The following is a 72089-nucleotide window of genomic DNA, read 5'->3' as shown; positions in this document are numbered from 1 at the left end:
TGTACATAGTAGGGTCTTCAAGGAGCTCACATGCATCTGCGCTTAGCTTTACATTCTGCTCCAAAGGAACTAAAATAGGCTTACAGCCTGTTATCCCATATTTGGACAACATGTCCAATCCATACTGCCTCTTCAAGAGCCGTATCCCACTTGGTGATCTAATCACCTCAATGCCCAAGAAATAACGCAACTCTCCCAAATCCTTCATCTCAAACTTCTGCTTCAATAGCATTTTCACATGAAGGATATCTTTATCACTATCACCTGTCATAATCAAATCATCAACATAAATGACAAGTAGCATAATACCTTTCTCTATTTTTCTCACATAAAGTGAGAAATCTGCCTTGGAAATCTGAAAGCCAATAGTGACAAGATACTGTCCTATCTTGTCAGACCATGCTCTAGGTGCTTGCTTTAAGCCATACAATGCTTTCTTCAACCTGCAAACAAACTTAGGATGAACAGCATGCACATAACCTGGTGGCTGCTCCATATAGACCTCTTCTTGCAAATCACCATGCAAGAAGGCATTCTTTACATCCATTTGATGTAAAGACTATCCCTTTGATGCAGCCATAGCAATGACTACTCTTACGGTTGCCATCCTTGCAATCGGACTGAATGTTTCTTCATAGTCAATGCCATATGTTTGTGCATACCCCTTAACTACTAATCTTGCCTTGTATCTGTTCACAAAACCATCTGCATTGTGCTTCACCTTATAAACCCACTTACAGCCAATTGCATTCTTACCTTTAGGCAAAGGTACCAATTCCCATGTAGCATTTGCTTCCAAGGCATCCATTTCTTCATCCATGGCTTTCTCCCATTTTTCTTTTCCCATGGCTTGCTCAAAAGAAGTGGGTTCTGGTTCCTGTATCACTTTGATCATATATGCATAGTGAATGGCTGTAAATCCATCATATTTCAGCCTATCCACAGGATACCTAGCTCTCGTAGACCTGCGCAAAATAGGTTTACTCCCAAGTGCTCTCAAAACATCCCTGGTCTTCCTTAGTCCAGGAGTAACAATAGAAGGAATACCCAACTCATCATCAATGCTCTGTTCTGAGCCACTGGATTCACCATCCACATAAGAGTGACCTGCATTCACATCAAACATGGGCTGATGAACCTTCTCTTTTCCTTTTCGTGATACCTGCATACCACTATCTGCATTGCTTTGAGAAGATTCACCTGATCTCAATCTGCCTGTCCATGGCGAAGAATGTGAACCACTGCTAGAGGACGCTCCATGTCCACTAATATTTTGTGACTGTTGCTGTGAATTCTGTGCAGCATTACCATTTTGTGCATCTACATCATCAATCACATTTACTGGTTTATACCAGCTACTCATCTCATCAAAAACAACATCTATGCTCACTGTAAACTTACGAGTAGAAGGGTTATATCATCTATACCCTTTTTGCTACAGAGAGTAACCAATAAAGATGCACTTCTCAGCTTTTGGATCCAACTTAGATCTCAACTCATCTGGCACATGTACATAGGCAATGCAACCAAAAATTTTCAAATGAGAAATATCTGGTTTCCTACCAGTATACCTCTCCTCTGGAGTCATCCCATGTATTGCTGCAGTGGGAGTCCTGTTCATTATGTAGACTGCTGTAGCAACTGCTTCAGCCCCAGTAAAAATCTGGCAAGTCTTTTTCGTTGAGCATGGCACGAGATACCTCTCCAATATGCCTGTTTTTCCTTTCTGCAATTCCATTTTGTTGTGGGGTATGACTGCATGAATATTACTGCTTTATGCCATGCTCCTGCAGAAACCTTGCAAACACATTTGAGAGGTACTCTCCCCCTCCATTTGACCTTAGGCATTTTATTTGCAGGCCTGTTTCTTTTTCAACCATAGCTTTAAGAGCTTTGAAATGCCCAAACACTTCACTTTTCTTTTTCATAAAATACACCCAAACTTTTCTGCTATAGTCATCAATAAAAGTGACAAAATAATGACAGCCTCCAATAGATGCAGCTTTAGTAGTCCACACATCAGAGTGGATTAATTCCAATGGCTTCTTACTCTCTTGAACATGTCTAGGAAATGGTTTCCTTGCCTGTTTTCCAAACTGACAGGCATCACATACCTTATGCATTTCTGCAACCTTGAATTTAGGCAATCCTGCAACAATATTTTGGGCATGCATTGATTTAAGTCGTTGTACATTAACATGACCAATGTGTTTATTCTAGATATCAATATCTGCAACTACACTGGTCCCATGTGCAAACATTGCCGCACTCAATTCAGGCATGCCTGCATCCAACGTAAACATTCTGCCGTTCTTCTTTCCTTTTGCTATCAAGCGACCTTTATTTTTCATATCCTCACAACAAAGCATCCATGAGGATTAAATTTGACCTGCAAGCCCTGCTCAACCATTTGACCAATAGAAACCAAGTTCTTGGTGATATTCGGGACATGAAATACATCCGACAGGTATTTCTTTTTCCCATCCTACATAGACAAAGGAAATTTTCCAATCTGCACAATAGGATGTGCAGTATCATCACCAGTCTCCACAAATCCTGGTTTTTCTATTTTCCTTGCATCCTACATCCATTCTGCATGACCTGTCATGTGGTTTGATGCACCTGAGTCAACATACCGCACATCGTTGCTTTCTTCTGCACTTGTCACAGAATTGGTCATGTGCTACAGCATTAACAAATTCTTATTTCTGTCATCACCCTGTCTACTAGAAGATTCATAATTCCCTTGTTGCAATTTTCCATTCATGATGTCATTCTTCTTTTTATAGCAGTCTTTAGCCATATGACCCATTTTACCACAGTAGTAGCATTCAACATTGTTGTTTGCATTTTGGCCTCTTTGCCATCCACCACGACCTCTTTGGCTCCCCCTGCCTCTAGAGTTACCACGTCCTCCTCCATAGAACTGGTTTTCTTGAGTTTGTTGCATATTTTGATTTCTACCACGGCCTCCAAATCGGCCTCCTCTACCTCTGCCTCTACCTCTTCCAGTATTTGAGTAGAAGACAACTTCTTTTGAAGTTCCTCCTGAAGAGGATGCACCACCATTTCTCTGCTCCTCAGAAATTAGAAGAGCAATCAACTCCTCAAAATCAGGAAATCTTTCACGGACGGAAATGGATGTTCGAAACTGTGCATAATCCTTTCCTAGACCATTCAAGGTCACAGAAACTAAATCATCATCTTCCACTGGCGACCCAATGGAAGCAAGTGCATCTGCAATCTTCTTCACCTTCATGTGGTAGTCATTGATGCTCATACTTTCTCTTTGCACATTATGCAACTCTTGCTTGAGCTACATTTTCCTGGCTTGCGTATTTGTGCTATACATTTTTGACAAAGTATCCCATGCCTCCTTTGGCGTACTTGCATCCTGAATATGCACAATCATAGAGTCTGAAATACTGATAGACAGCCAGTACATAACTTTCCTGGCTCTCTCATGCCATGCTTTGAATGCCTGCATTTGCTGTTGATTGGGAACATCAGGAAGAACTGGTTCTTCTTCATTTCCTGCAACAAATTCCCAATATCCTTTTTCCATAAGGAAATTCGTCATTCTAAACTTCCATGCTTGGAAGTTGTTCTTGTCAAGCTTTTCAGTTACAATCTGTGAAAGAGAATCAGACCTCATTACAGAATACTGCAAAAAATTCTTTCACTGCAGAGAACACAGCTTCAGCCTCACAAGGGCAAATCTGCAGAACTGTAGAACAGTGGTCGCATAGCATAAAACTGGGCCTTTTCCTGAGTGCGTGCAGAAAACTTCCGCCTCCAAAACAGGCCCCGAAATGGCCTCAAATCAAAAAAACAGGGTCGCCACGGCTAAAGCCCTATCCCGCAGCATATACTGCCCTCTTGCTTCACCGCGAAGGGCGTCTCAATCTAAGACAATGCACTCTTGCAATTTCCGACTGTGCTGCTTGCAGAGATCTGCTCCCAAAACAGAAAATGAAAGCAACACTGCTCCTCTTACCAGAACACCGCGAGCTTGGCTTGCTTTCTTGAGCTCCTTACCACGAATAAGGCTCTGATACCATGTCAAGATTGTGGGAGAGAAGGAAGGAGTCTCACTTGAAGCTTTCTTGCTTGCACAATGGGGGAATACACACAGAGGTGGAGGCTGAAAACATATTTCCTCTTCTTAGTTGTGTAAGCCAAAAGAACTCAAGTACAAAGAAATAGAAGAACCCTATATATGGGTCTCAAACCAAACTCAACTAACTAAGGTGGCATACTAATTGAGCCACGAACTAGAGTAGATAAGGATAGCTATCATATAGCTATTATTCATGAGCGGTGTACCAACCGCATCTGCAACTGACAAGTCGGTGACATAAATACACAATGGTCACCCTGGCATATCACGAGTGGAGCTCGATATCTCAACAGTTCAATGCTTCCTTAGCCACACCAAATATTATTGATGGTTTGTACTAAACCACAAACTAACCACTTGACCTCTATACAAGCTATTGATCATTTTTGAGTGGATTGAAGAGTGCAAAGGTTCCTATGAGGCACTAAAAAAGGCTCTAATAATTATACCAATTCTATGAGATTCCAATTGGAACATAGCCTTCCATAAGCACATTGATGCCTCAAAGTTTGCCGTGGGACTAGTGTTGTGTCAACATGGAGAGCACAATTTAGACTACCATTTGGGACCAAAATATGGGCCTGATACTGGCTCTAAGGCTCTAGTTTGGGCCTCTATGCTCAACCAAAAGATCCCATGGCTTCGCGGCCAGGAGCGTCTGGAGGCTAAACACACTAATCTAACTTAGACACGTGTTTGTACTATTCATAGTCCAATGAATCCCTTCCCAACTTTGCATAGGGAGTAACCCAACATAATGGTGACTAGCACCTTGTAGCATAAACATAAGAAGAATCTCACCTAGCTTAGCATTGTGACTCCACTACGGCTCTCCTACACCTCGAGGATTGGTCCCAAGATGCACCGTCCAAACATATAGCACATACACAACATAGCCCTTTCGATTTTTATAGAGTGTTCCAGGAGGTAATATAATCCTTACTACAAAGGAAACAAACATACTATCCTAGAACATAAAACTCCTTACACTCAATGTAGGTCAATCGCTAAAAAACAAGTGTTATGTATCTAGGATTGGTTTTTTTTATACCATGCATATGTAATGCAATGCAAAGGTGAATGCCCTTTAGTGCACAACATGTAAACTTGTAGAGCAAACAGTGTGGATTGTATGCAAGCATTTCTTTTCATGATTCCACCCTACGGCAATGCACCATTGCTGCTAAGGCAGCACCGAAGTAATTCATGCTACTGCCCTTCTTTAAAAACTTAAAACGAAAAAATCCTACATATCAAGATATGCAAAAAAATAGATTTCAATGGATTCTTAACTTCCCGCAACCCTTTTCCCCTATTGTTTATGGTTTTGCATTCGTTGATAGATGTAAAGAGTATTTTTCATGTGTTTTTTGTATATAAAAAGAAATAAATATTTTTTTAAACATAAAAATGGAGATAGGGTTGATGCTACACCTCATGCCTTATCCACACCATACACTCATGAACACATTCATAATTTTTGGTATTTTTATATAAAATATATTTTTATTTTTATTATTTTAATATATACATATATTCCTTATATTTTCTAATTTTTTATGTAAAATATTTAAGAATACTGAGATTTGTCATTATTCACCATTTCATGCCATAGAGGAACATGATATGATACAATAAAACCCATAAAACTCATGATTTGTCAACTACATTTTACAAGTTTTGCATGTTTAACACAAATTATTAAACAATTAATACTTGTTGGTTTTGTGATATTTTTTATAGAACAAATCATTTACAAAAGTAGCAACCATTTTCAATCATATGAAACCAAAATGCATCAGGAGACTATGAAAATTTCCACTTTTGCATAAAACCGCATAAAAATCCATACGTATCTCGTGCTCTAAAGCCGTTGACACTCATCCATGGCTGTTAATGCCTCTCCAACCATTAATCTGCGCTTCATAATGCTTCAACATTGTCCTACATCCAAAATCTTCCATCTCAACTCATCTCTCTCTCACATAGAATCAGCCATGGAAACAAGCACCAAGAGGAGAGAGGGAGGAGAGAGAAATACTAAAATCGAAATTTTATGTTCATTACACCATTTTTCACAAGAGTTCAGGTGATAGAAAGTGTGGAAATTTTGGATCTCATGCCTCTGATGCCTCCCCTCCTCTCCAACAGTTGTGCAAATTTCACGAATCAATGATTTGAGGGGGGTGAAAAAAAATTTGCACCCCCCCAAATCATGAGAACTTTGCTTTATTTTAAGCTATAAAGCTTAATTACTAATTATCTAGTTCATATTCTATGTATTCACACTTGGAAAAAAGTGGTTTTGGCTCCATTGAGGGGGAAAATTGTCTCGAAATTGCAATTCGAATAGAAGGTTGACTTCGTAACATCAAAATCTCTCAATTTGGCCTCTGTCACACTCTTTCTAGCTCCCGGATCTAGTAGTCACTTTATAACAAGAAACCTTGTGGTGACTAAATGGGGGGCCAAACGGACTCCGATTGATGACCACACGCTTCCTAGCATCAAAATGCATCTATATAAAATCTAGCTCATTGATCCGTGCTCATTTCATTTTCCATGAAATTTTGCTCTTTCACGCCTCTCCCATGTCAGTTTTGCACTCAAAAAATGGGCCTTAAAATCGAGCTCTCATTGGTGACCACAGGATAGGATGACTCAACCCCTCGAATCCACAAACTGATCACACAAACAACAACCATAAAAAGCATCAATCTGCCACAAAAAAAAAAACTCAACAAAGCACAAGAATAGCTCTCACTCTACCCCTTGACAAAATCAAGGCATGAACCCACAAGGGATAGGCTCGGCATGATCTAATAGAAATTCGAAGCTAGTCACTAACCAACTACTCCAACATAGCCTGGCAAAAAAGAACTATCAAAGAAGCCATCCTGAGTGGTGGTCTGAACTACCTACCTACCCTAGGACAACTCAATCATGAACCCCTACTTAGGCAAGGGCTCCTATGGCCTGGTCATGATATATTTTCATTTTATTATATTTTTCCTTCAGTTCTTCATATTCAGGCATATAAAAATGAGAGAGTTGAGAGTAGTGACCCAAGGATAACAGGGCATTGATCTCAATTCTCCTATCTTGGTACCCAATAACCTATTGTGGGAGCTCACACTCAGCTACCAAGACCAATGGACTGCTTATTGTTTCAAGTGTTTCAAGCCAAGTGCAATGGCTACCTCTCACATAGCAGTACACGCTCTTACACTTGCGAGTGTAGTGAGCTTATCTCCATGCTGAATCAAATTGCCTCCTCCCTCAAGCACTCCAATAGCTCCACAATCCAAGTGCAAGCTTCAAGTGGGCTCAATTCTCAAGCTCTATGCTCCATGCTCCATTGCCATGCATGTGAGACAAGAGAAGAGAATAGAATAGAAGAAGAGAGGAGAAGACAGATAGCTTCTCCACCATGGTCCATCACCCACACACTCCCTCTCTCAACAAGCACAAGCTCAAGCAAGCAAGAAAAAGAAGAAAAAGAAGAGGAGGAAGAGCTACTTTTGACCACACACAAGAATGAGCTTCTTCATCCACTTTTTTGGTTTAAACACATAACTCCTTTTTTACATGACTGGCCATTTTAGCCTAGGTCCTCTTTTCCTATTCCCTTCTATTTACATTGTGGCTTCACCCATACCTTACTACTCTTTACAAATTCCAAAGAAGGGAGCCTGGAGCTCTTTTATAAAGATTTAGGGGTAACTTTGCATTTTAAAATGTACCTCTTCCATTTTTGCACTCACATTGGGTTTTTAAGATGTGATTGCGCTTTTGACCTTTTTTTCTCTTACTTCTGTTGTCGGGCCGCCCTTTTTCACTTTACCCTATATTTTAAAATTTTCATTTGCCTCCTTTTTCTTCTTTCGCCTTTCTTGAAATGGGGTTTGCCTCTTTTTTTTTCATTTTTCCTTTCTTGCACTAGGGTTAACATTACCCCTCTCCTAGTCAAGTGCTAGTCCCATGGCACTTGTGGGTTTTGTTGATGAGGGCATTGTTGGTGGCTAAAGGGTTGTCATGGAGTTCGATGAAGGGGCCTTGTGGGGATTGGACATGGAGAAGAAGCATACCAAAATGGTGGAGGTTGTGGAGGCTGAGAGTGGATCGAGTGGGTGATGGGGCCTCCGAAGTCAATGGGTTGTCGCAATTGGTTGAATTCACCTTAGAAGGAAAAGAAGATGCACTGCCTAGGGGATGTGTCTACCTTGCCGTGTAGTGCATTTTGTCCATGCTAGTGGAACTAGGAGTTGGGTTGGAACCACAAGCAAGCCTAAGATATTGTCCGACACTTCAGAACCCAGTTTGTGTAAAGGGGAGGTATGGTGGATGCAACATAGGCGAGTGTAACCTCCCTAGGTGTGTCATGTACTTGATGAGCCCTAAGTGTGAAGTGGGGAAACAAAAGGGGCTAGGGGGTTAGGCACAGAGCTGGCCGACTGAGGCCATCTAATGCACCTAACTTGAGAACCCCTAGGTGTAGTAGTTGTGGCACTCTAATGTAATAGTGAACTTCATTTATTATTTCCCTTTTTCCTCATTCTCTTTTTTTTCTTTTTCTTCTTTATTTCTTTGTTTTATTTTTCCTTTCCCTTTTTTTTCTTGTTCTTTTTGGTACAAGTAGGAGAAGACAAGCTAGATGTCATCCTCATGCTCTTTAGGAGCTTCACAAGGGGGCCTAAGGGATTTGCTAAGGTATGTAGGGCTTAGCATATAGCCCTTCTGATTAATCCTTACATTCAGTGGGATAGTAGAGAGGAAAGGATGGTTACATTTTGAGAACCTACTATCACTCATATCTTCTAAGAGACTCATGCAAGATGCTAGCAAGAGAGCGGCCCTTAACATTAGGCAAGTCATTGCACAGCTATCTATCCCTACACTGATATATAAATAGAGAAATGGCAGGCACTCTTTCTATGGTATTGGCTTCTATTTTAATAGGATTTGCAAGAGATGGAGGTAATTACAGGTGGTAGGTGGGGTCAAAGCATGTTGTGAACTCATTTAAGAAGTGAGTAATGAAAGGTCGAAGGCCTTGAGCTCCCAAAATGAGACACTCTTCAGGGGCTAGAGGCATTGATGTTATAGATCAAAGGGAAGTCATACCTTCCATGCTTCCCCTAGTCAAAATCCACACCGTGGCACCTTGGGTAAGCCATGTAGGTGGGGTTATCCCTTTCATATAGTAGTGTGTTGCAAAAAGCCATCCATGCCTCAAAATTAGTGTCCCTGATTCTTCGACGCCATTTAGGTTTTGGGCTTTATAGCCTTTGACATTTCTAGGCTCTTCCATGACCTTATCCTCCAAATATCGGGTACGTTCTCTCCTCTACAATGTGGGATTTTTTACTCTCTCATCTTGCCACCCATTTCCTAGCCTCTTGGAGAGCTATATGGCCCCTTCAACCGCTTGTGGAGGTAGCACCTTATTCAGAGCATCAAGATAGAAGAATTCAAATTCGAATGGTGTGCACCTATTCTCCCACTGCTCCTAGTGATTCAACTCTCATGCCCACTTGATTGGCAGTTGTTCCTCAATTTGTAGCATTTGGACATCGGGTGTTGCTTGTGGCATAGCACTAAATTTTCTCCTTGTGAGATTAGCCAATTCCTTACATTTTCATTTTGCCTCAATTATTCTTTCCATGGCTGCCAGGTCTTCTTCTTGGCCTCCTACTTCTGTTGATGGAGGCGTACGTAGGCTTTGTTCAGCAAACTTCCCTTTAGGGTCCTCAAGTGGCTCCAAATCAAGGCCTTCCTTCATTGGTGGTTTTTCTTGGTGGTTGTGGTCAGTTGTTCCAACTGTCCTTGGCCTCTGATGTCAAGATTGTGGGAAAGAAGGAAGGAGTCTCACTTGTAGCTTTCTCACTTACACAATGGGGGAATGCACACAAAGGTGGAGACTGAAAACAGTTTTCCTCTTCTTAGTTGTGTAAGCCAAAAAGAACACTAGTACAGAGAAATAGAAGAACCCTATATATGGGTCTCAAACCAAACTCAACTAACTAAGGTGGCATACTAACTGAGCCACGAACAAGAGTAGATAAGGATAGTTGTCATCTAGCTATTATTCATAGGCGGTGTACCAACCGCATCTGCAGCTAACAAGTCAGTGACATAAATGCACAACGGTCACCCTGGCATATCACGGAAGAACCCTATATATGGGTCTCAAACCAAACTCAACTAACTAAGGTGGCATACTAACTGAGCCACGAACTAGAGTACATAAGGATAGTTGTCATCTTGCTATTATTCATAGGCGGTGTACCAACTGCATCTGCAGCTAACAAGTCAGTGACATAAATGCACAACGGTCACCCTGGCATATCACGAGTGGAGCTCGATATCTCAACACTCCCCCTCGAGCTCAATCCCAATTCCTGCATACCAAGCAGGTCTCTGAACTTGCGCAGCTTCTCTGCACCCAATGCCTTCGTAAATATGTTAGCTACCTGATCCTCTGTGCTGACATAAACTAGATCAATAAGACCTAGTAAAACCCTCTCCCGCACATAGTGATAATGCACCTCAATGTGCTTTGTTCTAGCATGATAGACTGGGTTATTTGCCAAGTGTATACTACTCATGTTGTCACAATAAATGACAACTGGCCCATCTGTAGAAGACTGATGCATATCATAAAGTAGCTTATGCAACCAAGCTACCTCACATGCAGCCATTGCTGTACCCCTGGACTCAGCCTCTGTGCTCGACAAGGCAACTGTAGGCTGTTTCTTGCTGCTCCAAGTGACTACAACACTCCCAAAAGAGAACACATATCCACTGGTAGATCATCTATCAAAAATACTACCAGCCCAATCAGCATCAGTGTATCCATGCAACTGTATTTAAACCCCAATCTCATAAAATAGTCCATACTGCAATGTGGACTTCACATACCTAAGTATGTTTCTAGCCGCATCCAAATGTAGCTTCCTTGGAGCCTGCATAAACTGACTTACCAATCCAGCAGCATAGCTCAAATCCGGCCTAGTAATAGTCATATAAATCAAACTTCCTACTATGCGTCTGTACATAGTAGGGTCTTCCAGAAGCTCACCTGCATCTGTGCTTAGCTTTACATTCTGCTCCAAAGGAACTAAAATAGGCTTACAGCCTGTCATCCCATATTTGGACAACATGTCCAATCCATACTGCCTCTGCAAGAGCCGTATCCCACTTGGTGATCTAATCACCTCAATGCCCAAGAAATAACGCAACTCTCCCAAATCCTTCATCTCAAACTTCTGCTTCAATAGCATTTTCACATGAAGGATATCTTCATCACTATCACCTGTCATAATCAAATCATCAACATAAATGACAAGTAGCATAATACCTTTCTCTATTTTTCTCACATAAAGTGAGAAATCTGCCTTGGAAATCTGAAAGCCAATAGTGACAAGATATTGTCCTATCTTGTCAGACCATGCTCTAGGTGCTTGCTTCAAGCCTTACAATGCTTTCTTCAACCTGCAAACAAACTCAGGATGAATAGCATGCACATAACCTGGTGGCTGCTCCATATAGACCTCTTCTTGCAAATCACCATGCAAGAAGGCATTCTTTACATCCATCTAATGTAAAGACCATCCCTTTGATGTAGCCATAGCAATGACTGATCTTATGGTTCCGATCCTTGCAACTAGACTGAATGTTTCTTCATAATCAATGCCATATGTTTGTGCATACCCCTTGACTACTAATCTTACCTTGTATCTGTTCACAGAACCATCTGCATTGTGCTTTACCTTATAAACCCACTTACAAACAATTGCATTCTTATCTTTAGGCAAAGGTACCAATTCCCATGTAGCATTTGCTTCCAAGGCATCCATTTCTTCATCCATGGCTTTCTCCCATTTTTTTTTTCCCATGGCTTGCTCAAAAGAAGTGGGTTCTGGTTCCTGTATCACTTTGACCATATAGGTATAGTGAATGGTTGTAAATCCATTATATTTCAGCCTATCCATAGGATACCTAGCTCTAGTAGACCTGCGCAAAATAGGTTCACTCCCAGGTACTCTCAAAACATCCCTGGTCTTCCTTACTCCAGGAGTAACAATAGAAGGAATACCCAACTCATCATCAATGCTCTGTTCTGAGCCACTGGATTCACCATCCACATAAGAGTGACCTGCATTCACATCAAACATGGGCTGATGAACCTTCTCTTTTTCTTTTCGTGAAACCTGCATACCACTATCCGCATTGTTTTGAGGAGATTCTCTTGATCTCAATCTGCGTGTCCATGGCAAAGAATGTGAACCACTGCTAGAGGACACTTCGAGTCCACTAATATTTTGTGACTGTTGCTCTGAGTTCTGTGCAGCATTATCATTTTGTGCATCTACATCATCAATCACATTTATTGGTTTATACCAACTACTCATCTCATCAAAAACAACATCTCTGCTCATTGTAAACTTACAAGTAGAAGGGTTATAGCATCTATACCCTTTTTGCTACAGAGAGTAACCAATAAAGATGCACTTCTCGGCTTTTGGATCTCAACTCATCTAGCACATGAACATAGGCAATGCAACCAAAAATTTTCAAATGAGAAATATCTGGTTTCCTACCAGTATACCTCTCCTCTGGAGTCATCCCATGTATTGCTGCAGTGGGAGTCCTGTTCATTATGTAGACTGCTGTAGCAACTGCTTCAGCCCCAGTAAAAATCTGGCAAGTCTTTTTCATTGAGCATGGCACGAGATACCTCTCCAATATGCCTGTTTTTCCTTTCTGCAATTCCATTTTGTTGTGGGGTATGACTGCATGAATATTACTGCTTTATGCCATGCTCCTGCAGAAACCTTGCAAACACATTTGAGAGGTACTCTCCCCCTCCATTTGACCTTAGGCATTTTATTTGCAGGCCTGTTTCTTTTTCAACCATAGCTTTAAGAGTTTTGAAATGCCCAAACACTTCACTTTTCTTTTTCATAAAATACACCCAAACTTTTCTGCTATAGTCATCAATAAAAGTGACAAAATAATGACAGCCTCCAATAGATGCAGCTTTAGTAGTCCACACATCAGAGTGGATTAATTCCAATGGCTTCTTACTCTCTTGAATATGCCTAGGAAATGGTTTCCTTGCCTGTTTTCCAAATTGACAGGCTTCACATACCTTATGCATTTCTACAACCTTGAATTTAGGCAATCCTGCAACAATATTTTGGGCCTGCATTGATTTAAGTCATTGTACATTAACATGACCAATGTGTTTATGCTAGATATCAATATCTGCAACTACACTGGTCCCATGTGCAAACATTGCCGCACTCAATTCAGGCATGCCTGCATCCAATGTAAACATTCTGCCCTTCTTCTTTCCTTTTGCTATCAAGCGACCTTTATTTTTCATATCCTCACAACAAAGCATCCATGAGGATTAAATCTGACCTGCAAGCCCTGCTCAACCATTTGACCAACAGAAACCAAGTTCTTGGTGATATTCGGGACATGAAATACATCCGACAGGTATTTCTTTTTCCCATCCTACATAGACAAAGTAAATTTTCCAATCTGCACAATAGGATGTACAGTATCATCACCAGTCTCCACAAATCCTGGTTTTTCTATTTTCCTTGCATCCTACATCCATTATGCATGACCTGTCATGTGGTTTGATGCACCTGAGTCAACATACCACACATCGTTGCTTTCTTCTACACTTGTCACAGAATTGGTCATGTGCTACAGCATTAACAAATGCTCATTTCTGTCATCACCCTATCTACTAGAAGATTCATAATTCCCTTGTTGCAATTTTCCATTCATGATGTCATTCTTCTTTTTATAGCAGTCTTTAGCCATATGACCCATTTTACCACAGTAGTAGCATTCAACATTGTTGTTTGCATTTTGGCCTCTTTGCCATCCACCATGACCTCTTTGGCTCCCCCTGCCTCTAGAGTTACCACGTCCTCCTCCATAGAACTGGTTTTCTTGAGTTTGTTGCATATTTTGATTTCTACCACGGCCTCCAGATCGGCCTCCTCTACCTCTGCCTCTACCTCTTCCAGCATTTGAGTAGAAGACAATTTCTTTTGAAGTTCCTCCTAAAGATGATGCACCACCATTTCTCTGCTCCTCAGAAATTAGAAGAGCAATCAATTCCTCAAAATCAAGAAATCTTTCACGGACGGAAATGGATGTTCGAAACTGTGCATAATCCTTTCCTAGACCATTCAAGGTCACAGAAACTAAATCATCATCTTCCACTGGCGACCCAATGGAAGCAAGTGCATCTCCAATCCTCTTCACCTTCATGTGGTAGTCATTGATGCTCATACTTTCTCTTTGCACATTGTGCAACTCTTGCTTGAGTTGCATTTTCATGGCATTTGTGCTATACATTTTTGACAAAGTATCCCATGCCTCCTTTGGCGTACTTGCATCTTGAATACGCACAATCATAGAGTCTGAAATACTGATAGACAGCCAATACATAACGTTTCTGGCTCTCTCATGCCATCCTTTAAATGCCTGCATTTGTTGTTGATTGGGAACATCAGGAAGAACTGGTTCCTCTTCATTTCCTGCAACAAATTCCCAATATCCTTTTCCCATAAGGAAATTCATCATTCTAAACTTCCATGCTTGGAAGTTGTTCTTGTCAAGCTTTTCAGTGACAATCTGTGAAAGAGAATCAGACGCCATTACAGAACACTGCAAAAAATTCTATCACTACAAAATTCTATCACTTCAAAACTGACCAAAGTGGTATTTAACCACACAATCACTTCCCAATGACGATTTTGCATCAACAGGCAACAAGAATGATTCTTTAACTCCCAATGTCTCTATGCACAGGCATACAATGCAATTTCTACAGTAACTTTTCACTGACCTATAAAACAGTGGTCGCACATCAAAGAATAGGGCCTTTTCCTGAGTGCGTGCGAAAAACTTCCGCCTCTAAAATCGGCCCCGAAATGGCCTCAAATCAAAAAAACAGGGCAACCAAGGGCTAAAGCCCACTCTTGTAGCATATACTGCCCTCTTACTACACACCGAAGGGCGTCTCAATTTGAGACAATGCACTCTTGCACTTTCCGACTGTGCTACCTGCAGAGACTTGCTCCCAAACTCGAAAAATGAAAGCAACACTGGTCCTCTTACCAAAACACCGTGAACTTGGTTTGCTTTCTTGAGCTCCTTACCACGAACTAGGCTCTGATACCATGTCAAGATTGTGGGAGAGGAGGAAGGAGTCTCACTTGTAGCTTTCTCACTTGCACAATGGGGGAATGTACACAAAGGTGGAGGCTGAAAACAGTTTTCCTCTTCTTAGTTGTGTAAGCCAAAAAGAACACTAGTACAGAGAAATAGAAGAATCCTATATATGGGTCTCAAACCAAACTCAACTAACTAAGGTGGCATACTAACTAAGCCACGAACTAGAGTAGATAAGGATAGCTATCATCTAGCTATTATTCATAGGCAGTGTACCAACCGCATTTGCAGCTAACAAGTCGATGACATAAATGCACAACGGTCACCCTGGCATATCACAAGTGGAGCTTGATATCTCAACATCTGATTCCCAACTGCTCTAAGTCCTCTCTAGAGAGCCCTGCTTGCAACAAAATTTGCCTTTGTTGCTCTAGACTTGGGCTTGAGCTAGTTCTGGGGGTGTGTTCTTGGAGCCCATACTTTATGACTCTTCTTGTGATCTCCAGTTTCTTCTTTAGGCCTTCTACATCATCCTCATCTTTTTCCTGAATTATATGAAAGACAATATTTAGGAAAATCTTGTTGTTGGACCTCTAGCCTTGCCTCCACTGCTTCGGCCCTTGTCTCTACCATGATCCTTCCACTTTCTACTAGAGCGAGGAAGTTGGACTGGTCTCTAAAAAATGAACTGATATAAGCACAAATTTTAAGATTGCCAATAATGAAGCATGATTGGAATAGAATTTATGTGCTTATATATTGGTTGATAAAATTAGCCCATTTTATCCCAACTAAAGTCTATTTTATAGCCAAACAGATGCTTGATTAGTTTATGAAGAGTGTGTTCAAGCTTCAAGGAATGCCATTAAAGATAGTATCCGATTCTGATACTAAATTTATGGAAAAAAATTTGTAAAGTCTACTTTTCTTTACGGGAACTCAACTGACTCATAGCACGACCTATTATCCCCAAATAGATGGACAAATAGAGCATGAATGGCAAGTTTTGGTTCAAAAGAAGAAAACTAGGATATTGAAATGCAAAGGGACAAAGGTTGAAGAATTGATATAGAGGTTTGGTCTAATCTTGATGAGTTATTCAAGTCCATCATTATCTTATCTTTGTCCCAGTATGTTTACTTTAATATCATTGAGACAAAGGGTGGTGATTGGGAGCTATGGAAGAAAATATGTGGTCCCTATGATCAGCAAAATCCTTGGCCTCACAATTTTATTGGCCTAAGAAACTCATACACGTTCATATAAAGAAAGGAACTGCTATGTCAAGTCACTTGAATGAGTTTCAATCCATCTCTAGCCAGCTTACTTTGCAAGGGATGACCTTTGAATAATATGTTAGCCCTATGTTGTTGCTTTTCACTCTCCCTGAGCCTTGGGATTCTTTCCACACTACCATAAGTACAAATGCTCCTACACATGGTTTTACACTCAAAGATGTAGAGGATGCCTTGCTTATTTTTTATAAGGAAGAATGCCTCTCATGCACTCCTTGTAAAAGCCATAATGATACAAGATATGGTAATGATCACGATGGCAAAGATGTATAGTATGACAAACAGAGGTCAAATTCTAGATTTAATGGATAGGGTTGCAATAAAGCTTATGGCCCCAAATCATCTCTTACATGTCATTATTACAGGCACTAGGGTCATATTCAACCATAGTGTCACAAAATACACCAAGATAGGCAAGATAAAGGCAAGGTAAAAGCATAGGATAATGCTAAGACTTTGGATGATTGTAGCATCATAAAGTCCAATATCAAGATTGAGGAGATAAATGCATTTGAGTTTAGTTATGATTAGCACATTTCAGTCTCTCTTTTTCTCTTGATGTCTAGTTGACTAATACTCAACCATCTTTCTCTCAGTGTAGGTTACTTGATTCAAGGGATTCATTTCATGTGACCTTGCGTCATGCTTGGTTCTCAATTCTATAGATATTGTTCTATGAGAAGTTCTGTGAGATTAAGAGATGATCACATTTGCAATATTGTTGGCATTGGAGATATTCATTTTTAGTTTTCTCTACTGGTACTTCATTTGCAGTGCATGATATACACCATGTGATAGCTTTGACTAAAATCCTTATCTATTTAGTATAATTAGATGATATTGGGTATCATGTTTCCTTTTATGATTCTCCATGGAAAATCACTCGTGGCGATCTCATTTTGGCTAGAGGTGCCAAGACCAAGATTCTGTATCCCTTACATATATCTAACACTATTAAACATGTTTTGGTTATGATTGACCTTCCACATATATATCTTTGGCATTATCTTGGGCATATATCCCTAAAATGAATAAAATTATTAACTCATTTGTAGTATCACTTGCCCCTAGATTTTTCACATTTTAATTACTATAATCATTGTTTATATGGCAAGTAGACTTATAACACATACAAAAGTCTAGCACATGCACATGGGTGATCCTTTAGCTCTAATTCATTAGGATATTTTTGGTCCCATGCCCTGTCAGTCCTTAGGTGGTGCAAAGTACTTCATTACATTCATTGATGATTAGTTACACAATGTCTAGGCCTATCTCAAAATACAAAAGTTAGAAGTTCAACCCACATTTCATCCCTTTCTTGCTATGGTTAAGAGCCAGTTTGTGCTCAAAAGGTTATCCACAGCCATGATGGTGTCTTTCATGAGGGAAAAATACATAAGCAATCAGATCTAGTGATTGAGGTATGGAGGGTGATCTTTCAGGAGGAGCATCATGTTACTACGACTATTGATGATGTAGTAGTCCAAGATTTACCTATTGTGTAGGATCATGATGTTGGACAGAGAGAGGACATGATGTACAAACCTTCCAACTAATTTTGAGACACTCTATTAGAGTCTCACTTCCTCCTAATTTTTATGAATCTTCTATGCATTGTAGTATGATAATAGTTTTTAGTGAGTTTATTATGAGAAGTGTATGTGTAGAGGTGATAATCACTCTTGGGAGAGGTCCATACAGTCTGTTTGATTTAGTGCATAAGAATCATATGTGGTATTTGGTTCCATTACCAAGTGGAAAACATGCATTGTTATACAAGTGGGTATATAATTTGAAGAGCAATCCTAGTCACCCTAAGCTAGCACACAAGGCACCTTTGTTTGCTAAGGAAAAGAGAGTTAATTTTGGTGAGATATTCTTCATTATGATCAAGATGATAACCCTTCACTTGATTTTGTCCTTGGTTTCATAGAAGGATTTGGACTTGTAGCAAGTGAATGTTAAGATGTATTTCTTACATGTGGATATGCATGAGAATATCTATATGTAGCAACTTTAGGGATTTGTGGAAAAAAGCAAGGAACACCTGGTATACAAGTTGAGAAAGAGTCTTTATGGACTTAAGTAGGCACCTAGGAAATGGTATCACAAGTTTAATGCCTTTACGCATTCACAAGGTTATTCTCACAATGATACATATCTATTTCTTTACACGAAGAAAGCCCATGATGATAGGCTTATCATTTTGGTACTATATGTTGATAATATGTTGAATTATGGGAGTTCTCATGCCAAGCTGGATGCATTGAAAACTTAGCTCCAAAAGAGCATTGAGATGAAGGGCATGGGGCAACCTCTCACATACTTGGTATGTGCATTATGTACAATCACTCTAAGGGACTCCTTTACATGTCATAGAAGAAGTATGTTTACAAAGTACTTGAGTGGTTCCATATGCAGGGTGGTAAGTTGATTGGCATACCTTTACCTTTCCATGTGAAGGTTAGTCATACCAATTGTCCCTAATCAAATAATGAGAGGGATGATATGGCCAAGATCTCATATGCATCGACAACAAGAAACTTGAAGCATGCCATAATAGCCACTAGATCTAACATAGCATTTGTAATGGGGCTTATATCTCATTATATGGTGACACCTAGAAGGAAACATTGAGATGTCATGAAGGATATCATGAGATACCTTAAGGTCATTACAGACTTGTGCCTTTCCTATGGTAGCCAAGACGCTAGATTCATGGGTTATAGAGACTCCAATTATGCACGACATGCAAATAGTAGGAAGTCTGCCTCTGGTTATGTCTTCATCTTTGTTGGAGGTGACATTGTTTCTTGGATGTCTAAGGTGCAGAGATGCACGGCCTTGTCTACTACAAAGGCTGAGTACATTCCAACCACTAAAACTTGCAAGGAGGCCTTATGGTTAGGCCACTTAATTGCAAACCTTGGTATCATAGATATGACTCTTATACTGCATTTGAACTATATGAGTGTCATCCAATTGATACATAATCTAGTCTTTCATGCCAAAAACCAAGCATATTGAGGTCTGTTACCACTTTATCAAAGAGGTGGTTGGGGACAAGTAGATAGAGCTTGTCAAGATCTTTACATATGAGATTACTATTGATTTGATCGTTAAAAGTCTCCCAATGGAATGTTCTGCCTTCCTTAGGAAGATGATGGGCATAGGATGAGATGTCATCTATTCCTCGTCCAATTGTACTTACATGTATATATTGTACTTTGCCACTTGTTTCTTGTTTTTTCTCCACACTTAGGCACATTCACTATTAAGTGGGAGGTTTTTGGGGATTAAAGCCTTCATGTGCCTAACCTCCCACATTTACTCTATAGTTAGTGCCTACACACTTATACTCTTAAGGTAGTGGCCACCCATCGCTATCACTTTATATTTATTCTTTCTATGATAATAGAATAAGGGAAGTCAGGTCATACATTCTAATTGTTGGAGTTCCCCCACATTATCTTACTTTCTCTTGCTTTAATTTCCATAGCCCTTGCTTCCGCTTGTACTCTCATTCTTGCTTAGTTCTTTCACCTTTTAGTCTCCTCCCATTGAAGATGCCTATTATCCCCAAAAATCACCCCCTTTTACCTCTTTTATTTCTCTATTTTGTTCTAAGATTTCAACTATAAGCTTAGAACTTGAGCACTTCACACTTTCACATGGAAAAAACGAGTTCAAATAGGTGCAAGCCCATATGCAAGTTCAAGTTTTCATGCGCTTCCTATAAAACCATATGACAATGTACCACATGAGATGTATGTCACCATTAACCATTTTAAGGTCTCTTTTCACTAGCTAGATATTGTGACTAGGAGAGTATCTTTACATCCCTAGAGCCAAGAGAATTTATAGACAATGCAAGGAGAAGGTGGATAGTGGGGACTGTGAAAAATCAAAGTGGAAGCCAAGATTGAAGTGTGCAAGAGGGAGAGAAGAGCTCAAAAGTACAAGAACAAGTCTTGCTTATTCAATTGCTCATGAAAGTACAACTTGGGTCACTCTCACTCAAAGGTTGATGTAGACCCATGGGCTATTTATACAGCCCCAACTGGCTAGGGTTAGGGTTTTCTCTCTTCCCCTCAGGACCATTCACACATGCCTACCCTTATCCACTCCTACATAAGGAGAGTTCATATGCATATACTCTCAACACCCCCCCTCAATGCTAGGTGGCATTGGAATACAAAGCATAAGAGAATGCCCCCCCTTAACCCAAACTAGGATGCCTTTATAGAACAGGATACAATGATAGTTACAGGCAGAAGGGATATAGGACTCAGAATCTATGGATTGGGAGGAAAAATTGGCTTCCAATTCCTTAGGTACTTCAGGATGGTTAGGACATTTAGTTGTAATATGTCTTTTCTTCTTGCATTTATTACATTTCAACTTTTCTAGGTATTTTTTCCAATAGTTGTTTACAATATGCCCCTTCTTTTTACAAAAGGTACACTTATTGACAACTATATGCACCAAGACTTGGTCACCGGATGTTGAAGTAGATGTCTGATTGATGCTTCCTTCTTTGTGATTTATTTTTTATTCAAGGGACTAGAGGATGAAGTACTTTCCCATAACCTCTCTCCATCATTTTGTACAAAATGATGAAGTACTCATTAAGTACAAAATGATGTCATGGAATGAGTACTTGCCAAGGGTGAAAGTCTCTGCCATCAAATTTATGAATCTAAGGATGAAGGTCAGCATAGGATGAGGCCATAGGAAGGTCTTATCATTGCTTAGTGGCAGTAGTGTCTAATCCTTTACAAAGGGCCACTAATGCAATTACGACAACAATGTAGATTTTACAATTAAAACTTCATGGTTGAGAATGGTTTATGAATCATACTTATGAATTATTTTGAAATAGGATGTAGGTGGTCCTTGCCTTCGACCAACCCTTTTTTTATGTTTCACTGTTTTCCTTGGCTTTAGTGAAGTAAACTTAGACTGCACTTCTGGCTCCTCCAGATAATGTGACCTATTAGAGGAGTTCTTAGTGGAACAAGGCTGATCAATCAACTCTATGCTATGGGATGAATCAAAGGAGAGTACAATAATACTCATTCCTCTAATTTACCAGTAGCAAATAGTAAGAACCATGAGCTAAATGCATCAATAGTGCTAAGAAGCACTTGTACCAACTTCCAGTCTTCTACTCATAAAATGAAGGTCGATCTTTACAAGCTTAGTAGTGCTCATGGAATGACAAGAAACTTTGCATTTAAGATTCACATGGTAGTAACAAATCCTGACAAGGGTTTTTCAGTGATTAGAATCACTATTGATAATGCCCAAATTGAAAAAAATGAGAATAAGCTTGAAGCTTCCTGGCTATGGCTGCCAGGAAACTTGCAGTTAGGATTTTGTTGGTTATGGGTAGTAGAGAGGGAATGAGGTCAAACCCTCTTAGAGGGAGATGGCCCACTAGGGGGGCTATGAAATCCCTATGGTAGCCGGAGAGATTACACCGCACCTAATGATCACGCCATGCTCAGAGATGTCACACTACCTAGAGTACACCTTTTCTGCTATTTCAGCAATACCGCCCTCCTATGCCCACAATGTCAAGGTTTCTCATGCCATGCTGCTCCACCTTGAGCTAGGGAGGAGATCTTCAGAAGGAATCTTGAGCTAAAATGCTCTCCTTTTCTCTCCCCAAGTCCTCCAACAGAGGTGGGTCAACAAGCTATGGCTATGGAGGTTAAGAGGCAAGATGAAGAAGATGAAGGCTCATGTGCACTTAGTGGTGTAATGAGGCTAAGGGAAGCTAAAGGATTAGAGGTGGCTCTAATACCATGTGAAAAATTAGGGTAGAAGCCAAGATTGAAGTGTGCACAAGAGGGAGAGAAGAGCTCAAAAGTAAAAGAACAAGACTTGCTTATTCAGTTGCTCATGAAAGTACAACTTGGGTCACTCTCACTCAAAGGTTGATGTAGACCCATGGGTTGTTTAAATAGCCCCAAGTAAAAAGGTTTAGGGTTTCCCCTTCCCCTCAAGACCATTCACACATGCCTTCCCTTATCCACTCCTGCATAAGGAGAGTTCATATGCATATACTCTCAACAGGGACCATTGGATATGTTGATCCAAAATCAACATTATACTCTAATCAAGATATCTAACACTATTTCCTTGAGATTTAGAGGCTCCATAAATCATTACTCTAGTTGGGCACTACATGGGGGGGGAGGGGGAGAAGACAATGATAAGGCACTGACTTTATCCATACAATGGATCACGAACAATCTCCCCACCTAGAGAAAGTGATACTTTGGAGAGCTGAGGAGATCAAAGTTGCACATTTATTGAGGATACATGGATATCAAATAAAAAGATCACACCAAACAAACATGATGGATATCTATCACCAATAGCACAAGCAACACCTAGTAGCACTAAGATACCAATACACATGATATTTATTCAAATCTTATTTGGGATGTATGATATATTATACACACTAATCTTAAGATTGGTGGATGTAGTTAGATAGGATTTCCCCACATGGTTGCATCCTTGACGCATATAATAAATTATCATTAGTCATGTACATATTTGTTTGGTGTTCCATCCAATCACCCTTCTTTTCCCTATGTTGATGTGGTTTCGTATATCAATTTTCAATGCATATCACCTAAATCTAACTTTGTATGCTACACCTTGATATCTATTGATTATTACCCATTGTACATGGTCCTCTCTCTCTCTCTCTCTCTCTCTCTCTCTCTCTCTCTCTCTCTCTCTCTCTCTCTCTCTCTCTCTCTCTCTCTCTCTCTCTCTCTCTCTCTCTCTCTCTCTCTCTCTCTCTCTCTCTCTCTCTCTCTCTCTCTCTCTCTCTCTCTCTCTCTCTCTCTCTCTCTCTCTCTCTCTCTCTCTCTCTCTCTCTCTCTCTCTCTCTCTCTCTCTCTCTCGTTATAGAGGATTTCAATGATCCTTGATGCATGGATAATGAAAGGTCCTCTCCAATAATAATCTCAATCTGATCTTTGCACATGCAAGTAAGAGAAGAAAAATGAAAAAGGATGGCTACAAGATGGCAAGAATAGACTCTCGCTTACTCTGAAAATCTCTCTTTCTCTGTCTCACTCTCTTCCTCTCCATTGCTAAAACTATTGAGGAGGAAGGAGAACAAGATAAGAGAAGAGGATATTTGCATAGTTTGCACGCACGAGCTCTTTGATCGCATTTGAACATTAGAGGTATAAGGTTCCCACATGTATCCCTTTCCTATCTTTACTTATCCATCATTATCATTCACATATGCATGTGTGGCTTGCCCATAGGATTGAGATTTAGAACACATGATTATCCCTAAATGTATAGACTCTCATGCATTTACACAAATTAGACAAGACTCCTAGTCTACATGCAAGACAACATATATAATCATTAGATTAGTATAATTTTCAAGAGATTTTGCATGGTTCTTTGATTTTATATTGAAGATTATCCAACATGCTATGGGATTCGTATCACTATCCTTAATATTAGTTGCCAATTTTTTGGCAGCTTTTAAAACTAGTTTAAATTTCCCTATTGTGCACAGAACGCACCTGAAAAAGGGGGCTAGATGTGAATTGGTGCCCTAAATGTAAGATAAACCTAAATATTATTTCAATTATTTGAGTTGCAACTCTTTCTAAGCTAACTAGAGTGCTAATCCCATGGGAACAATAGCTACTCTAGCAACTTTGCAACTTGGAAGTAGAGAACATTATCTTGCAAGATTCATGAGGGTTGGACTTGATTCCTTGCCCTAGTTGCAAGATGTAGCAAAAGACTATTTTAACTCTGATAGCAACACTATCTAAGCCAATTAGAGAGCTAGGACCATGGAAGGAATAGCTACACTAGCAAATTTACATCTTGGAACCACAAAACTTGGTCTTGAAAGATTCATGAGAGCTAGACTTGAAATCTTGGCTATGTAGGGAGATGTACCCAAATATTGTTTCAATTGTCATGGCAACACTATTTATGCCAACTTGAGAGCCAAGTGTATGGGAGAAATAGCTACATTATAAGCTTGCAATTGGAACCAAAGACTATTCTCTTGAAACATTCACAAGGATTAGACTTGAATTCATGCCACAAATATAAGATGGATCCAAATAAATTTTCAACTATTTTGGTAACATTGTCTAAGCCATCCTGAAAGCCAAGCCCATGGAACGAATAGTACACTAGCAACTTTACAACTTAGAGCACAAAATATAGTTCTAAGATATCCACATATCAAAGTGTACATGTGCCTAGCTGAGCTAGAGGCAAAGTTTATGATGGAGGTGACTATAACTTATATGATTGAAGATAAAGTCGAGAAAAATAAGGCTCAAGAGGAGGTACAAAAGAAAATCAAAATGAAAAAAAGGTGGATAAACAAGGTATGACATATGCTAAAGCAATCAAAATGTTTCGAGAGAACCAAAATGCAACTCATAAATGAACTTATGCCAACACAACTCAAAATTTGATTAGGTAAAATTTCCAAGTTGAAGCTAGATACCCAGGAGAAAGGGAAAATGGACAATATATCCACACGGTAAAGCCAATTATGTATATGAGATTAGAGGACCTAACAACTAAGTTTTCTAGGTTGTGTCACCTCTAACTTTCTATCCTTTTGTTTATGTAAAACCTACCATTTAGAATCAAAAACAAGGGTTGAAGTGCTTTTTTTTTCTTTTCCTTGCCAAACTCTTTAAGGTGAGAATTTGTGTGTAAGATTAGATTAAGATCATCATTTTGCATGCTAATTGCATCATCCAACACAAGGTCCCCATCCTTATTGGAAGAGAATTTCGCCAAAAATTTTGCCAACTACCCACAAAAACAATGGCTAAAAATGTTCCCCAATTCAACCTAAACATCGCAACCATAGCATGTACAAACTTTATTAGCATATCTTATTTTTTCTCTTCTTCAATGGAGATGGCATGTTGGCCATTTTGCACTATAGTATCCCTAGAAGATCAAGACATCAACCCCATGCTTGGCTCAAACCCAAGAACCTACCAAAACCTCATAAGGTGATACCTAGAATTTAGCATTTGCTCTTTTTTTTCCCTTATAACCCCACGACTAGGTCTCCTTCCAAGGAAGACGAGGCAAGAACCTACTAAGTCCTCGCGAGGTGACAACTATCTTCTAGTACTTCTCTTTTTTTTTGCCATATGATTGGACTTGGAACAAATATCAATCCATAGGCCGCACTCAAAGCCCAACCTTTCACTCACTAGAAGACTTTATCATGATAGAGAATCAAACTAAACACTCCTACTAGGTTGGCTACCCTACCAAAGACAAGCAGTCCCCTATTGACCATCAAGCTAATAGGCTCAATATCCAAAGTCATCTTATGAGTACCATCAAGCAAGAACCTAGCAAGCGAGGCATCCCACTTAGCAAGGGTACTCAAACCCTAGCCAATGTTTAAAGGCCTCAAATTCATGGAAAGATATACACAAGTGATCCCAACCTGTACCTTACCAAAAAAAAAAAAAAAAATCAATAACCAATGTGGAGATCTAAAACAGGCTCAGCATTATCTCTAAGGCTCTACTTGTGGACCTTCTATACTCACCCAAATAACCCCACAACCTTGCAGCCAAGAGTGTATAGACACTATGAACTGATTTATTGAAAGAATAACCCCACAACCTTGCAGCCAAGAGTGTATAGACACTATGAACTAATTTATTGAAAGAATGCATTTGTAGATACAATCTCTAGATTGTAGTCCAACATGATACCCTTCCCAACTCGAGGAGCCAAAGGAAGTATCCAAACATATAGGTGGCTAACACCTCATAATACAAACAAAGGGAGCACCCCTGGCTTATCGCTATGGCCCCACTACGGCTCTCCTATATCCCAGGGATTGTTTGGCCCTAGGATGCGTCATCTCAACATATAACACATATGCACAAATTTCACTCTTCGCAATATTTGTTTGAGGATATAGTATATTTCTCATACCAAAACAATCCCCAAGGAAATGATTATACTAAACCTACAGTATAGGGAGCCTTACACTTATCATGGTTCAATAGTTTGAAATCAAGTGCTATGCATCTAGAAGATAGTTCTCTTTATACCACATCGATGCAATGCAATGCAAAGTGGATGAATTTGTGTGCACAAACATTTTATCTTAAAAAAATCAGCATTGTGAATGTACTCAAACATTCTTTCCATGATTTCCTTTCACTAATGACTTTGCTACAATGATAAGGCAGTGTTGTTGGGCTACTCTACATCATCATACCTCTTAATACTTAAAATAAGACCAAAACCAATATGAAACATGTAGCAAATAAATTAGCTTTTGAACCACATTTAGTATATAAAACCCCCTCTCTTCCTACCGTTTAGGGTTTTGCTTGCAATGGGTAGGTTAAGAGGTGTTTTCATGTATATTTTTTCATAATGTAAATAATAAATACACACTAAAACATACAAATGGGGGTAATCTGAGGCAAGTACTCATCCTCTACCTCCATTATACTTGCATACACATAGCCCTAATTTTCTATAATTTTCCATACATGATATCTAATTTTTTCTCAATTAAAACTCATTTTTTCTCTATTTTTCACAATTATTTGAAATTATAATTACAGTTTTTTTCATTTTCTTAATATGAAACATTTAAGAATATTGAGATTTACTATTACCCCCCATTTCCCTCTATGGGAATACAATTTGCCATGATGGAACTCATAAAATTGACGATTTAGAATAAAACTGTACTTTTGCGTATTTTGCATGTTTTGAATAAAGTGTATAAGCGATTAGGACTTGCTATTCATGTTTATACTTCTGATAGAATAAACCATTTTCAAACACTATAAATCAATTTCAAGCATAGGAAACTAATATGCATCATAAAATCAAGAGGAATCCCACTTACACATAAAATCGCACACACATTTACCATATTTCGAGAATGGAGAGCTGTTGATGCTCGTTTACAATAGCTAATGCCTCCACATCCTTTGATCTACATCCCTCTATGCATTAAATCCATCGTATGTCCATGCATCCATCGTCTCAACCTTTATTCTCTCTCGTACATATCCATGTAAACAAGAACAAAAAGAAGAGAGAGAGAGGAGAGAAATATTAAAATCAAAACTTTTCATTCAGTACATCATATTCCTTACTGTTTGCAGCAATCTGGAGCAAAGAATTGAGGGATCTCAATCCTAAGAGGAGGTCTGATATATGGAGGATGACAAACCTTCATTTTTTAATTTAAAAATGACCATTGGAAAAAAATAGTGTCTCCCCTCCCCCTTCACGTGAAATTTAGATCTTTTTAGCTCTTAAGCTTCATTAGTCCCCCTTAAATATTTAAAAAAATGGTTCCAAGCTTCATATTTACACTTCGTGCAAGTGGTTTTAGCTTGGACAGAAGGGTAAAAGACCTCTAATTCATAAACAGATTGGACAACTAGCTTTCCAACATTAAAAATCTACCACCTTTGCCTCTGTCTCATGCTTTCTAGCTTGCGAATCCTATAGTTGCTTCATAACGCCAAACATTATGGCTATTAAATGGGGGGTCAAATGGACTCCAATTGAAAAACAAACACTTATACTGAATTCCAGGCATCGAAACGCATCTAGGAAACTTCCAACTTCTTAATCCACAACTATTTCATTTTTCAAGGAAATTTGCTCTTTTACAAGTCTCGATGTATTTTTGCACTTAAATCCCGACTTTAAAATCCACTCTCATTGGTGATCACATGATAGGATGACTCAATTCATCTAATCCATGAACTAATTTACACAAATAGAAACCAGAAAGAGCATCAAGTTGTGCTACAAATAAACATACACATCAAAATAAATGCACATCAAAATAAAAACAGAGCTTACATCCTACCCCCTCACAATATCAAAGCATGAAGTCCACGAGGGATAAGCCACGCATAATTTGACAAAGATCTAGAGCTAGTAGCTAACCAACTACTTCAACACAACTCTGCTAGAAAGAACTTTCAAAGGAGTGATCCTAAGTATGGTTTGACCTACCTACCTAACCTATGACAATTGGACTAAGAACTCCTACTAGATGAGGACTCCTATAGCCTCGTCTAGTAAAAAGCATATAGCTATATTTTACCACATCTTTTTCCTTCAGGATTGTATACTCAGGCATGTAAAAAGGAGGGAGCTGAGCGTGTTGTGACCCAAGGAGAATAGGGCATTGGCCTCATGTTAGAAGCCCAAATTATGTTTATAGCAAGCTTCTATGAATCACTACCAAGCTACCAATGATATCTAACTTGGGCTATGATTGTGCTATGTCCATACCTAGCCCAAGCACCAAATCTAGAGCTAAAAATCTGCTATTTGAGATATATGTATATGACCAAGAACTTAAAAATACCTAAACATGTATATAGTTCTCAACTAGGTCATGGAGAGCCCTACAAAGTTTGTAGAAGTATACCCTACTCTATCAAACCTAAATCTAAGTGCATCATGTCTCTAAATCAAAAAATTTGCAAGGAAAAATTGAAATATCATGGTGCTTCAACCCCCTTATCAATATGATTCCATAACTCTCCCAAATAATATCATAGTGCAGTCATAATGAGAGCTACTCAAGCTAGGCCACTATTATAAGTTGGAAGCTCATGAGTGTGCAATGATTCAAATCCTCAAAGACTCGGCGGTATAAAGCAGGCTTCAAGCCTACTATGGGTGAACTAACAAGTTAAGCTTGACAATTCATCCAAAACAAGTATCTGTTGTCTCAATTGACTAGTGAATTGTAACCCCAACTAGCTAGTGGATAGCAATACCTATCTTAGACATCTATTTATCCAATGACAGCATGAATTCAAAGATTTCAACAAGTATTTAATAAAAATTTCAATAAACTTCACTCATACATCATCCCACTCAATTTACATAATATCTCATAGTCTATATTTAACTAGTGCATGCTACCATTAGCTAGTTTCAAGCAAAAGTCCTATCTGTCCACCCATGGGTCATGTCCATCTTAGCCATTTTACTTAATTTATATAAGATCTTAGTCATGTCCACCCATGGGTTTTCAGTGACGGAAAAGAAAATTCTAAATCAGAATTTTTATATATCAATCTAACTGTCCCTAATCTATGATATGCTTCAAATTCATTAGCTCAAACTACGAAGGGCAAGATTTTCACAAGCACATATATCCTTGTAAGAAATCCAACAATCCTCTTACAATCGCAAGGATGATCAAAACTCCATCAAGTCTCGGCAGCATAGCCAAAATGTAACTCGCAACAGCGATTGCATTGGACTTAGATGAATAAATGTGTATTGATTTATGCACTCTCAATCCTCTAATTGCTAATGGTCTCTCGCATTGCAAGAATTCTCATCATGACCTCTCTCCAAGCTTGCCTAGTCAAAGATACTACTCTCTTTTGAGCTCAGTTTTCGAAACCACTAGAAAAAAAATTTGATGCATGGGCAAATAAAACTCATTGCATTGTAGTTTAGATGTCGTCGATGAGCCCTACATCTCCACCAATTCTGATGGTCACTCCTCTTCGCAGCTTCACATTTATCGTTCCCATATCCCTCACATATAAATATTCAACCTCCTCTACTTGTCCCTCCAAGCTCGCTCTCTCTCTCTCTCTCCCTTCCTCTCTATTCTCTCTCTCTATCAACAACCCTTCTTTCTATCTCTTACTATTCACTAGAAGCAACAAAAGGAAACAAGAAAGTTGAGTGAGCTTCCCTCTCCTCTCAATCAATCGAAGGGACAATGGTAGCCTATTCTCCTAATGGAGAGCGTGCGATGGAAGAAACAAAAGGATAAGTCACATTTAATCTACAACCACAAGAATAATCTCCTTTCAATTTTTTCCACTATGACTATGGTTGGCATCTTACTCTTAGTATTATGCCCGATCATTTCATCACTTGCAACCTTGGATTGTTAGCTCATTGATGCATCTCTTATATCAATTTGCACACATGTAACTCTAACTATTGGATTTATTTCCCTGAGTTGTTTTCAATGTTTGATATCTTCATGCACTATTGGATTTATTTCCCTGAGTTGTTTTCAATGTTTGATATCTTCATGCCATTTTTTGCTTTTACATTTATTTTTGCCAAAACCCATTGCCATCAATTTTTGCTTAGACCCTTTGATTGCCTGCAACCTTGGATATTTAGCTCATTGATACATCCCTTACATCAATTCATACACATGCAACTCTAAGTATTGAATTTATTTCTCATAGTTGTTGTCGATGCCTAATGTCTTTATGCCATTTTTTGATTTCATGTTTTGAGATGTACTTTCACTCTTGCCTTTGATTTTTAGCACTTTGATGCGATCAATGTACTTTCAAGCAATTGCTTTTGATTTTTGCCAAAATCCATTACCATCGATTTTTTTCTTTTTATACTTACTATTTGATATACTCAATGTACTTTTGGGCAATCACTTTTGATTTTAACTTTTTTTTTTCCCTTTAGCCTTTTGCAAACTCATCACCATCATTGTTCACTTTCTGCTCTTGCAACCAACCTTGTGGAAAAGTGTGTACCCATAAGAGAAACAACGATCCCATTTTAGCCTAAAACTCGAGGGATGCATACTTGTGAAATCCGTCAGTAACATGTCGAGACATCTCATGGCAATGTCCCAAAGCATGTAGAGTCAATTCATATTCATTGTGTTTGACCCTCGAGGGAGCATACCTGTAAAACCCATTTTTAACATAATGGGATGTCTCTTGATAATATCCCAAAGCATGCAAAGCCAATCCATACTCACTACCTCCACACTTCCAAGGAACCAAAGCATGGGATCATGAACAAAAAGACTAACATAGCTCAAGGTACAACCAAGTAAAATCGTTAGCATGAAGTTGCTTAGGGAAGAAAGCAAATGGGCAATTTATAATGGAAACAAAACTACCATAGCAAAGTTCAAAAAACCAAAGCATAAGGTTATCTTAATAAGTTTTAAAAACCCCAAGCGCATTAATCAGGCTACCTTAGCGCCACAACCATATATACTAACCTTTCTAGCCTTGGCAGTTGATTTCATTTTGTGCCACTAAAAACCCCAAAGTCAGATGTAACAAAATCCTTGATATATTTCAGTTTGTGTGATGCGCCCTCGAGGCTCCTTTACAAGACGTCGATACAATTACTGCCCCTCTCTCTTAAGCACCTAGAATGCAAGCTGGCCATTTGCACGCGCTCTCAGCCATTTCCCGGTGTGCTTCTTTCTGATGGGGAATTCTCCTCTCGCAATACCACCAGATCCGCACTCATTGGCTCATTTGCTCTGTTGTAAATCTGATGCGATACGTCTGAATGATGCTGCGACTGCACCCACTACCTTATTTGCTCCGATGTAAATCTGATGCACTGCCTCCAACATGCATCGGAAGCAGGTAACTTTGGAACCAAAGAAATATACATTTTCCACTGCATCTCAGCTGCATGTGCTACCACTCTACCAGCAGCACAACAACTGCAGGGCTGCTGAAATGTCTATACGAGTGTACAAACACACTTAGTAATTGCATGTAGCTGCCTCCACATTAATTTTCGACCAGTCTAAGTCACAGACATTCTTGCTCACCACACTACATCACGGAGCTCTCATGCTGGTGATTTTGTTTACCACATTGAGTAAAGCTTCCACTGCCAGAGGTTTGGTTAAATAGAAATCCATCCCTGCCTCGATGCATTTCTTCTCATCTTGAGCCATTGCATGAGCTGTCAGAGCAATGACAGGGGTCCGTACACCATACCTGCTCTCTTCGCTACGAATGCGCTGGGTCGCTTCGTATCCGTTCAGTATGGGCATCTACAATCACAACAGGAATATGTTAACCAATCACAGTAGGTATATGTTAGCAACTTCTAATAAGCATTACTCAAAACGGGTCTTAAGCAACAGGAGTGAGACTGCAATAGAAGAAGAATGGCTGAAAAGAAGTTGCTACGTAATCAGTGTGCTAGTTAGTAGGGGACTACATCCTAGGCTGCAGATTGCCTCGATGACCTTGGTAGAGGTCTTCCACAGTATGGTCAACCAATGTTTGTGGGAGGCAGCTTAGCCCTCCTAGGGTCTCTCCTTCATGGCCGCCCAGCGAAAGGTACCAATGGTACACCCACACAATTAACTACTTGACTACTACTGTATCACTTTGCCCGCACTGGGCTGGTGCTCTACATCTTTGTTGCTACCAATTGTGAGGGGGCATCATTGATAGCTTACTTTAGGGTGACTCTTCTATTGACGCATTCATAGTCCAAAGCAATGTGCATGTTCATTTCACTTGTTATGCTTTTATTTGTCAAAATCAATGTGCATGTTCTTGTGGACTTTGTACATGGCACGCACACACACACACACACACACACACACTCTCTCTCTCTCTCTCTCTCTCTCTCTCTCTCTCTCTCTCATATTGCAAAAAAACTGAAAACTGAAAATTGCAGAAATCAGAGACATTGCTCTGATTTGACGTGTGTGAAGTGCAGACTGAGTGGCTTTGTGCACAATGTGTGATTTCTATGGAACAAAGCCACAAGAACAATGTGGGATGGATGACGCAGAAAAATAAAGATCAAACTATGGAACAAGAATATTTGAGAGATGAATCTGGCCAAGAGGTGGCCAAGAGCTGACACAACCATCAATGGAAGCAAAGACCACACCCCTTCTAAGAACACATGGTATAAGACTTATGGCCGTAGGGTCTATGATTGGACCACCTCCCCAAGATTTGGTAGGCTTGGGGAGGCCTCACACACCCATGAATGAGAGGAAATACAAAGAAACTCAGCTCATGATTCACATATGTTGGCCCAAATGTGAAGTAATTGCACGATTAATTGATAGAGTGAAAGATAATCAATGCACAATAACTCAATCACAAAATGAGAGGTGATGTATTAATGAGTGAGAGAATACAATGCTCAAGGCGATCAACATGAATAATACCACACTTACGTGCTAATGAGTCACAAAGTGTCCTTTGATAATAAAAAGAAACCCTAATGGTTGAAACCCTAACCCCACCCTAGTGTCACTTAGTGCCTAGGATAGTAGGGACAACAACTGCATTTAATGACAGTTTAAATGCCTAGGGACGCCAGATCATAGATCAAAGGCCATCAACACATGACCCATGAGATGGCCTACAACTTCACATCCATGAAATAGGCAAATCAATCTAGAAACAATGACAAAATCCTAGAGAATAAAAGAAAATATAAGGCCATGGTTGCACAAGTTCATCCAAGTGGATATAGCAACCTATGACAGTACAAAGTATGAAAGATCATGTAACAAATGGAATCAAGTTCAAGCCTTGTCAAAAAGCTTGGAACTTTGGTCCTTCATAAAAAGATCTGCCAAGTTGTTTTAAGTGGGTACATAAGAAAACTCTGTATCTCCATTCACAAGTGGAAGCAGCAACTATAGTTTGTTTCTTACTGAAGCAAAAAAGAATAGATGTACCCAAGAAGAAACAGTTGCCACTATGAGAGACACGAGAATCTAAACATCCAGCCCAATCACTGTTAGAATATCTATGCAAAGAGAGTAAAGAATCAGCCTTGTAAAAAAGGCCAAGATCTTGGGTGCCTTTAAGATACAAAAAGATTCGGTTCATTACCGGCCGATGAAGTACTAAAGGGTTGTGCATAAAACTGCTCAACTGGAATATGGCAAACTGAAGATTACGCCTCATGTGACATAGATAAATCAAGCATCCAACAGCCTACTGATATATAAGGTAGTGTCAAAGAATCCACTACCATGATTATAAGTGAATCTGAAACCAGGCTCCGAGGGAGTAGACACAAGCTTGTAATCCTCATACTAAAAGCACTAAAGAAGCTATCCAATATACTTGGACTATGACATGTGCCATGATGATGCCCCCCTCAATGGTGGTAAATTGGATATCAAAAATAATAGTGAAGGAGACCAAGATCTGTCATGGCAAAGGTTTGCTAGGAATCATCCTTATATGCTACAATTTGACCAACATTGGTCCCAGTGACAAGCATGTCATCAACATAAAGCACAAGAATAATAAAATCAGAACCTTGATGTCGAATGTAAAGAGTAGTCTCAATAGGGCTATTCTGAAATCCAAGACGCAATAGGTGAGAATGTGTGCAAGCATACCAAGCCCCCGGTGAGCTTGCTTTGAACCATACAAAGCGTTCTTGAGACAACAGATTGCAAATCCTAGAGGCTAAGAAACATATACCTCTTCAGTGAGATATCCATGGAGAAATGTCATCTTGATGTCCAACTAATGTACCTCCCAATGAAAGTGGGCAGCAAGGGCAATAATACTTCTGATTGTAGTAATGCATGAGGTAGGGGCAAAGGTCTCCTCAAAGTCGATTCCTTACTGTTGGACAGAACCCTTCGCAACAAGGTGGGCTTTGTACCTATCAATAAAATAACCTAACTTTCTTTAGTTTTTATAAACCCATTAGGCACCTATTGCACACTTGCCCTGAGGCAAGTCGCATAGCTCCAAAGCATCATTCTGATGGATGGAATCAATCTCTGGCTTCATTCCTCCCACCCAACGATTATCTAGAAAAGCATCTTTATAACATTGAGGTTCTTCATTATATGCTATGGCCACCAATGCACATGCAAGAAGATTACCTTACTCCTTATGAGGGGAGGCTCGTGTATAGGCAACCAAAGGAAGAGGCTGCTTGCTGTCCCGAAAGGGTGTCTAGCAACCAATAAGGGACTCCTTTAGGCTGCTGAATTTCAGCCCATGTGTGCTCCAACTGATTATGAATAGGGGTCTGCTCATGGGACAAGGTATCATGATGCTATTATGGCTGTAAATCAGGCTGAATTGGTTGCTGTAATGGATATGTAGGTGGTGGAAATGAAGGCCAAGAAGAAGGACCAAACATCGAACCAATATGGAAAAAATGACACTAGGCTGTCAAAGATGTCTGAAGCATCAATAGTAGGCTGTTTTTGACAATCCAACAAGGAGTGAGAAGCATTTTCAGCCAAGATAATATCTCGGCTAACAATAATCTTGTTTGTAGAGGGTTGAGAATAGCGATACCCTTCGCTTTCAGTACTATATCCAATAAATATACAATGAACAGCTTTATCATCAAGCTTGTGCCTTTTCTAAGAAGGCACATGAGAATAAGCCAATGAGCCAAAAGTCCTCATATGAGAGAGACAAGGCTTGGAGCCAATCCATGCCTTGTAAGGAGTAATGGTGCATAAAGTTCTTGTGGGACACCTGTTCAAAACATAAGCGGCACATAGAATAGCATCGAACCCAAAAGAATTAGGTAAATTCTTACTCTTTAGCATGCATCTTGTCATCTCCATGGATGACCTATTCTTATGTTCCGCTACTCCATTTTATTGTGGGGAGTATGTGAAGGTGCATTGATGATGCATAGATGTAAGATGCTTTGAAAATTGTTTGGAAAGATATTCACCCCCTTGTCGGTGCAAAGAATCCAAATGCAAAAGCTGCTTTGGTTCTCCACCATGGCAATAAAAGTATTGAAGCAAAAAAAGACTTCAAGTCTTGAAGCAATAAAAGACTACAGACTAGACTTTAGCCCATATACCCAAGTGAATCAAGATTGTCATCAATAAGTGTAAGAAAATATTCAAATTCACTAATGGATTTAGTCCTCGTGGAACCACAAACACCACTATGAAGGAGATGCAAAATAGATGGAGAATGAACATAAGAATCCTTAGGGAAGGAGAATCAATGCATCTTACCAAGTAAACATCCTTCACAAATGTGATTTGATGGCAAGTGAAGTGAACTTTTGGAAGATCTTTCACCATATCCTCTAACTAGAGCTTCATCAATGCTCAATAATTAATGTGGCTAAGCTTTTGATGCCATAAGTGTGTATCTTGGAAAGATCCATTTGTTAATAAGACACTACCAACAAGATTTTTAACAACTGGCTGGTGATACGTAGCAAGACGATACAGACCTTTAGTGAGAGTGCCTATCAAAACAATGGAAGAAGAAACTTTGATCAACAAATACCGCATATTAGGGGCCATCAAGAGTGGCATAAAACCTTGAAGTTGCAATTGTTGAAATCTATCACGAGGACGTGAAGTTTTATTGCTTTATTAGCATTTGATTAAAAGTTAATCAAATGTGCTAATGTGACTTGTCCATGTTAGGTACAAGTCAATTATTTCACATTGTGGGACCTAAGACTCTAAGATATTAGTTGGTGCCAAAGGCAAAAGTTGTAATAAATCATGCTTGTTGACAAGTACTAGGTGATACCTAGTGTCAGATTTTGGCCTAGAGCAATTTATTGGCTACTAATGTCAGAAGTGACATTAAAGACTGGATACTAATTAATTAATTAATATCCGTCTAAGGGCTAATAACTACTTAGGAATACTTGGAAGATAAATTGGCCTAGCCAATTTAACTATTGGCTAATGAAATTAGTTTTTTTAGCACTAGAATAATTATTAAATTAAATTTTAGAAATAATATTTTGAACATTAATAAGCTAGATGATAGTGAAAAATGGAATAAGAAGGTTGCTACTTGGCAAAACTTGCCTATGCAAGTGAAAAAAACATTTAGGGGTTGATAGAGTCTATCCCAGCCATTGTGAGAGAGGAGGCTAGAGAGTAAGGAAATGCTACTGATGTGATTCGCAGTTACCTTAGACCAGTCTTAAAATAGATGACAGCAATTTAAAGCCCTCCAGAAACACGTGATAAGAGCCCAAGGTCCTTCTAGTACATATGACAGCATACATGAGGGGACAACTGTCTTTCTGGTGGTCCTAAGATATAGGTGACTGCTTTCATGGATGTTTGGGCAGGGCAGCAATAGTTTTTCAACATTTCTCGCAATGAAACTCTGAAATTTCTCTGTCCATAGCATTCTCTCTTATTCCCCAACCATTTCTCAAGTTATCTCAACATTTTTCAGCAATTTGACCCATCATAGAAAGCGATTTGACCCATCATAGAAAGCGATTTTAATCAATCTTTGTTGTAAACCCTAATTTACAGAAAAAATTAGGTTTTGACAACCATCCAAGATGCATGTTCAAAATTAAGGGCCTAGGACTTGAATTCCAAGAATTGAAATTGAGGAATTTCAAGGAGATTCAAGAGGTCAACCAACCAATATCAGATTTGGGACTGAATTTGTCTTTGAAGCAACAGGGTGAAAGCCAATCCCCAAGCAAACCAAGGGGCAAATTGGTTTGAAGGCTTGCTTGTCAATTTTGACAACAAGAGGCACTTGGATTAGCGAGGAGATCCAAGGACCTCAATTATACTCCATCTATTTGCAATAAAAGTTAAAGAAATACTGCAAGGGGTACTAGTTTTGGGGCCAATAGGCTGTCCAATGTCCAAGACATTGCCTTTTAATTGCATAAGTGGCATTGTTAGGACATATGACTATACCCCTCCTTGGGTACATGAGAGAGAGAAAAATAATGCTCAGCAAGTGGCGATGTGCTTAGATGCACCATTGTCAAAATATCAAGTAGAAGTCGCTTCAATGATAGAAAAACAAATATCATGAATAGAAGGATCATAGTGACACTAAATGACAAAAGTATAATGCTTAAACTGACAATAGTTTACGGTCTTGTGTGAAAGCAAGACCGGACACCTTCTTCTTCTCCGATGCAATATGCTTATGACATCTAGTTATATCGTGCCCCGTCTTTTAACAATAATTACACCTCTTGGATTTGTTGATTGTACCCTTTGAAGGGTTGAAAGAGAATGCACCAGCATGGAAGAATGTCTTCGATGGAAAAGGAGTGGAAGTAGAAGAATGACCAGCATGAAAGTTAATTGATTTTTTACCAGTGAGCTTGTTTTTCAATTTCAGTTTGGATTTTCCACAATGATGGAAAAGGCCTATTCAATCACCATGGTAGCATTGTAGTTGAGACGACTTTGTTCTTCCTGTAACAAAAGAGACATAAGCTAACTATACGTTCCTTGGTTGCCTATAGCTACCAAGTGCAAAGTGGTAGCAAAACTTTGATATGACTCCGGTAAACCTTTAAGAGTGATGGAAACAAGTTGATTATTTGGGACCTCTTCATCAATATTTAATAATTGTTCAGAAAGATCTTCATTGCATACTTGATACAACGATGCAAGCTTATCCCATGCATCCTTGGCTATCATGTATGATCCAATGTGTAGAATGATACCTCTCTTCATGGATAAAGCGATTAGGGCATGTGCTTAGGCGTTACAACCATCCCATAGAATTTGCTTTTGAGTGGAAGGCAATGTGGAAGAGGAAAAGGATTCGGAATCATGATAGCCACCTCACAATGTGGAGGCGGGATGTGGTGCCAGCATTGGAGAAGCTAGCCTTTGCCCAAATAATATAAACCACTGATAGAAGAGATGCTAGTTGCTTCAACAAAGCTGAGTACTATGAAAATAGTAATTTTCTCTTGTTGTTTTCCTGCTGAGAAGAGAGAAAAATATGCTGAAAATAATAATTTTCAGAAATAAAATAATACCCGAACAAGGTAGACATCAGCAATATGCTGAAATCAGAGATTAGTGGCTGATATGCTCAAATAATATGGACAGTAGAAGAATTTGAGAGAATTCACCCAATAAATGCGCTAAAATAATAGAATTTGTATTCAATGTTGGGAAAAAACAGGACTAGCAACCAAATAGTATGAATTTTGAGCACCTCGAGGGCAAAGAAAATGAATTGAGGCAAAACCCCAGATTTCAAGTACATCGGAAGTGAAATCCAGCAAAAACCCCAAATTTCACCCAAAATTTGAAGAGAGATTGTAGAAACTGGATAAAACTATTACCCGAATGCCGCACCTATCAAGCTTGATTTTGAAGAAATTTGATGAATCTCAAAAAAGCTCCAAATTTTTTGAAGAAATTTGGGTGAAATTGAGCTTGAATGCAACAAACCCCAAAAATTATTGGGAAATTAAAGAGAAATTCGAAGAAATTGTGTGAAATTTTACCACATATTGCTGAATGTCACACTCATTGATGAATTTAGCCTCAATGGTAATGACAAATCCTTGAAAAGCCCCAAACTTATTGGTGAAATTTGGGCCAAATTCAGCCAATTTGATGAAAAGCCCCAAAATTGGGGATGACTAAGGACTAATTTCTCCAATTCAATAATGAATTTTCAACAAAATTGATGGAAACCCCAAATTTTTTGGATTTGAGACAAAATTCAGAGATTTTGAAGAAAAACCCCAATTGAAGAAGCAAGGGCTTGTTGCAAAATAAGAGAATGATAATAATAATCATTATTATTATGGAGGCTATCAAGGACAAGGTGGCAAGGTCGGTGATGTGAAACTAGTCTTGTAAGATTGAAGTGTAGCAATGAAGCACAAAGAAGTGTACACGACTAATAGAGAGAGGGAGTGATCATAGCACGATTGCAAATAGAATGTGAAGTGCAAAGTACAAAGTACAACCCTAGACTTTAGGGTTGTGAAAGTTACTTAAAATGTGTTCACACACAAATGTGTGTATTGTGCAGTAAGTGACCAAAACGTATAGTGTAAATACACAAATGAAATAAAAGTGACGGGGAAAAAAACCTCTTTACGAAGAGTAAAAGGTGCCCCAATGTCCTACGTGCGGATCACCGATACTCATGTGTGAGCGTAGGTGTGAGTAAAACCCAACAAAACCCCCTGGAGTGATAGGTCACCGGCATACAATGGTCATCCGCCAAAGAAGATGAAATTTAAAGCATTGCGGAATGCTTCAAATTTGTTGTGAGGAAGATCTTTGGTGAAGATGTCTGCCACATTCTTGTTGGTAGGATAGTAGACAAGGCTGATATCCCCTACATGTAGCATCTCTCTAACAAAGTACTAAAGTACTATTGTATCTCAATGTGTTTCGTGCGTACATGGAACACTAGGTTCCGTGCCACTACAATGGCACTCAACTGTTAGTAAACAAAGGAGTAGGCTCCATGACAAATACATCAAGATCAGCCAACAAATGTCTCAATCATGCACATTCAATTGTAGTAGTGAAAGCTACCTTGTACTCAACTTCACAAGACCATGTGGCAACAGTGGATTGTTTCTAGCTAAGCCAAGAAATGCAAGAAGAGCCAAGAAAGAAACAATTGCCACTGGTAGAGTGACGAGAATCAAAATCACCAATGTATCAAGCTTGTGGACCTTGCTTCAAACCATACAAGGCCTTTTTCAGTGTGCATACCAAGTGTTCGTATCCTTTAACTGCAAAACCAATGGGCTGCTGTAGATACACTTCTTCCTGAAATTCCCCATGTAAAAATGCAGTTTTAATATCAAACTCGTGCACAATCCAACCATAATGCGCAGCGAATGCAACCATACACCTAATAGTAGTCATACGGGATGTAGGAGTAAATGTCTCCTCATAATCAATGCCTTTCTTTTGCGCAAAGCCGCCTTTGGCCACAAGCCTAGCTTTGTACTTATCAATGGATCCATCCGTTATTCGTTTTAGCTAAAAAACCCATTTAGTACTAGTGGCTTTCTTCCCAACAGGCAATGTAACTAAATCCCATGTTTGATTCTTCATGATAGAATCATATTTAGCTTGCATTGCTGCCATCCAATGCACACTCTGTTGTGCATCCTCAAAAAAATCAGGCTCATCATCATCATGTGTGTTTGCTGCCATAACAAATTCCATAGCATTAGCAAAATCATGCAAACATGTTTGTCTTGGAGTGAGACCAGCAAGAGGAGCATTCAAATGACTATCTTGCATAGTCTGCAAATACCTACTTATGCGCCTAGCTTCCTAATTATGTACATGCTCTTGTTGAACTTGTTCAACATCTTGCTGAATATTCTGATCAGCCATAGTCTGAATTTATGCATTATTTAAGGGAGCAGCTAGCTGACCATTTTGTTCATTTAATGGAGCTCCAACTATATCATCAAAAGAAATGGGCAGCAGCCCTTCAAACACATCTTTTGCAGCTTGATATGTCTCGTAACTAGCAAGAGATAATTCTGATTTTTCATCAAAAATCACATCTCTACTGACAAAAACTTTCTTGGAAACAAGATCGTACAATTTGTACCCTTTGCTTTCACTAATGTACCCCACAAATATACATTTGACAGCCTTATTGTCCAACTTTCTTCTCAACGCTTTGAGAATTGTTGGGTTTGACTCACACCTATGCTCATAGAGGAGTGTCGGTGATTCGCGCTAGGACAATGGGGCACCTTTTACTCTCCTTACAAGAGGTTTTTGCCCCCAATTATATTATCTTCTATTACATGTGCTTATGTCACATAATGGGTGTGAACGCACATTAACAACCCTAAGGTTTAAGGGTTGTACTTTTGTACTTTCACTTATACTCTTGGAAATTGCATTGGGAGTCATGATGTGTCTTCACTCTCTTACTCTTCACTATCAATTGTGTACTCGCAGCTAAGTTTCAATCCTCCATATCTCTCACATTTGGTATCAGAGCTCAACATTATCCAACTTGGCCTCTGCAGGCTCACTACCCCAAGCTCGTTAGCTCTTGCTCCCTGCCCATCCAGTAGCAGCCCAGTAGTTGCCAACTGCAGCTATAGCCACCTCCAATCCCCAACTGCAGGTTCGCCAACTTGTAGGTCACCTGCTTGGTCCACCAACAGCACTGCTAGTACTGCCCGCCAACGCATTGCCTATAGTGCCTCCTCTGCCCTAGTCCATGCCTACCAACCACGAAACACCACCACCTGTAGCATCCACCACTTGCAAGTCCGCCCCCCTAGCCACTAGCAGCTTCCTGTCCACCAGCGATGCTGCGCTTCCAGCCGCCAACGCTTGTCCGCCTGCACTCCGCCAGGTCCACCAACTACCACGTAGCTCTGCCACCTCGGCCATCAGCACCAGACCCGCCAATACAAAAGGTAAAAGGAGACAACATTAGCTCTATTCTCCGTTTGCAGGATGCATTATTTGTGCCAAGCATAAAGAAGAATTTGTTGTCCATTTCTTCTTTAGCAAAGTGTGGTATGCATGTCACATTTGATGGTGACAAATGTACGGTCAAGGATAAAGAATTCTTGACTTTGGTTTTGACTAGCACATTATGTCATGGACTTTGAGTTAGATGCCTATTTGATTGATTGGTCAGTCTATTTAGCATCTACTCTTACTCCTACTATGTCATGGGCAGAGTTATGGCATGCTTGCATGGGGCATGCCAGCTGCACATGTGCACAATCCACTACAGGGTCCATTGCGCTCTCTCTCTCTCTCTCTCTCAAGCCTCAAAGTTCTCTCTTTCTCTCAACCTTCTCTCTCTCAATCCTACACTTCTTTTATTTGTATGATTATTCATGTATGATGTATCCACTCTCATCTATTTACTTTTAATCTGCAGTGCATATTGCACATGCGACATATGCCATAGAGATTTTAGTATGTCACCCTCATGTATTCATCTTATATACTCTAATAGCATTGCTATTTAGACTTTAAATAGCTATTCTAACATCTTTAGTCCAAAATAATCAAGTTTTTTTTTTAAATCATACTAATATAAATCTTAAGGTACCATTTACTACCATACTCTATCATACCATACAGTATCATACCTTTTGTACTTGACAACTATGGAAAGAAAACTACAAAAGAACTCAAAATAGAGATGCTTAGGAAATGGAATCCATAACAAGACAAGAGGCAATACAAAAGCAAAAATGAGTCACCGACTGTGTGGGCACTAGCACTAGCTCCCTCTCTCCACAATAACCTTCAAGTATGGTGTATGCTGAATTGGGCACCCGAGGAGAGAGTGTAAAACTATCAATAGGCCAAGATATTGAACAAGTTGGCCAGCAAGGTGTGCAACAACTAGAAAAAGTCAACCAACCAAAAAGTAACCAAGCAACCATAAACTGGCACCAAAAATATAGGCAACCAAATCATATTTGAAAGAAATTTGCCCACCAATGGGAACGTGCACAAACTTACTCTAAACTAACAATATCCATTAACACCCTCTCTCAGTTCCTGGTTGATCTGGTGCAATACAAATAATGTGGCAAAATGAAACCTCTTAGTTAGTCTCAATTTCAGGCACATCTCTGAAATGTACCTTTTGTGCTTTAACGCCTACACTGAATATGGGCTTGTCCTATAGTCTATGATATTATAAACCCGATTCGCATACCTTTAAATATACAATGTTAATGGCTCATCATAGTACAAACAACAATAGCACATACCAACTCCTAAAAATAGAAAGTAGTAATAATAGCTCTCTATGCCTATCAACAACTTCTCGGCCCTTTGCAATAGCATATGTGACCATGGATTCCCTACCTTCAACCAGACTGCCAAAGTGTCTCCACATATGAGCTCTAACTAGGAGCCAATCCCAACAACAAGTTTTCAATCTATTAGTCTTTGGTCGATGCCTAAGGAAAAACTACTTTCCAGGTGTGTGGAACGTATAGATGAGGCCCAACTACCCCCGCCCCCCCCCCACACCCACCACACCATCTCACACTTACTTCTCTCTAGTACTAGAGAGTCGTGAGGGATGGCATGCATGATGCATCACCAACACTAGCAAGCTAGAAAGATGGCCCACACAACCAATGCCAAGGCTCCATGGCTAGAGCCTAAACCTAAACCTAAAGATGATGAAAATCATCCATGGAGTCATTACCCTTCGATGTTGTCTACTTCTCCTTTTACAATGCTAATAATGTTTTGTGGTCCTTCTACAGATGTCCCTTCTTGCAAGTTGCCACAATAATAGCAACTAGGTTTCTTCTTTCGAAGATCAACCCTCTCTCAAGCTCAAACATCTAGAGCACTGTTAGGGCTTGGATTCTGTCATCTATTTAGTACTATTTCATACCTTAGTACTTGTATGCATTTAGGTTTATGGGATTAGCATGTGTAAAGTGACTTTAGCTTTCATATGATGTTTCACCTAAAAGTTAGGGCGCAGGTAAAAAACGTCAAGCAGTTGTATTCGAGCAGTGGTTGTATGATCAAGAATGAAATATGATGGGAGACAACGCCCTGAGATGGCTGTTGATGTTTGATCCTATTATCCTTTGGTTGTTCCTTGAGTATTAATGCTGTCTACTTCAAGTTATTTCATCAGGAATGGTCGTGATGACAGTAAACTATGTGATATCTTTCTAGATAGCACTTCTGCATTCGTGAATATGATATGTGTTTCATGTTTCAGTATCTTTCATGAATATTATATGCGTATAATGGCTGTAAATTTGTTTAAGAAGTTTCCTATAGTGTTACAGTTATTGCGACAGGCCGGTGTGTCCTGTGTTTCTGTTGTGGTCTTGAGAGGCCAAAAACAAGCACCTAGAGAAAACATCCTCATCAAAACCCGAATCCAAACACAAGTCTCCAATCACTCATAGACGAGTAAACAATATTTGTATGTTGGTTACAGTCCGCTCCATCAAGAGATGGTGATTGTTTGATACCGTCTCCTCGTCAGTCCACTCCTTCGAGAGACAGTGGCTGCTCGACTCCTTCCTCTTCTTCAGCTTCTCGGTCCGCTCCATTGAGAAGCAACGACTGTTGCCCACCCATTGCTCAATCTGAGCCCCACCCTTCACCCTTACCTACTCAAGTTTGAGAGGCCACCTCTAGGAGTTCTTCACCACCCTAGATACCTTCTTCGGCACGACTAGTGGCACTTCCTTCATCCTCAAACACTTTGGAGTCCGTGATCCATGAGTTTTTGGATTCCCTATCTGAGGGGGGTTCAGAGGGGAATGTTATTTCTTTGCCCTCAAAGGGGGCATCTACTTCTTCTTCGACTTCAGCTGGGGCCCCTCCACCTCCCACCTCAGAGGGGAAACCTACTCCACAAGAAGTTCTTCACCCATCCTCTACTTTCTTGGGGTGGCTGTCTTCGACCAGTCATCTCTTCTATTGATACCAAGGATCTTCAGGTACCACCTAGATCGAGACCTCGAAGGTTCAGCCACGACTTGGTGATGAGGCCTTCGTATTCCTTCCAGCATGGATGCACGGAGCTAGTGGCTTCTCTCCCGAGGTTGAGTTTCAGGTTTTCCAATTCACTCTGTCTACTGTTCTTTACACTATAGGTTCCCTTCCAGTGGAAATCTTGGATCTTAGGGATCCTCTACTTCTTCGTCCTCCTCTTCTCTTCTTGCCTTGGTCACTTGGTCAGCATGGAGCCCCCTCCTGAGATTGAGTACGAGCATATCCTTATGGTTCTCGGCACCACACAAAGTCCGACATTCCTCCTCTGCATTGCATGTTTTCATCATCTTAGTACTAGGACGCTTGGGCAAGTGAACAATTTTCCCACGAGGGACACTGTCCAAGTGGCACCTACTGCATGAGCATTCTTCAGCATGTAGCATTCCATCTCCACCTCACTTGTTTCCCTTTTTGGGTCTGAGAGGGGGTGTTGAGAAACCCTTTACCCGCAGTTTGCATTTTTGCGTTTCTGCGTTTTGCATTTAGGGTTTGCAGCCCCAAAAAGAGACACCATCCTAGACTGACTACATCTATTTATAGGCCACTCTCTCATCCATTCCTCACGGCTGATTTATTCAGTCCGTCACCTCTTCTCTCCCGCCTCTCCACTATCCTCACACCCCTTTAGGAGGACATTGTGGTTCGTGGTTCGTGGCACTGTCTTCATCATCTTCCTTGTGCTACGACACCCTTGTTCCATTGTATCACATTCACTCCATGATTCAGAACTTCATCATTCCATTCATCAAAGTTTCTTCTCTTTTCTCTTCTCTTCTCCATGTTTGCCAAGTTCACTCCGTGTTCCTCCCCACAAACCCTATTGTCTCGCTAGTACGTCATCTTTTGACAACAACTACCATGTCAGTATTGGGTGCAGTGATGGAAGGGTAAGAATCTGCTATGTTTGACTACACTAACACAAGAAAGAGACAGACAGAGAGAGAGAGAGAGAGAGAGAGAGAGCACTCTGAAAAAAAAAGAACATTGCAAAAGAACCTAGAATATAGATACTTGGGAAATAGAATCCATAACAAGACAAGATAGTACAAAAACAATAGTAAGTCACCATCTATGTGGGCATTGACACTAGCTCCCTATCTCCACCAGAACCTACAAGTAGGGTGTATGCTAAATAGGATCACTGGAGGAGAAAGCACCTAGCTAAAGATAAGACAAGATAATGAACAAGTCAGTCAGCAAAACATACACCAGCTGAAAAATTCAAACAGTCAAAAACAAGTGGCTATAAACTGGCACCAAAAATATAGGTGATCACATCCTATCTGGAAGAAATGTGCCCAACCCACTAGAACATTCACAAACTTCCTCTCATGAACTAACAATATCCACTAACATAGAGGTCTTACATGTTTGAAACTTGGGCTTCCATCTCTGTAATATTTCCACTTGAAATATTAAGCCGACTTTAAAACCCACACATCTTGCGCAAAAGTAGTACAAAATGATCTCCCACGTCGATTAATGTCGGTGGCTAAGTATTCCCTCCGCGCTCAATGTTAAGCTCCGACTCTGTGTCGTGCAAAAGAGGCTGGGGCTTAAAGACCGCAAGCCACACGAGAAACACCCCTTACATAAAGGCAAATGGATAAAAGATTAAGGTAGCGCAATTTTTTTTATTAATTACCCCTCCCCTCAACCGATGCATGGCAGGGGGAGAGGGAGTGTGTGGAGAAGTAAGTTAAGTGGAGAGAGGAAGGAGTGTGGTGTGGGGATGCATGAGGGAGGGAATGCATGAAAGCCCTCCACGTGTGTGGAGCTCCCTCCCCCTCCAAGGCTATATAACCTCCCCCTTAAGCTTGGGGGGAGGCACGAAGGGAGAGAGAAGGAGACAAAGGCTGCCGTGCTGTCTGAGGAGCGCCGCCACCACACGCCACCCGTTGCAGCCGCGGCACTGCCGCCCACGATCATCCTCATCATCGTCCACCTGGCCGTCGTCCTCTCTCCAATCATTACCCCCCCCCCCCCTCCACGCTTTCTGTAAGAAGCAGAAGCTTCTAAGGATAAGGCTTCCATAAGCCTTGTGCACACAGCCTTTTCCCCGGTCTTTTAAAAACCCACATCTGTAAAGGGAATTCCTGCGCAAGGGGAAAGTAGGCAAATTTTGAGGCTGTTTTGCCAAAGCTTGGAGGAAGTTCAGAAATCGCATAGAGACAAGGACAAACCGCGGAGTCCAAATTCCACAACATCAACGATGGCTCCAAAACAAAAGATGCAAGACGCACGCACGGAAGTCTCCAACCCGAGCATACGCATGGACATCCCTACGAGCCCTCAAGCCCAAGTTCTTAAAAGAATGAATCCGCATTAAAGCAATGCATTAGGCACGTTAAATTTCATGGGAAGAATGCATTTACGCATGTTTCTAATTCACGTAGTCTAGTTAAAATACATTTGGAAAATTATCTCCTTGAACGATTTACAAGGGTTAGTGCATGTCATGCAAATTGGATTTTGCTTGCATTTCCAAGTTGAAATTCCTAAGCACATATTGCTCAGGTTTAAAAGATGAAATTGTTTAAATGCATCTTTGATTGACCGCGGAAAAGAAAAGCGCATAAGGCATTTAGGTAGTAATTTTCTACTTGTAGATTCGAATGACATAATCGTTGTCGATGTTGTCCAAGTAGTTGCATTGCACGGAAATGAAACCATGGACTTGCATGTTGCATGCGAAGATGCTTGTAGTTTAAGATGGATTAAGTGCCGTAGAATGAATTAAGTCAACAATAATCTTATGATATTCGCCATGCATAAACTTCATCTATCAAAGTTGTATCTAGAAAAGGTTGCATATCATATGAAAGCCTAAAATTCAATTGCATTAAACGAAAGGTTTTAGGCAAAGTTCTTAGTGTAAATCTAAGTAGGTTTTATGCGGCTTAACCCCAAATTGTCAATCATTATGATTCTAGCAAGAAAAAGAAATGGTCAATTGTAAACCCTATAGTTGCATTGAAGGAAAAGTCTATGATTTGCACACTTACATGGAACGTTGCACCTTGAATCTATTTATTTGCATCTCTTAGGAAAAGTATTTGCATCTCTTTTGAGCAAAGATCATTCTTGTCGCAAGACAATTAGATCGTTTTAGGTAGATCATTTGTAATATTATAACCCTCAAGGGATTCGTAAAAGCTTAACTAGATGGTACGATGAACACTTCAAAGTGCTAGGTAGGGTTTAGCACGCTGAAAATTCTGCCTAGTATAGCACTTGGGATGCCAAGTCAATACTTTTGATCCCCAAAGGTCCTACCCACATTCACGGAATGTTGGGTTAATTGGACACCCATGCAATAACGATCTAGGGTTTTACCCTAAGGATCAATCGACCTAATACTAAACTTGCGACTGAGTTTAGAATCCCTAGGGCCAAGCATGGTAACCTAGTAAGGTTAGGGATTGGGTTGGGTAAGAAGACACCCCAAACCCTACATCTTGACTAAACATACTTCTTGACCAAGGAACGTCATTGATGGGAGATTGATCCCACAAGTTTAGATATGACTCCTATGCAACAAGTTGCAACGTCGCATGGCCTTGTGTTTAAGTCACAAGATGGATTTGCCACTCCGTAGAACAAGGTTGGCAAGTTCTAGTAAAGGTCTAACTTGCAAGAGGATGAGTAATACTGCTGCTGAGTTGCCAAGTTAGGGTAACGAGCATTTGACAAACCAAGTTAGGGCGACGAGAATTGCCCAGGATTTACTATCTTAATTTAAGGAACCTAAGGTGTTTGGGTTAACAGGGTATAACCCTAACCCAAGGGTACAAGGATACACAAACAACGAAACCCTTGGGAATCTTACCAAGTCGCAATTTTATCCCGGATTGAATGCTGGATGCATTCGGAGAGAAGAATTCACACCTTAGCAGTTGGCCAAATAAACGACCACTAGATTGATTGTGTTTGTACAGTTAGAAGCACTGTTTGTATTGCTTGCTCAAGGAACTAAGAATGGAAAGATAATTAATGCTTCAAGTTGAAGGCCTGGAGGGAGAGGCAGCATCAGTTACCCCCGACTGTCTGCCTGACCCTAACCAAGGGGGTTGTTAGCTGCGCCGGGAAGTGGACACCAAACACGCGAGAGGTCTCTCTGTTGGACGCTACTTGGAGTAGGAGGACGCTTGGGTGCCAGAGGGGGCTCTGGCCGTAAATCCCTTGCCTTCCGGGCCTTGCACAAGAGGCCAACGTGGCTCGGGATTGGATCTCGAGGCCCGCATTCTAGTCTACGGGTGGAAACTTGGATTAGTAATCCATGAGAATTGCTGGATTGCCTTCGGGCGGATTATGGATTAGCCTACGGGCTAGATTATATGATGTATTCCAAAGATAAATAAGATCAATTGTTGTAAAGGAACTTGCTGTCAAGATTGTGAGAGAGAAGGAAGGAGTCTCACTTGTAGCTTTCTTGCTTGCACAATGGGGGAATACACACAAGGGTGGAGGTTGAAAACAGTTTTCCTCTTCTTAGTTGTGTAAGCCAAAAGAACTCTCATACAAAGAAATAGAAGAACCCTATATATGGGTCTCAAACCAAACTCAACTAGCTAAGGTGGCATACTAACTGAGCCACGAACTAGAGTAGATAAGGATAGCTGTCATGTAGCTATTATTCATGGGCGGTGTACCAACCGCATCTACAACTGACAAGTCGGTGACATAAATGCACAACGGTCACCCTGGCATATCACGAGTGGAGCTCGATATCTCAACACTTGCTTGACATTGTTTTTCTATGTCAGTGTTAAGATTACGTGAAGGAACCGGTGACTAATTGAATAATTAAGGAAGCTGTTTTATGCGTGTCCAACTAAATGTGGTAGGTAATTAGACAACTAAAGCAACCTCGAGGAAAGTGCGGTGGATGTGGCTATGGGTCCGTCCTACGGATGGGTGGTCCCGGTTGGCCGAGAACTTTTCTCAAAGGAAATGAACGGAATGGAACTATGCCTTATAGGCAGAGAGGTCAAGCTTTGCATCCCTCTCGTTTCCCATTCTCCTTGAACCAAGTGCAACATGAATCCGCTTCGACCCTAACGTTTCTGCGTAAAGTAGTTCGCCTGGGTTCGACGCTAGCTGCCGTTCTAGGAATTTGACCACTAGGAAAGCCCCGATTCAAGTTAGTCCTAAGTGGGAACGGCCGGAATGCTTCCGCTTCGTGGGAGACTCGAGAGGACCTAGATCGCAAACCCCGTGACATTCCGTGGGTATGCTGGGCGGCGCTTTCTAGACTCTCTTCTCGATAGGCTGCTAAGACGTGTCCTGTAAGTGAACACGTGGACACGTTGCATCTCCTCACCGTCCAATGCCCCCATCCATGGCCCAACCATCTTGGGATATGCACCTGTGTGTAGATTCACTAGAATTGATAATGCCTTCCACTACTTGTACATAATATTCTCAAAGTCTCCTTTGCTTCATTGTTTGTAAAATGATCATGACCTTGGGTTTTCCTAATACATTCTACAACACTCTCTCTTTGCACTTCCCAGATCCTCATTATGATTCAATATCTGGGATCTACTATATACATGAGTACAAAATTAATTCATTTCATCTTATGTAAAAATGCCCATAACCTTGGAGCTTTTGTTGTCCTGCATCACAATCGGTACAAAGCCTTCAATAACCGTTTACACCTTGTGTTGTTCCTTGCTTAGGTGCATCCAAAGAATAATTATGAATACTTTGCAACAAATCAGCAAAGCATCTAATCAACTGCAAATGCATAACATGCATCCATACTTGGATTCAAATCCTGATTGAGCCTCGAGCATTCACAAGAACAATAAACTGCAAAGGAGGCATGTCAGCCACTGGTAACTTAAATGCAATAGTTGTTAGCAGCCTAGTCGGCTCATGTGTGAGTCTAGGCTATGCCTGATATTACTAGGTAATTTAGGCATTTTATAGTGGTCATATGAGTGATTATTTAGGCATTTATTGCTGGCTGACCACCTACCATATTTGGCATATTTTGGGCCTATTTATTCAGTGGCTCCTCCTCTCATCCAATTATCATCATTCTTCAAGTGGTCTTGTTGTTGGAGAGAGGAACTACTGCCAGTGCCCAGGCCCCACACAGCCAGTGACTCATTGTTATACACGTCATTCTCGTGTTTCATATATGGATTCCATTTCCTGAGCACATCTCTTAGTTCTCTTCTTGTGCAATGTTCTTTTGATCTTTTGTTCTTTTTCTTCTATCTTGTGTTCAACAGTTTATGTGAGCACTTGTCTATGCTTCCATTGCTACACTACTTCTAACATGGTATCAGATTGCAAGATCTAGATTCTTGCTATGATTTTTCTGCTTATTACACGTCTTTTTTTCCTTGAGTTTTTCAGACTAGCAACCTGTGTTTTCAGCCTGCGCCTGGATTTCAGCCTGCAATCATTAGTTTGCTGGATTCAATGCTCCACCAGCCTGCATTTTTTATTCCTACCCCTAACCGTGGCTGTTTTGTACATGCCGTTTATGCTGTTTTTGGTAGTTTTTGACTAGTTCTTCTTCATTTTGCAGCAATTGGCTTTCATTTTTTGTCAGATTTTTAGTTACACTACATGTGAACTCTCATTTTGTGAAGTCTTTGCTGTTGGTCTGGCTGTATTCCCTCTCTGTATACCCTCTATCCTCTATGTTCTCTTCTTCTCCTCTCTGTATACCCTCTATCCTCTATGTTCTCTTCTTCTCCTCTCTAGATGGCTCCTCCATGCACTTCTACAGATGATAACTTACATGGACTTAACTATCTTACATGGAGTGTTGTGATGAAAGCTTGGTTTGTGCAGAAGTAGATTTGGTACATTGTATATGGAGCTATTTCTCAACCTCAGCGTCCCTTTTCTCTTCCCGATGGTTTTGATGAGGGCAACCATGAGGAAGCTATGCTTACATGGGATTTGGACAATGCACGTGTATTCTGCACTACTTCGGTGTATTTCTAAAGAAGTTCTATCGGCGCTTATCTCCTATAGGACATCACTAGAAATATGGTCAAAGCTTCAAATGTTGTACGAGGCACCTTTCCCCATGCGTACTGTGACCCTTTATGGATAGCTTCAACAGATAAAGTTTGAGTCCAAGGACACCATTCAGTCATTTTTGCTCCACGTTATACAAGTACAGGACCAGCTTCGACATATGCAATCTTCCCTAACAGAGGCACATCTAGTAGGCATAGTACTCTACAAGCTCCCCTCGGAGTTTGATAGAGTGGCGAATGCTTTGAGGGTGCACACATTCTCTACACCTGTGAGCTTTACATATATGTCCATGCTGCTTGAGCATGAGACATCTTTGCATTTATAGAGGAGACTCTCATCTCATTATGGCGGTTCCAGTGAGGCCTTTACAACTTCAGAGAGGGGTGACAGGAAGAAGAAGTCGAAGGCCCAGTGTTATCACTCTGGTAAGCAGAGCCACTTGCGAACGGACTACAAGGAGTTAGCAACCTCATGGAAAAAGACGGAGAAGCAAAAGCAGCTGGATGTGCAAACTATTGAGAAACCCTTAACCCTTCACCCGCAGTTTGCGTTTTTACGTTTTGCATTTAGGGTTTCCAACCCCAAAAAGGGGCGCCATCCTAGACTGACTATGATTATTTGTAGACCACTCTCTCATTCATTCCTCACGGCTGATTCATTCAATCCGTCACCTCTTCTCTCCAACCTCTCCACTACCCTCACACCCCTTCGGGAGAACACTGCGGTTCGTCATTCGTGGTTGTCTTCATCATCTTCCTTGTGCTACGGCACTCTTGGTCCCTTGTATCACATTCACTCCATGATTCAGGTCTTCATTCCATTCATCAGAGTTTCTTCTCTCTTCTCTTCTCTTCTCCATGTTTGCCAAGTTCACTCCGTATTCCTCCCCCCAAACCCTACTATCTCACTGGTACGTCATCTTTTGACATGGTATCAGAGCTGGATTTGGTCACCTAACAGCGAAGATCCTCCACTCCACTGAAGGCAAAGGCCAGTGGCTGGTTCGGCATCCACTTCTCTTCTTCTTCCACTGCATCATAATCTCGTTTTTGCAAATCAGATGTTTCAACTTGCAGATTTCAGATGTTTCAGATCTCTAATATAGATATATTCCCAACATTCTCACTATCATCCTTATCCTTAGCAAAAACTAAATACGCTGAAAGATGATTTTTCATTACTTTAGAAATAGCAGCTGCAGATACAACAAGGACAGATTCCCCTTTCAACTTTACATCAAGTGTGAGTATCTTTCCCTTATGTTGAATAGTGATCTCTTTTGCATATGAATCAATCACTGCATGCATACAATGGCACCATGGCATACCAAGCAACATATCACAACCCTCAAGTGGAGCAATGTAAAACTCTTCGTTGTCCACATATCCCTGTATGTGCAACCGAAGCTTTTCAATGAGTGGTGTGATACGTTCTGCAGGACCCTTACATGCCATTCCAACTTCCCCCATGGCTCCCATCTCATCCTCTTTGATGCCTAGACGGGCTGCCACGTCAGTAGAGATGAAGTTGGCTCGTGCATCATTATCAAAAAATATCAATGCATGCTGATCCCTAATTTTGCCCCATGCGCTACACAACTCAGTAGCATCATCATTGGGCTGATCACTAACAACATCGAGCACCAATCCCACTGATGTTTTGGGTCTTTTACCCTTAGGATCTCCCTGATTTTCTGATTTTGCAGCTTGCTGCCTATTGGGATGCAATATGACCCTCTTGCTCACAAATAAAGCATTTATTTGCAGCCATCAATTCCCTACATTGTGCCAATGTTTTCGAGCCCTTTCTTTGCTATTTTGGCCTATTTTCAAGCTGGTTTTCAGATATGCCCCTTTTCTCAACATTAAACAACTTTTTATTCGGTTTCTCCCCGCGCTCTTAGAAGCCCGAATCCTTTCCACGCAGCAAAGCATCGGCTGTAGCAGCAGTCTCTATGAGCTGAGACATGCTAGACACGGTGGATTTTATGCAAAAATCCCTGATTCCTTTGGGCAACCCACATACATATTTTTCCACTTGCTCACTAAGGGATACGGCACGATAAGAAGTGAGGGGCAGCAATGCATCCCAAAACTTCTTATTGTATTGCTCTAAATTCTTGCATTCCTTAGCATCAAGCTTGTTCCAAGCTGTCATGATGTCCACCTCAAAGGTACTCAAGCTTGTTCCAAGCTGTCATGATGTCCACCTCAAAGGTACTAGTCAACCAATTCGATACAAACATTTGCTTGAATTGTACCCATGTTGATGGTACTCTACCTTGCATCAAGAGCATGGACCACCACTGCAATGCATTCCCCTTCAAGAAAGTGGTTGCCTTTCGAATCTTAGAGGATTCGGTGAAGTTTCCCCCTGAATAGGCTGCATCAAACTGCTGAATGAAGGTCAAAGCTTTCAGCCTATCTTGTGCACCACTGAAGGACTCAAACTTCACTGCTTTTCCACCCTCATCATAGTCTTTTGCTTCCCCTTTGGGAGTCAAGTTGTCATACACTGACTGCTACAAAAAGGGCGCATTTGCTGTATTTACATCATGACCAAGCCCAAATGAAGCATTTGGATGACCAGCAATCATTCCTTGAGCCCCATAAGCATTCGGGGGTGCAGATGCATTGCCAAACATTCCACTTTGTAACCCAGGCATCAAGCCAATGCTACCATACATAGGGTTTTGTACATTTCCAGCCATACCCGAAAACAATGGGCCTTGCACACCATGCATTGGCTGCTGCATACCATAGGGATTTGTGCCATGCATTCCTGTATGCGGCCCTTGGCCAACCATTGCATGAAAAATCGTGCTACCACCAAAGTATCCTGGCTGCCCCATCATAGTATGCATGCCCGGCTGCCCAAAATCCATTGGATTGGCACTTCCATAATGGCCTTGCATTTGCATTCCTTGCCCCATAGGTACCAACTGTTTAGCTTCATTGGCCGCTTTAGGAGCTTCAAGTGAAGGATTTGGCACTACCTTCGGTGCATCTTGCTGTCTCGAAGGTGTAGAAGTTGACTTCTTCTTCTTGCCCTTGCTGTCCTTCTTCGGAGCATTCAAAAATTGGGTAAACTGAGGATCCTTTGCTAATTCAACAAAGAGATTTGATGCTGTCCTCATCCGATTCTTGAACTAGTCATCAAATTCCTCTTCACTTTGCTGGTCATCTACCTCATGATGGCTTGAAGGCCCTGCATCTTGCCCAACAACAACATTTTCAGCTTGTTATCCATCATGAGAGCCTTGTCCAAGATTAGGCATTGCATTTCCTTCATTCCCATGAGAATGTCCATACTGAGAGGCATCATCATTGCTTGATTCCATCTCACTATATGAAGACATGTTGCTGTGATTTCTCAGCTAAGCACAAAAATCAGCACTAGCAGAAAGCCTTGGCTTGCAATCAGGTGCCTTGGGCTCACTAAATCAAGAGATTGAGTGATTATCTCGGCAATGGAACCATGAAACCAGCCTTCCTTCTTGGATAGGGTGGTTTAACCTGATTAAGCACTTAATTACAGAAATTAGCAAATGAACATAAACTGAAATGCTCACTTTACCTTCATAAACTTGGACAGTGGACACCTTGTTGGCCCCAAAACTGGCGCCTCTTTCGGTATTTCTTTAATTTCAATTGCTGATGGATAAATAACAAGCCGAGATTTCACAATCTCCTTGGCTGATTCAAAAGGCCCTTGCTATTCCAAAAATCAGCAAAGCATTCAGGCAAATTGCCCCTTGATTTTCACCCAGGACTTGCTCTAATGGAACCCCAACTGGTCAAATGTTGCCCCAAATTCACAATAGATGGGCTGGCATCTGAAATCCTCACAATTCCACGAATTTCCGGTGCTGATTTCAGTGTACAATGCCTTTGACCGATGGCACGGGTCCCAAGGTGACTGCTAAACCCTAATTACTGCTGTAATTTAGGGTTTATAGCAGTAAACTCTCTGCTGTCCACCAAATTTGGCTATACTCTGCTACCCATGGCTGAAAATTGCTGAGAATACTTGAGCATAGACTGGAGGAGAAGAGAGAATGTTGTAGAAAGAGAGAAAATCAGCTGAAATGTATCTTCTGATTCGTAGCTCTGATGACAAATCTGATGGCACCAACAACTTCAAAGGGGGGGTAAAACACCAGACGAGCCCTCCTCTCCTGCCGCCGCCTCTCTTGAGGCAGAAGAGAAACCTACTGCCCCCTGTCTTGTCACAGCGCGCGATCAATCGTCGTCCTCTCTCAGAGCCAAATCTGATCACCTCCTCTCTCTCCACCAAGCTCTGAATGGCTACCATGCAGCTTCCACCACCCTCCAACAGCCTTCTCCCTAGTTGCATGAGAAAGTTTTGCCAAGTGGCAGCCTTCCTAATGCATTTTCAGTCATTAAATTAATTTTTCAGAATTAATTAATTCTGAAAATTAATTTCAGCCCTTTTGACCCTGCCCAAAATTAAACATGCCCATCTGGAATGAAATTGTCTAGGCCATTTGCAACTTGGAGCGGTTCCCAACCTCTGTTGACCCTTAGACTAGCATTAATTAATTAATTAATGCTAGTCCCTGGTGTCACCACCGCTGACACTTAATGGCCAAACAATTGTCCTAGGGTCCAACCTGGCACCAACTGACCACCAAAACCCAGTTGGCATAACTTAACACAACTTTTGCCTTTAACACCCACTGCATCCTCAGGGTTCCTTGGCACGTTCCCATGAAATAACTGCCATGTGCATCACATGTGCTAAACAACCTTGCACATTTGATTAGTAACTTAATCAAATGTTACTAGCAAGATTAAAGCATCTCAAAATTTCACTTCCCCATGACAGTTACCCTAACCTTAACTGTGTTATTTTATCAGTTTATGCTTTGTTGTACGGTTCCTGTTTATGTTTCTATGTTAGGGTATTTCCAGCACTTCCACTTCCCTCCCACCCCTTGAAGCGGACATTGCGGTTTGTGCTTCACACTGCCCTCACACCCCTTGAGGCAGACATTGCGGTTCGTGGTTCATAGTGGTTGACCTCTTCCTTCTTTAGCAAGGCACACTGGTATCCATGGCTTCTTTACCAACAGATGACCAAACTACTGGGTACTCCTACTATGGCATCACTGAACACATCACCGATACTTGCCAACTTCGACCTTTGCTCCCCACCCCCCTAGAGTATATGCGTCTTCCACCAGGCACTTCTTGTGCCACCTCTCCTTTCTAGGCCACAGAGATCGTTCTACATCGGCTATCAGAGTACTCTGCTCAAGGCAATAAGATGCATCCAATGTGCACTAAGTCCTTTCGAGCACATGGAGGATCGATTGGCACTACGACCTCCTGGGGATCGTGGCAATGCCAGCAGTTGTCTTGTCCCACTTATTTTCCAGTACAATGGCTTCCATGACCTATGGATCTGCAGTCCCTTCCATCAAGAGATAGTGATTATTTGATAGCGTCTCCTCGTCAGTCTGCTCCTTCGAGAGATAGTGGCTGGACTCCTTCCTCTTCTTCGGCTACCCAATCTACCCCACTGAGAGACAATGACTGTTGCCTACCTCTTGCTCATTCTGAGCCCCACCCTTCCCCACCCTCGACTACTCAAGTTTGAGAGGCTACCTCTGGGAGCTCTTCGGCACCCCAAATACCTTCTTCGGCACGACCGGCAACACTTCCTTCATCATCAAACATTTTGGAATCCGTGATCCATGAGTTTTTGGATTCCCTATCTACTTTAGAGGGGGATTCTGAGGGGAATGTTATTTCTTTGCCCTCAGAGGGGACATCTACTTCTTCGACTTCAATAGGGGCCCCTCCACCTCCCACCTTAGGGGGGAAACCTACTCCACATAAAGCTCTTCACCCATCCTCTACTTTCTTGGGGTGGCTGTCTTCGACCAATCATCTCTTCTACTGATACCCAGGATCTTCAAGTACCACCTGGATTGGGACCTCGGAGGTTCAGCCGCGACTTGGTGACGAGGCCTTCATATTCCTTCCAACATGGATGCACGGAGCTAGTGGCTTCTCTCCCGAGGTTGAGTTTCGGGTTCTCCAGTTCACTCTATCTACTATTCTTTACTGTCGATTCCCTTTTGGGTGGAAATCTTGAATCTTAGGGATCCTCTACCTCCTATGCATTGCATGATTTCATCACCTTTGTACTAGGGCACTTGGGCAAGTGAACAATTTCCCCACGAGGGACATTGTCCAAGTGGCACCTGCTGCATGAGCATTCTTCAACATGTAGCATTGCATCTCCACCTCACTCTTCTCTTGTTCCCCTTTTTGGGCCTGAGAGAGGATGTTGAGAAACCCTTCACCCGCAGTTTTGCGTTTTTGTGTTTCTGCATTTTGCGTTTAGGGTTTGCAGCTCCAAAAAGGAGCACCATCCTAGACTGACTATGCATATTTATAGGCCATTCTCTCATTCATTCCTCACGGCTGATTCATTCAATCCGTCGCCTCTTCTCTCCAGCCTCTCCACTACCCTCACACCCCTTCAGGAGAACATTGCGGTTCATGGTTTGTGGCTGTCTTCATCATCTTCCTTGTGCTACAGCACCCTTGGTCCCTTGTATCACATTCACTCCATGATTCAGGTCTTCATCAGAGTTTCTTCTCTCTTCTCTTCTCTTCTCCATGTTTGCCGAGTTCACTGCGTGTTCCTCCCTGCAAACCCTACTATCTCGCTGGTACGTCATCTTTTGACACAGACTACTCCCACATGTCATCCTCTTCATCAGACTCCGACTCTGATCCTCCGGCCAAAGAGAAGTCCATGGCACGGACGGGATCCACTTTTTCAAACTGCAAGAAGGGCTTGATTGCCCCTTCCTCAGCTGCTTTCTTGTCCAAGTGATACGGTCATCCCTCAAGACTCTCCAGTGCCAGAGAGGGAGTACAAGAGGAAGGTGAGAGAGGCAACCATACCTCATCTATACAAGTATACAGGTGTACAGGTTCCAGAGAGGGACGTTCTTGATGCATTGACCAAAGTCTCGCAATTCAAATCCTGGAGTTGGGATTGACATCCAAGTTGATGTTGGGCTGTCTATTTAACTAACAACAGGCTTGGCTCCTAGTCTTAAGCTCACATGAGGGGAAACTTTGGTGGTCTTGGCCAAAGGTAGGGAATCCATGGTCAGTGGTCATATATATTCAGAGGCATTTTTGGCATGATAGTCTTGTATGCTATTGCGAGACATTGTTGACCAACACAGAGATCTATTATATCTCTTTTCTATTTTCAGGAGTTGTATGATCGACATTGACCTCACATTCTCTCCGAGGCACTTTGGTGGTGGCTTGATCTCCCACTACTTGGGTATCCATGGTTCTACTCAGGTGGTTCTTTGTTGTATATGATTCTCATTGTACCATTGTATTGTATCAGATCACCCATGATCTGAGAGAGGGTGTTAGCAGTCTAGTCAGCTCATGTATGAGTTTGGGCTATGCCTAATATTACTAGGTAAGTTAGGCATTTTATAGTGGTCATATGAGTTATTATTTAGGCATTTATTGCTGGTTGACCAGCTGCCATATTTGGCATAATTTGGGCCTATTTATTCAGTGGCTCCTCCTCTGCTGATTTAGTGGTCTTCCTGTTGTTTGGAGAGAGGAGCCAGAGCCAGTGCCAGTGCCCACACAGCTAGTGACTCACTATTGTACACGTCATTCTCGTGTTTGGTATATGGATTCCATTCATTTCCCAAGCACATCTTTGAGTTCTCTTCTTTTGCAATGTTCTCTTGATCTTTTGTTCTTTTTCTTCTGTCTTGTGTTCAGCAGTTTATTTCAGCACTTGTCTATGCTTCCATTGCTGCACCACTTCAAATAGTAGCACTTCACAGGGCAGCCATGATGCATTAAAATATAAATATACCAGTCTTGCCCCTACTCTAAAACAGAAAATATGCTTCTACCATGCAGATGTAAGGGCACAACAATATTTACTAGCAACCTAAATAGCTAAAAATGAATGAATGGTGAGAGGTAGAAATGCAGCACACAAGCGCAACTTGAGAAAGCAGACTGTGTTTGAGCTTTGATTAGCATGCATCAAATTACAATATTCACAAAAGCAGCAACAGCAAACAGCACACTGATTGATGTGTTTAAGATTATAAAACCAAACTTGTAATTAGTTGCCTATCATATCATAACAGAGAATACCTCACAATCCATCAAAACTAGGTCAAACGGCTGGTTCTTCTTTGTTTCATGTTCTTCATTTGCCAAACGTCCACCTCCCATAGGGGAAGAGACCTTATTCTTGTACAAGTTTTCCAGAACCAATCTAACCGCTTCTGCCCCATTGTCAACACACACTACAGTGGCCCCAAGTCTAATCAGGTGTGTCTTAGTTAAGCGCTGAAGTATGGGATTGTCCTCTGCCACAAGTATGTGCATTGCAGACAAGGCATTTTGATGATCCCTGGATGCAAGGCTAGTTCTACCCCTTGCAGATGAAACATGTTGAGAAGGCATTTGCACTGGCAGCTGCTCCTCTCTTGGCAAAGGTGAGAGTCCTACAGGTAAACAAACATCCTGGGCATGTCGGTTCAAGTTATCTTGCTGTTGATCTACATGTTTTTGTAAAGTCCCCCTGCCAAAGGCAAAGCTGGATCCAGCAGTTTCAGTCTGATGAGCGCTGGTATTCATTTCTACAACTAAACTAGATGGTGGATTTCTCTCTTCCTGGAAAGTGTTCATGCAGGAAAGGGAAGTGTACAGTGAGTTTGCTGTACCCAGATCTATCTTTTCACGAGATCTAGAAGTCATATGTGGAGCTTCACCTTGACATGATTCCTGCACCCTATTGCCAGCTAATTCTTGCAATAAGGACCAAACATGTTGTAAGCGAGAAGCATACAAAGGTTTTTGCAAGACAAGATGGCACACACTAGTCCTCCTCCTCAAATACTTAATATCACTACTGGGCGTATTTGCATTCACCAGCCAGACAACCTTGAAGATTACTGGCTGATCCGCATTCAACAAAGTATCCTCCAAATCAGAACACACCGTATTCAACGAGACTGTCACCATTGTCACATCTACAACCAAAAGAAGACGTGCTTGAGCTCCATACAAGAGTAACCTTTGAGCAGAATGCAGATGTGCTGCAGACCTGCTATCACATGTGGATGCCCTTTGCAAAGATGCATCAGTACTGCATCTGGCTCTAGAGAACCCATTTGCAGCCCATTCATCTGCCCATGCTTCATGCATGTGACCTTCCGGAGACATCAAGTCAAACCTTTCGGACATGCTAAAACTTTCTGAAAATATCTCTTGTTTGATAATCTGAACGGCGGAAATAAATTCATCCCAGTTGCCAATGGTCCACACTTGTAAGCCCCTCTTTTCCATCCATTTTTTCACTATCCTTTTACCTGCTTGTCCCCGCATCACAAGTAGTACATGGACACTCTCAACGATAGAAGGTGTATTTAACCCCGTTCCTTCGGAACCTCTTGCAAATAAAGATTCTCTGTTATAGTCTAGCTGCCAGCCAGCAGGAACTGTCATACTGCTGACACCAAAAGTTGTCTGTAAAGAACCTGTCTCTTGCAGACTGATGTGTTGTGCCTGCTGGGCTGATCCAATTCCATTCTTGGAAGCCTGTTTTCCACGTTTGAAGACCAGATTAAAGTGAAAACGAGTTCCAGGTTCACCAGGTTCATCTTTGTCAATGATACGGATGTCCCCTCCCATCAACTGAACCTACACAGCGAAGAAACCATTGCAAGTTTTATAAACACTTGAAAGATCCTAGAAAATACACCAGAAACATTAGCACCATCGAGACAAGAAGACTGCCTCAAGCTTACCAGTGATCTCACAATCCCAAGGCCAAGGCCTGTTCCATCATAACTCCGTGGTCCAGATGACTCAACCTGTACAAAGTTCTCAAAAACAGACTTCCACCGTTCTTTTGGTATACCCCTTCCAGTATCATCCACCTCAAATTCTATTTGCACATAATCCCCATTTTCATCCTTTCTTAACAGTCCCTCAATCAACTTGCGCAATTCTTTCTCCCTGGAAGGTGACCTCAAGAGTTGATTTAAGGGCCAAGACAAGAACCTTCCTCGGTATGTTACCCGTGGCCTGGCAGTGGCAGTGTCTAGTGGCTTCACTAAGGCACGCAAGACGACATGACCTTCATTGGTAAACTTGACACCATTACTGAGAAGGTTAGCCATGATCTGCTTAACACGTCCTACATCTCCTATAACCCAAGAGCCCTTTTCTACAGAGCCATCTGCAAGGTCTAAAGCAACCTCTACCCCTTTCTTAAGACCCACCACTGAGAATGTATCAACAACTTCTTCAAGGGCACTCACTAAATCAAAGTTTGACTCTTGTAGCACCAACTTCCCAGCCTCAATTTTACTCATGTCCAGGATTGTGTTTAATATCCCTGGAAAAGCACAGGAAGCTGTCACCCAAAAAAGATCAAGGAGCAGAAAAGAATTGAAACAAAAAAGCTCTGTGAAATTGAGCTAACCGGAAATAAACAAAACAATAAGAAGATTCAATAAACAGGCAGCGGCACAGGGGAAAGAAACAGATTGTCTCCACACATAAGTAGTTTCAACTCACCAAGCAGATTAGTAGCACAGGATTTCATTTGCAGCAAGTTGGACTCCAGCTCAGAACGTTCAGATGCATCAGGCAGACTGAGATCAATAAGACCAAGAATTGCTGCTAGCGGAGTGCGAAGATCATGACTCATATTTGCAAAGACGAGGCTTTTGTGGCTGCTTTTCTTCTCTGCTTTCTTTGTCTCCTCTAGCTGCTGAATCAATGCTGCCCTTAGCCGCATTTCATTGCTAACCCCTTTGGTCAAAACTACAATAAAAAAACACCCAACCAGCCCCATGCACGTAGCCAAAGCTACAAGAACCACCAAGGTTGTATGATTTCTTTTTTCTGTCAGACCCCATATGCTTTCATAAGGGATGATTATGCAACACACCTGCAAAAACAGCAGATAATCAGTTCATGCACCTTTTATCGGTCCTATGTATTGAATCAACCAAGTTACCACACCAAACAGGAGAGTAAAACATGAAGTCAAGCTCACATAGGCATTCTTGCCAGGACTGAGATCTGGTAGAAGAACAGGCATACCAAAGTTGCTCCTTCTAAATGAAGAGGTGCCATATTGATTAAGTATCTGTTCCCCTGAACTTCAATTTCAGTTGTCTTAGAGGTCTCATTTTGGACAGCTAAAATATAAGGCATGGATGGCATCAAAAATTCTGCTGCAGCAGCTACAAGTACATTGTTTGACTCTATTGCAAGAGGCGGCGATTGACGGGCATTGCTATGCATGGGAATGCCACCTCCCGTCTGAGCAACCAATTGGCCATTCACAGTTGCAACAAAGGCAGCACCACCTTCAATATCAAGCTCATCGAGAATGTTTCCCAAAGATACCCCTACCGAAACTGTGCCAATTGGAGACTTCGAATGGATGTGCTGGACAGGAGAAAGAAATGAGAATGAAAGCTCTTTTGATCCAACCAGAGACAAATCCCAGCTAGCAGCGAGATGTTGACCCATCAGTGAGCTTTTCACCGGCTCCAGATCCCAATAGGGAATAGGAGTCAATGAAGTAGTGCTGCCACTGGTCGGTAATCCTGACTGCTCATCCACATTTTGACGATACCATTTGTACCAGGGGCGCGTTAGTGATATATTTTCACCATGATACCAAGGGCGCGCTTCCACTTGTGAAATGTTACTGAGACTGGAATCTGGGTAAAGATATGATTCATTTGCATAAAGACAAAACAAGCCTGATGAATCTGCTCCATATGACAGAAACATGCCATCTTGTGCAAGAAATGAGACACCTGCTTTCTTTGTAAGAACTGAAAAAACCAGAAAGAGAGCAGGCCCAACCTGGAAGAAGACATAAGAAAGCTCACCAAGGTGAAGCAACAGGGTGCAATGATTACAATTGATTGGATTCTCAAAAGTCAAGCATGACCCAAACATCAAACTGCAATGAAACCTGGTCTTGTAGCTCTGCAAAAGAAGAGAATTCGCCCGAGCCTAAAACTGTTGCCAAGGAGACCGACGAAACACTTATTCCTTGAAGCAGGGATGCTACTAGAAATTCAGTCCGAAGCAGCAATTCATGACGGAATCGGGCACCTACAGCTCGTACAGAGTATTGCACATTGGTGGATGTGAACACCCAGGTAAGGACTGTCATTAAGATTAGTAAAACCGCCAGCAGACCCTGAGAGTGAAAAATAACAGCATACTATATGATTTCAGCACTGTAATAGAAGGTCTTCCAGTTTTTGTGCACACAATTGTTTAGTTTACTCTCACAATAAGCAGTACTTCTATACCAGTGAAAAGCTTTTTGAATCAATTATAACCTAAAGCTAAGAGTTATGGTACTCTTATCCTGTTTTATAGAGGTTTAGAAAGCCAATCATGCGTCTGTATCAATGTAGAACATACCGTCAGTGCCAATCTAGATGTTAAGAGTGGGTTCCAGATGATTCCACATAGAGAGTAACTGGAGGCCTTGCTTTTGATCTCACAGCAGTCATGCATGCCTTCATCCTCTTCACTGACTTTATCCTCAGATGGCCTGTCCGTGTCTGTTGCTGCAGACGAACCAAGTCTCTGTGGTATGTCCAACACCGTGTCATTTTCCCTTAGCAGCGTACTATCATAACCAAAGATGGTATCTGCCACAGGTACTCTAGTTGGAGGCAAAGACGCAAATGGAGCTGTGCAACAGCATGAAGAGGAAGGTGAAAGGATGCTCTCTTCCTCAACGACAGGCATAGTTGAAATCATGATCACAGGATAAAAAGCTCTCGGGGCTCACCCTCTTGCAGTGAGCAACTAAACTAGATTGGATAAGATTGGGAGAGTTGACACACAGCGTTGATAGAGGCCATCCTCATGTATATACAAGATAGGCATGGCTGCACAATCCCACTGGCCCCTGGAGGAGAGAAGGAACTCCCAGCAGCACATGCTGGACCATACAGAACTGGCTTGAGCTAGCCAGCATCCTCTGACTTGAGATCCAGATTCCCAATTGTGAATGCCCAAGCTGAAGTGAAAGTGATTGTGGGAACCGTGTCCTCTGTCCAGCTTCAACAAGTGGATTGGGGCTGTTCATAGACTTACATCCACAGATGCGAGGAACCATGCCTGTTGCTGTTCGGGTCCTGTTGGCTGTTTACTGGCGTGCATTGTTGAGGTCCAACAACAGATTGCCATTTGTGTAGAGCCTGATAATCACCTAATTTGAAGAACTGAGCTGCTGTGGCAGCAAGTGCAGCTACAGCAGCAATCGGACAAGCATGGCTGTTGCAACAGGGCTAGTACATAGCTGTTACAGACTCTTCCATTAGTGGACCAGGAAGAACAAGCTGTCTAAAGCCAGTAGAAACCGTCCTTCTTCTCCTTGTTAATAATAGATAGCAAATACTTGTTGTTGTTGTTGTTGATGTCTCCTCGAGCAGCCTACCCATTCTCGGAACTGATCAATATTGGGTTTTGGTACAAAATTCAAAAAAACCGATTTTAAAAAATCTGAGGAAGCTCAAACTACAAGACAGTATACACGATTGCACTTCCAAATAATGCCCATTGCCCAATCAGAATTTGCCCACTTAAAAACCCTTCAAGGTATTGAGAAAGCTGACATTGACTTGACACTTGCCACTGAATTAACAACGGTTGAACAGGGAGAACCAGCCGCCCCAGATACCGAAACACGAGAAAAGGGAGAATGTTGTCTTATGTCTAGTATCTCTACTCGAAGAGAAGGAAAAAGCAGGTAAAATGCCTTTCATTTAACAGACACCAGTGGTCAGAAGGAGGAGGAGGAGGAGGAGCAAGAAGAAGAAGAAGAAGAAGAAGCAGGTGAAATGATAAAAAGATGAAAGGTGTTTTGTTTTCTTTGGTTGCTGGAAAGAGCTCCCGAGAGAGGAGGCCCAGTGCTTGAGATCACGAACAGTATTCTCATTTCTCCATGTCGTTTGTTTTGTTGTTGCAGTTTTGTTTCTGCATTGATGTACGGCTACTCGCAGATGTTTCGGGCATTAATGGTGTCCTTTCTTGGCCGTTGGACACATTGAGACGAGAGAGAGAGAGAGAGAGAGAGTGTGTGTGTGTGTGTGTGTGTTTGTGTGTGTGTGTGTGTGAGCCTTGATGAGTGAGTGACCTTTCACTTCCTCCCCCGTCCAGACCAGCGGACCGGGACATGGATGGCGGATGGAGTCCAGCAGGGCAAATTCACAGCACGCGGAGTCGATCGCAATCAACAACGCAATCATTGCTTTCCGTTTTTCGCCTTAGCAAACTTAAAGCTCCTCGCGAGGCGCAACTGTCCTTTCCTTAATCCCTGTGCTCTCTCATTGTGACGTAAGATGTGGCAGTGATATATGCGGCCATCTGTGCGTGGAGTCTGGACTTCCCATCTGCATTGAAACCTTGACACTCGCTTCTTGTGAATTCTGTATATCAGTATTCATGAATGATGGCATCCATATATCCTTAGCATTCCAAAGACGATATTCGTAAAGCTCACATTTTACCAGCCAGCGCCAACCAAAACCTGTTCCCACCACCTGGATGGATGGGAACAGGCATTGCATGTGTGATAGAGTTAATAATATACTAGGCACTCCGTACCTAGACCTGCCGCGGCGCTCGCGTCCGGTCGGGGGCGGGTGCTGGACGCGTGGCACCCGCCCCCACGTTCTCCTTTTCTTTTTGTGGGGGAGGTGGGGGGCTGCCACGTGGCACCCATCCCCCACCTCTCCTTAACTAATAGTATAGATAAATATTTTTTCAACAACATCGAAGGCTATGTTACTGACCAAAACGTCCTTCTCAACCCATTAAAGCTTCTACTAGCTGCGAATTTTTAGAGGCCATACTCCCACCCATGGCCAAAAAAATTTGGGAGCTGGGATTCAATCCGAACTTGGCCCCGGTGGAGCCAAGTCCCCAATTGGTTGGGCAAATACATGGGTGGCTCCAAAATGGGAAATCTTTGGGTGAAAGATTGGTTTTATTCCCATCAATAAATAATGCCACAAGGCACGGCAATCACATTGCCAAAAAGCAAAAGCTTTCATTCTATGTTGCAATCATGCTCTAGGAATAATGGCATTGTTAAGTGAAATAAGTCCTTGCACAATACACCACAGAAAAATGTTCGTTGAAATTGACGCCTTGTAATTAATGCACAAGTGTATAAACCTAACCCTATGTGCAATCGAGGTGCTAGGCATGCTTGCACTTGAAGCAATATACACAACTCCTCAACCTCATCAAGTGCACTCGCCACAAACTCGATATAGTCCTTTTCCTTCACAACAAAGCATGCTAGCATTAACAACTCATTACATGCAACATTATTATGACCTTCAAACAAAATTTGAGTGGTTATCTTCAATAGAAACTTTCTCAACTACTAATTGAGTGGGTACCTTACCTAGCAACCCTAGCTTTCACTCCAGATTGCATCTTTGTTTAAGAGATTGCAATATGCCCCACAAATCTCATCACATTAAGATAAGTAGTGAGAAAAAAGGTAATCATAGTTGTGGTGATGGTTTGGAGCAGTTAGGGATACTAGCTACATGCTTACTTCATCTCTTAATATCCAAGTGTCATCATCTCTCCTACTCTCTCACTATTCCCTAAGGGGAGGTTTTGGCTAAAAAGGGTTCTTGTGAGAAATTCAATAAGAAAGTGATTACCACCTAAAAACATTTTACTCTTATAAGGAAATTGTGAGCTACATTATTACTAATCAAATAATTGTGGCCTACAAAATTGGGAGTAACTTTGAAAGTGATAGCCATGCCACATCCATCTTTTCAGGCCACCAAAATTAAGGTTTTTCAAAATTTTCACAGTGAGTGCTTTTTCTTGGTTAAAAATATTATAGGACTCCACATTACGTTTGATAAAACTACTTTAAATTTTATTTTCATCTAATAAATCTCTTATACCTCTTTCTTTCCTAGTAGTATTTAGTCTAACTTCTTTACATCCTCTCTTTCAAATCTTTGCTTGACAGCCATGGAGTCTTTAAGGGATATCACACGAACATATAGAAACAACAATTTGGCATCCACATTTGACTTGACAATAGGTATGTGTTGATCAAAGTCATTCATAGCAACATTCCCTAGAGTCATGCAACCATGACGGGAAGATGTAATGGTGTAGCAAGAAACATTACCTTATAAATGAACGGTAAGACCTACGCACTCAATCTTTTTTCTTGCACTTGCCATTTTCATTAAGTTTTGTCAAGCATGGCATGATATCTTGGAGATGGTGAGGATGACAACTTGGTTATTAAGAGCCTTATTATTCCAATGAGGGCTATTGGAATCAAGATCTCTTCAATCATGTGCATAAGTTTAGGTAATACAAAGTTCAAAAGCAAGATGTGTCAATTATGGGTTTTAAAAACACAAGAGACCTATTGAAAAAAGAACTTCATCACATTAGAGATGACAATAACCATTGCAATGTATGAGTTGGTGAAAATAATGAGCAAATTATAGTGTTAATGAGAGATAGAGCAGTTCCCTTAGCAAGTATGGGCCAAAGTAAAGAATCAACAAAGCTAGGCATTGGATATCACTAAAGGTCTCATTGGTTGTTGGGTGGTATTGAAAATAAAGGAGAGAAAGGTTTAAAAGAATGAGTTTCTTAATAACCACAAGGCATGGTTGTGAATTTGAGGCTTAGAAGATATCAAATGATAGTAAAAGAAGTTTTAGTACCTTCTAAGTTGTGCTTTTTCCTTCAAATGTCATTCTAAAACATGCCAAACTACAAGTACATTCCTCTCTCAAACTATTCTTTTGAGTGGCCATCTCAAGGGTTCAAATATGATATCAATATGGTGTATATGATTCACATATGTGTATCCCTCTTCTTGTTGGGCTAACAATCCATATTTTTTGCAGTGTGGGACTATCAAATGCATCATATGCATAAGTGAGCTCTAACGCAATGGGAGTTCTAAAAGGTCTCCTATAGAGGTTGGTGTTTTCTTTTACGATGTGTTCTACATTGCACCTTAGTCAATAGTATTTGTCTCATGAAAACAAAATGTCATTTGCCTTCTTCCATTACCAATGTAGAATGGCTACTTCCTAGTCCACAAACAAATGAGTTCTTTCTATATAACAACACATAGAAATGCAAGTACCTAAACATTGCACAAGTGAAAGTCATATTGTTTGTGCCACTCTATGTTTGCAATGTTTTCTTTTACAATAAAAAGCTAAGTGCCACATAGGCATGTTCATTTACAAGTTCACTAAGTGCCTCAATTTCCTCATCTTTCTCTCACAATACCCACTTGCAGTTCAAAAGCTTCCTCTATTACAAGCTCACTTTTAGAAAAGAGGAAATTCTAAATGGCCAAAAGGTGCAAATGAGAGCATTATGAGTAATTATAGCCTTTGACCCCATATCTATTATCTAAGGGATCCTTCGAACCCATTTAGCCTCATATCTAAGCTAGCTTGAGGCTTGGGGTGGGGCTTATTTAGTCTATATGCTTCCAAAGGTAGCCAAGAGCTAAGAGTTCCAAGCTTTATAAACGTGAGTGTTTATAAAGCTTGTGAGAAAATTGTGGTCCTAATTTTTATGGATGGGCCTTCTGTTAGAGATAAATTCCCATTCTAATTTTCTAGAGACTCTTTGTCGACAAAAGAGTCAAGGATAATTACAGGTGGTGGTAAAGGAGGGATCAATGCTATTAGTGAATTCTTTTACAAAATGGGCAAAGGAAGGGACTAGGTCAATGGGCTGAAATAAGTAGGTCTTATTGGTTGAGTTTTTCTAATATTAGGGGTCTTTAAAAAGTTGAATCTACCATGCTCTTTTTCTTAGTACTCCTAGCCATGTCTCCTTGGGTAGGGGTAGAAGAGTGGATATGTTCACTCTTCTTTTTGTGAGTGGATAAAGGCTTCCCAAGCCCTTTTGTTGCCTTCTAGAATGGGATAGTGCCATTCTCGTAGACCTAGCCGCACTTCTCTAGGCTTCAATTTTAAGTATCTTCCCTTGCTTTCCTTGGACTCTATATGACTTTTTATCGGCTCTGATATCTAATGGTTTTAACCACTTCATTGCAATGCTCTTAGCTTTTCATATAAGCTACTATACTATGTGCAATGGAAGCAGCCTTTTGAACCTACTCTCCTCATTAACTTTGAAATCAAACATCATATGAGGGCTAAACTCCTATTTCTCCTAGTATTTTTGCATAGTTTCCTTTGTATTCTCTTTATCTTCCTATGATAGGGCCTCAAGGGGAATAGGATGAGATATTACTTTCTACAACTGAGCTTTCAAGGTCCAAATCATGGCTATGTAAGCCTCTTTTTGCTCTAGGCCTTCCTCTTCTTCGATTGAGTACTCTTTTGACTCCATTGTGTGTCTAATTTTTGTAGCTCTAGCATATCCATAGGGGCTATCATGACTATGGGCAACTCTAGGATGATGGGAGAGGTTGACTAGGATGTGTTGGGTTGCATGAGAGCTATTGCTTCTAGTTCATAATCCTCATAGCCTTTCTTTCTCAACTGTTGGATTAGGTCTTCCTTGGTTGGATCTTTTGTCATTAGATTGATCTCTTGAATCTTTTTCATGCTTTATGGGGTATTACAGATCAATCCTAGTCAAGCCCTAAGTTCATCTAAATCTTCAATTTGAGGCATGTGGCCGACATTGTAGCTTCCTTGTGAATAGCTCTTGTCACTTGCAGAGGCAGGCACCAATTGCCAAGACCCACGGACCGCTTATTGTTCAAGCCTTTCAAGCGACACTAATGGCTACCTCTCACATAGCCGACGCGCTGTCCCTCTCTACGAATGCAGTGAGCTTACCTTGATGCCCAATTGAATTGTTTCCTCTCTCAAGCACTCCGATAGCCCCACGATTCATGATGCAAGCTCAAGCATCCTCAACCTCTTTCTCCAAGCTCCATCTTCCATAGCCACACGTGAAACAAGAGAAGAGAAGAAGAAGAGAGGAGAAGGTGGAGAGCTTCACTTCCAAGATCCCTCACTCTCACAAGCTCACTCCCTCACTCCCTCTCTCAAGCACTCACAAGTAAGCAAGAGAAGAGAAGGAGAGAAGAAGAAGAGTCCACTTTGCCAGACACCCAAGAATGAGCTCTCATTCACTTTTTGAACTTTATATACAAAGCCCTAAATCCCTTTTGGGCAGTCATCCCCTTTTCCCCTTTTTTGTATGGTCGGTCGCTCTTTTTTCCATTGTTCTCCTAACTTCCTAGCTTCCTTCCTACCACCCATCTACACTTACAATTTGCA

At 41.0% G+C, this 72089-nt stretch overlaps 1 protein-coding gene across 1 annotated transcript; it reads right to left on the bottom strand.

Annotated features, from left to right (window-relative positions):
• Positions 1–31492: 31492 nt before the first annotated feature.
• Positions 31493–67217, bottom strand: LOC148036777 (histidine kinase CKI1-like). The gene is made up of 7 exons (XM_087675662.1): positions 65215–67217; positions 64754–64984; positions 63865–64641; positions 63334–63709; positions 62559–63151; positions 60898–62451; positions 31493–32491 (listed from the first exon to the last, which is right to left on the bottom strand). The coding sequence occupies exons 1-7, from the start codon at positions 65557–65559 to the stop codon at positions 32273–32275; spliced, it is 4095 nt and encodes a 1364-aa protein (XP_087531788.1). The 5' UTR covers positions 65560–67217; the 3' UTR covers positions 31493–32272.
• Positions 67218–72089: the final 4872 nt, after the last annotated feature.

Source organism: Lygodium microphyllum, chromosome 4, assembly GCF_053477565.2.
Source record: "Lygodium microphyllum isolate KBCC chromosome 4, Lygodium_microphyllum_v1.1.10, whole genome shotgun sequence".
Classification (NCBI taxonomy): domain Eukaryota; kingdom Viridiplantae; phylum Streptophyta; class Polypodiopsida; order Schizaeales; family Lygodiaceae; genus Lygodium; species Lygodium microphyllum.
Note: the sequence above shows the minus strand (reverse complement) of the source record. Positions and strands in the feature narration are given on the sequence as shown.

Bases quoted from the DNA above. Each gene is read 5' to 3' on its own strand.
- LOC148036777 (XM_087675662.1), bottom strand. From the start codon at position 65,559: ATGATTTCAACTATGCCTGTCGTTGAGGAAGAGAGCATCCTTTCACCT. The intron at 64,985-65,214 runs GTATGTTCTACA...TTTCACTCTCAG, and splicing joins CATCTAGATTGGCACTGACG to GGTCTGCTGGCGGTTTTACT. The intron at 64,642-64,753 runs GTTTCATTGCAG...GTCTTCTTCCAG, and splicing joins TTGCAGAGCTACAAGACCAG to GTTGGGCCTGCTCTCTTTCT.